Raw genomic sequence first — 72089 nt, 5'->3', positions numbered from 1 at the left:
ACAAACTGAAATCTGCTTCAATATTTATATACTCCACTTAAAAGTTTAAATGGTTGAGGACAGGAAATCAATGTATTTGTCCATTGGCACAAAAGATGTTGTATAGTGAGTGGTGAACAGAATGCCTTCTATGACTATTGGGTTACAATGATTTTGGGAACTGCGTTGTAACGTGTGTATTTTTCCGCCTCACAAATAATGTTTTGTCATTTGTCTTAGTGAAAATAACTGCTGTGCAAATAGATTTAAAAAAAATAAAACATTCCCCCAAACTTCTGTTCCTTTTTTCCCCCCACAGTGGCATTTCAGGACAGGGCCTGCTGGGGATGCGGCTAGCGAGGAGCTCTGTCTGTAGCTCCTGAAATAAAGCTGTATCTAGCTTTTCATCTTTTCAGATGTGTGTCCAGAGAAACATGCAACTTTCTAGGGGTAGGAATGAAATGCTGAAGTTGAATTCATAAAGGAGAGCGAGAAAGAGGGAGAGAGAGGACGATTTTTATTTGAATATCTCTCTTTCTGGGGGGAAAGCACAGGTTTGCGAAGTCAGTTTTAAAAAGAGTACTGATTGATTCTTGTGTTTGCAAACTCTTTTCAAATGTGTAAGGTGGGGGAACAAAAGTGTTGAACTTCAGGAGAGGAGTTGTTTGGCTTCATGTTTGAGTATTTTGACAATAAGGACTATTGTAATAGTTTGTAATATTCATTCAGTTTGCCAGGTCACAGGTAGGCTGAAGGGTGGGGAATGGTGCTAAGCTGAGCTGATTGGTGCATCCACTCTTCCACCTTTTGCAGATCATGGCAGGGGCACCCATGGCCCACACCAAGGTTCTCCAGCTTCCTCGCTCTGCTCATCGCCCATGTACCCGCTTCTCCCTCCATCTTGCTCTTAAGCATCCTGGAGTCAGTTTCTGGAGACAATGTTTAACAAACTCCCTTTTCCTTCTTACAATCTGTCCTGTTTCCTATGCAGGTCACCTGTCCCCTGTGATGCTACAGATGCTCCATTCACACTTGTGTGTACTGTTAAAATAGCAGTCAGTCTGGGCAGACTGAGAGCAGAAGTTGTAGCTGTCTGGAAGCACATTCTTCTGTGTGTCTGGTTTGGAAAGCCGACCATCCTGTAGGAAGTTCCTTAATTGTTTACAAAACTGTACAGTTGATGCAGGTCTAGTACTTCGCTGTTTTTCTTGGGTGAGTTGTAACCTAGAATTACCATTCGATGAGTCTGCTTTCTCACACCGACTGAGCTTTGCCCTGGGAAATCCTGCTACAATACCCTTTGTGCCCTTCCAGTGCTGCAGTTCAGACACTTGGAAACTTACCTGAAGCTCTCCATCCAGAAATTCAGTTTACCTGAGTGCACTCAGCTTACTAATTGGCCTAGTTATTGGCCATTTTTCCTGAATTACTCTGTTTTCTTGTTTGTGTCACTATGTACAACTTTGTGTTTCACTATGTGAATCTTTACTTCTTTTTATGATGAGTATCTGTTCATCTTTTAAAAGTTGGGATTCACTTTGACTTAATTGCTATGTTGTCTCAGGTAGAAAAATACTAATTTTCAAAGATAATGTATTTAAACATATATCTCCATTCCCTTAACCCCAATTGACAACTAATAAACTATATAGGAAAACAACCTCTTCTCAACAACCAATCACTGTGTTTGTTTGTTTGTTTGGTTGGTTGGTTGTTTTTTGACATCTGACAGGGATCCTTTAATGACTGACAATGGTGAGACAGAGCTACAATTGACAATAGCTCACATGAATGGGACCATGCAAATGAGCATCATGAGTATTCATGACAAACTAATGAGGGGAGAAACAGGGCTGTGATGAGGGCAAGGCTTGAGGTGGGAGTAATGAATTCACTAGGCACAGGGTATCGACAGTAACTATGATGACTGCGGCTGGCCTGGGCAGCGAGTGATTGATAGGGGAACCATGGCTGGCACTGAACTTCAATGACTGACAGTGGGGGCTGTGATACACTTGATGGACAGTTCCCATGGGCGGAGTCTCTGGGTGTATGGAGGGGAATGGTGACACCTGTAGCCATCACTCAGGCAGGGCTAGGACCGCACATAATCAAGAAGTGTGTGTGTGTGGGGGGGGTGCGTATAACATCACCAGCAGCAGAGGCCGAACCCCAGTGTGCGTTTGACGTCAGGATTGCCCCACAGTCATGCACACAGACCTGCCCAATGCTTTCACCATTTAGTGTTATGTGTTCTACCATTTTGTACCAGATCCCATTTGGTTTTCCATGTTCCTTGGTGTTGCCTTGTTAAGTTAATGTTTAGGCAGTGATGTTGGTGAGGCTTTATGGGTGAGGTCAAGGGAACATGGCAGAAGACTGGGAGGAAAGAAGTTTAAACAATCACTTCTACAATATTGTTTCTCCTTATAACATCAAGAGTGTTATAAATTTTATCAAGCTTTCAAAGGATAGAATCAAAATGTTACTACAGGATGGTCTAGAATTTTTATTGTTTAAATCTCACCGATTCATGAACATGTGGGAATCTTTCCATTATCTGATACCTGTTCAATTTATAAGACATTTTGTTTTGTTTTGGGTTAATTTTTTTTTCATTTTTTTTGTTTTTTTTAATCATAAAAGCCTTTTATTTCTTGGTTAGAATTTTCCCAAGAAACTTAATACTTTTAAAAGTTACTGTTAAAGACAGGTTTTCATTGATTTACTTTTCAGTAAGTTTGTGATTTTACAAAGAAGGAGTACTCACTTTGTGTGTTAATTTTGTATGTTGCTACTTTTGAAAGAATTTACAAGATATCTGATTATTCTTATGTTATATTTAGGCTCACTTACGTTTACTATCATATGATTTTCAAAAAGACATACTTTGAATTCTTCATTTCTAATATATGTCCCCTTTGTCACATGCAGTTTTAATATTATCTTAATTGTTTACACATGCTGTATGAAACAAGAGTAAATTGAGTATGACCAAAGATCAGCAAAGGAAGTCATTGGTGCCATAATATTTCATAAATAACTTGATGAGGGGCAGCACACACTATAAGGAAATTCTAGGTGATAGAATCATTATCATCCGTGCAGACGTAAGGCACTCACTGTTAAATATTCTTCAATTAACTCAATATGGTAAGCATTCTTATTGCTAGAAATTTCAACTTTTGATGTTTTAGACTATTGTCAATTAAGGCTAATTGTAGATGTGGAAAGAAGAAAACTAAAGTAACCAAAAAGAAGGAGTTGTATATTTATATAACATTTATACCATATTACTCTAGGAAAATGAATTTATCTTGTCAGAGAGGAGTGAAAATGTGTGACTTGGGCAAGTCAAAGGACCTGCACGGATGATCCTAAAGAGAAATAACAAGATACCAAATGTTGAACTTTAAAAGCATACTTAAGAATAACATTTTTTTCTGAGAAACCAAATGAAAGACCCAGAACCATGTTCAATTCTATGGTAAAGAAAATACATTTAAGTCTAATCAAAGAACAGTTGTTTTGAAATGAGCTATTAGTGTCACTTATTGAACCTATTCTGCTATCTTGCCATACTGGTTATCATCGTACTTTATAGGTATTACAGGTGGGTACAACGATCAATTGCTTCCCTAATGTGTCAACTTGCCTACTGTTTGATCTACCTTAGAACTTTGACTTAAACCTAGAGGCTTCTAAGACATATCCAGGTAGATTGCTGAGATTCCTTGTAAGATTTATTGGGCAGCTGGCACTCAAGCCACCAACCTTGAGAGAAATCCAAGTGCTACCTGACAAATCCATATTTTGGGGGAAAGCCACAGGAAATACTTTAACAATTGGTAGAATTTCTCTCACCAGGATTGCAATCATGGCTGGAGCTAGATATCTAGTCCGATTTATGTAGCTAGTTTGGTCATAAACTTTAAAATTGATGACATTAATTTAATAAATTAGTGACGTTCCTTCCAGCTTTTAAATATTAGTCTTTTATGTACCAACAAGTGGGGCCATCATCCTACATCAAAGAAGCCTCTTTGTGTAGAAAATGGAGACCATTACAGAAAACAAAAACTTGGACACAATGAAGAGATAATTGCATTATGAAAAATCCAGCACCAGTGAATGCATGTACATTAGAGCTAAATGCTCTGTAGCTCAGGGACCATTGTAGAAGAGGGCTTACAAATACTGTAAGACCCAGCATACTTGAAAGTCTGTTCTGAAATTGCCTCTCATAAAATTAGGTGCAAAATCACAATAATAGCAATGTCAATGCAGTGCTAAGGCAATGGTCAAAATTTCACTTGTCAAAAGTTATAGGCAGCTAATTATGACTAACAGAATATTAATTTTTCCAGAAATGACCTGCATATGGATTGTCTAATAACACTGTATATCATGGAAACCATATTCACAAACAGAACAAAATGAACTCAAGTAATATTCATATTTGTAAAGATAAATATATATAAAAACATGTAAAAAACAATATTGAAATGAGTATGAAAGTGCAGTGACTGTGATGGACTTAAGGGAGAAAAGTCAGGCTACAATGCTATAATTCAATTTTTGATAAAAGTTTAAAATAATACTAGTAATAAATGAAAACATTGTAAACTTATAGTAATGGGAGTTCAGGAAAGACCAAGAACAGTAAATATGGAAATTATCAATTTCTTTACTGGAGGTTTTCTCTAAAATTTCCATTTCTCAAATTTGTATTACAGACACTTTTGAGATAAACAAACCATGAATAAAGAATATTTCATGTTGAAGCCTCAGGTGATGAAGAGTGATATAATAAATATGCTTTATGCTTCTGTGCATTTCTCAGTGTATGTAATGCATGTGTGTGTGTGTGTGTGTGTGTGTGTGTGTGTGTGTGTGTAAAACACGTGCAGATCACATCACTGGTGATAAATATTTTGAGCTTAATTAGAGGTTTGAGCTTATTAACATATGAGAAGCCTCCAGTATTGGTCTTTCTCTCTGTCTCTTTTTTTCGGGGGGGGGGTCTCTTTTGATCATTACTGAACAATATGTCAGAAATATCTGTCCAATAAGCTTCTGTTACTGTCTGTGACTGCCATCTCTATTCAGGTAGAAACTTCTCGTTTAGAGATGATTGTGCTACAATACCTAGTTTTGTTTGTTTTTTAATGTATGTTTTGATGACCCAAATTCATGTTACAAAGTCTAAATCTCAATTGCTTTAGACACTGGATTATCTTTTCAGGTCATTTTGTATATTTTAAAACCATGATCCACCTGTAAGTTCATCATGTGTGATGATTAATTTTGATTGTTAATGGAATTTTATTTATAACTTTCTATGGCACGTGATTCTATGCAGAATTCTGAGGGATTATTCAGTGTCATTAGCTTCTGGCCACACATTGGTAACGGAGATGGGAAAACTATTACTATATCTGGGCTGTAGAGGCAGAGACTGAAAAATTTTCCAAAGACTGTGTAGGACCATGAACAAGGCACATTGGAGTGTAAGCAATAACCCAATTTAATAACATTTGTTATAATAGCAAACAATATGAAATATGCAGCATAAAATAAGTACAATGAGTGAAAATTATTTGTAACTAATACGGTGAAATATAAAACTAAAATAGGATCTTGGAATAATTCTTCTAATATGACTAAACCGGAGGTAGAAGGGAACATTAAAATACAATGACCTTAGACCTTCTTAAATCATCCACTACCACTTATATGTGGTAGTTACTCTGTTTTGTCCTGCTAAATGAAACATAAAATGTCATTATCAGACAAATATTCTCAGATGATAGATTCACATCAGTTAAAATAAGGGTAATATTTGGGTATATTTCCTTAACTCTATAGAAAGAATTACTTCAGTTAAAAATGTATTTGAATTTGTGTGCTACCAACTGATAATCAGGTGAGTTTAACCTCTTTATCATACCTCTCATTGGTTTTGTAGTGGATCCTGTGCAAATTTTTTTATCAATGATAAGATTTTGACAAATATTGTTTCTCATAGTAAATTAAACAAACATTAGTATTTTTGTGCTACGAAACCAAAGCATGTTGACAGTGGTGCAGGGCTTAATCTTGCAGAATGTTTAATCAATTTTTAAATCAAATCATTGTTTCTAAATGATCTTATCAAAAATAATAATTTCATATGCAAGAAATTCTCTAACTTAAGGACCATGGGAAGAAAGGGGGAAAATATAGCAGACAATATTGGTGGATTCTCTAAATAAAGAATGTGTCATATACCTGAATGTATCCAGATGTATTTCAGTATATGAGTATATATATATGTATATATATATATACATTCATACATATATACATGTATATATGTGTATATATGTATATATGATGTTTAAAAACCTTTCCCATACTCTAATAATCATTTTGTGTCCCAAAGCTTCTCTGATATACACAAATTTATGACATCATGAAATGATTTGATCAAATGATTCCATTCATTTGATGAATAAATAAATCTTGTCTTACCTGTAGGACCTTCTTCCTGCAGTGCAGCATATGAAATATTAAATTTTTCATCAATATCATTGGTTTTCCAGTTGTGTCCAGCTATGGCTTTTGTCATAATAGGAGATGTTCCAGAATAATTTACTGATTCTTTTTATGTGTTTAAGTCTTCAGACCTTTTGTCAATGTGTTTACTAAATGTATCATCATTTCCAAATATTTGATCATAGTTGTCAATCATGATTTGTATAAGAGACTTCTGTAACACCACAAGGCAAAAACAAGATTGTCATTTCACATAGTTTACAAAATTAATTTAAAAATGAAAAGAGACACCGCCGGAACCTGAAGGAGAGACACCGCCGGAACCTGAAGGAAACGGACCGGATAAACAGTTCTCTGCACCCAAATCCCGTGGGAGGGAGAGCTAAACCTTCAGAGAGGCAGACAAGCCTGGGAAACCAGAAGAGACTGCTCTCTGCACACACATCTCGGACGCCAGAGGAAAAAGCCAAAGACTGTCTGGAACCCTGGTGCACTGAAGCTCCCGGAAGGGGCGGCACAGGTCTTCCTGGTTGCTGCCACTGCAGAGAGCCCGTGGGCAGCACCCCACAAGCGAACTTGAGCCTCGGGACCACAGGTAAGACCAAATTTTCTGCTGCAAGAAAGCTGCCTGGTGAACTTAAGACACAGGCCCACAGGAACAGCTGAAGACCTGTAGAGAGGAAAAACTACACGCCCGAAAGCATAACACTCTGTCCCCATAACTGACTGAAAGAGAGAAAAACAGGTCTACAGTACTCCTGACACACATGCTTATAGGACAGTCTAGCCACTGTCAGAAATAGCAGAACAAAGTAACACTAGAGATAATCTGATGGCGAGAGGCAAGCGCAGGAACCCAAGCAACAGAAACCAAGACTACATGGCACCATCGGAGCCCAATTCTCCCATCAAAACAAACATGGAATATCCAAACACACCAGAAAAGCAAGATCTAGTTTCAAAATCATTTTTGATCATGATGCTGGAGGACTTCAAGAAAGACGTGAAGAACTCCCTTAGAGAACAAGTAGAAGCCTACAGAGAGGAATCGCAAAAATGCCTGAAAGAATTCCAGGAAAACATAAATAAACAAGTAGAAGCCCATAGAGAGGACACCCAAAAATCCCTGAAAGAATTCCAGGAAAACACAATCAAATAGTTGAAGGAATTAAAAATGGAAATAGAAGCAATCAAGAAAGAACACATGGAAACAACCCTGGATATAGAAAGCCAAAAGAAGAGACAAGGAGCTGTAGATACAAGCTTCACCAACAGAATACAAGAGATGGAAGAGAGAATCTCAGGAGCAGAAGATTCCATAGAAATCATTGACTCAACTGTCAAAGATAATGTAAAGCGGAAAAAGCTACTGGTCCAAAACATACAGGAAATCCAGGACTCAATGAGAAGATCAAACCTAAGGATAATAGGTATAGAAGAGAGTGAAGACTCCCAGCTCAAAGGACCAGTAAATATCTTCAACAAAATCATAGAAGAAAACTTCCCTAACCTAAAAAAAGACATACCCATAGACATACAAGAAGCCTACAGAACTCCAAATAGATTGGACCAGAAAAGAAACACCTCCTGTCACATAATTGTCAAAACACCAAACGCACAAAATAAAGAAAGAATATTAAAAGCAGTAAGGGATAAAGGTCAAGTAACATATAAAGTCAGACCTATCAGAATCACACCAGACTTCTCGCCAGAAACTATGAAGGCCAGAAGATCCTGGACTGATGTCATACAGACCCTAAGAGAACACAAATGCCAGCCCAGGTTACTGTATCCAGCAAAACTCTCAATTAACATTGATGGAGAAACCAAGATATTCCGTGACAAAACCAAATTTACACAGTATCTTTCTACAAATCCAGCACTACAAAGGATAATAAATGGTAAAGCCCAACATAAGGAGGCAAGCTATACCCTAGAAGAAGCAAGAAACAAATCGTCTTGGCAACAAAACAAAGAGAATGAAAGCACACAAACATAACCTCACATCCAAATATGAATATAACGGGAAGCAATAATCACTATTCCTTAATATCTCTCAATATCAATGGCCTCAACTCCCCAATAAAAAGACATAGATTAACAAACTGGATATACAACGAGGACCCTGCATTCTGCTACCTACAGGAAACACACCTCAGTGACAAAGACAGACACTACCTCAGAGTGAAAGGCTGGAAAACAATTTTCCAAGCAAATGGTCAGAAGAAGCAAGCTGGAGTAGCCATTCTAATATCAAATAAAATCAATTTCCAACTAAAAGTCATCAAAAAAGATAAGGAAGGACACTTCATATTCATCAAAGGAAAAATCCACCAAGATGAACTCTCAATCCTAAATATCTATGCCCCAAATACAAGGGCACCTACATACGTAAAAGAAACCTTACTAAAGCTCAAAACACACATTGCACCTCACACAATAATAGTGGGAGATTTCAACACCCCACTCTCATCAATGGACAGATCATGGAAACAGAAATTAAACAGTGATGTCGACAGACTAAGAGAAGTCATGAGCCAAATGGACTTAACGGATATTTATAGAACATTCTATCCTAAAGCAAAAGGATATACCTTCTTCTCAGCTCCTCATGGTACTTTCTCCAAAATTGACCATATAATTGGTCAAAAAACGGGCCTCAACAGGTACAGAAAGATAGAAATTATCCCATGCGTGCTATCGGACCACCACGGCCTAAAACTGGTCTTCAATAACAATAAGGGAAGAATGCCCACATATACGTGGAAATTGAACAATGCTCTACTCAATGATAACCTGGTCAAGGAAGAAATAAAGAAAGAAATTAAAAACTTTTTAGAATTTAATGAAAATGAAGGTACAACATACCCAAACTTATGGGACACAATGAAAGCTGTGCTAAGAGGAAATCTCATAGCGCTGAGTGCCTGCAGAAAGAAACAGGAAAGAGCATATGTCAGCAGCTAGACAGCACACCTAAAAGCTCTAGAACAAAAAGAAGCAAATACACCCAGGAGGAGTAGAAGGCAGGAAATAATCAAACTCAGATCTGAAATCAACCAAGTAGAAACAAAAAGGACCATAGAAAGAATCAACAGAACCAAAAGTTGGTTCTTTGAGAAAATCAACAAGATAGATAAACCCTTAGCCAGACTAACGAGAGGACACAGAGAGTGCGTCCAAATTAAGAAAATCAGAAATGAAAAGGGAGACATAACTACAGATTCAGAGGAAATTCAAAAAATCATCAGATCTTACTATAAAAACCTATATTCAACAAAACATGAAAATCTTCAGGAAATGGACAATTTCCTAGACAGATACCAGGTATCGAAGTTAAATGAGGAACAGATAAACCAGTTAAACAACCCCATAACTCCTAAGGAAATATAAGCAGTCATTAAAGGTCTCCCAACCAAAAAGAGCCCAGGTCCACACGGGTTTAGTGCAGAATTCTATCATACCTTCCTAGAAGACCTCATACCAATATTATCCAAACTATTCCACAAAATTGAAACAGATGGAGCACTACCGAATTCCTTCTACGAAGCCACAATGACTCTTGTACCTAAACCACACAAAGACCCAACAAAGAAAGAGAACTTCAGACCAATTTCCCTTATGAATATCGACGCAAAAATACTCAATAAAATTCTGGCAAACCGAATTCAAGAGCACATCAAAACAATCATCCACCATGATCAAGTAGGCTTCATCCCCGGCATGCAGGGATGGTTTAATATACGGAAAACCATCAACGTGATCCATTATATAAACAAACTGAAAGAACAGAACTACATGATCATTTCATTAGATGCTGAGAAAGCATTTGACAAAATTCAACACCCCTTCATGATAAAAGTCCTGGAAAGAATAGGAATTCAAGGCCCATACCTAAACATAGTAAAAGCCATATACAGCAAACCAGTTGCTAACATTAAACTGAATGGAGAGAAACTTGAAGCAATCCCACTAAAACCAGGGACTAGACAAGGCTGCCCACTCTCTCCCTACTTATTCAATATAGTTCTTGAAGTTCTAGCCAGAGCAATCAGACAACAAAAGGAGATCAAGGGGATACAGATCGGAAAAGAAGAAGTCAAAATATCACTATTTGCAGATGATATGATAGTATATATAAGTGATCCCAAAAGTTCCACCAGAGAACTACTAAAGCTGATAAACAACTTCAGCAAAGTGGCTGGGTATAAAATTAACTCAAATAAATCAGTTGCCTTCCTCTATACAAAAGAGAAACAAGCCGAGAATGAAATTAGGGAAACGACACCCTTCATAATAGACCCAAATAATATAAAGTACCTCGGTGTGACTTTAACCAAGCAAGTAAAAGATCTGTACAATAAGAACTTCAAGACACTGAGGAAAGAAATTGAAGAAGACCTCAGAAGATGGAAAGATCTCCCATGCTCATGGATTGGCAGGATTAATATAGTAAAAATGGCCATTTTACCAAAAGCAATCTACAGATTCAATGCAATCCCCATCAAAATACCAATTCAATTCTTCAAAGAGTTAGACAGAACAATTTGCAAATTCATCTGGAATAACAAAAAACCCAGGATAGCTAAAGCTATCCTCAACAATAAAAGGACTTCAGGGGGAATCACTATCCCTGAACTCAAGCAGTATTACAGAGCAATAGTGATAAAAACTGCATGGTATTCGTACAGAGACAGACAGATAGACCAATGGAATAGAATTGAAGAACCAGAAATGAACCCACACACCTATGGTCACTTGATTTTTGACAAAGGAGCCAAAACCATCTAATGGAAAAAAGATAGCATTTTCAGCAAATGGTGCTGGTTCAACTGGAGGTCAACATGTAGAAGAATGCAGATTGATCCATGCTTATCACCCTGTACAAAGCTTAAGTCCAAGTGGATCAAGGACCTCCACATCAAACCAGACACACTCAAACTAATAGAAGAAAAACTAGGGAAGCATCTGGAACACATGGGCACTGGAAAAAATGTCCTGAACAAAACACCAATGGCTTACGCTCTAAGATCAAGAATCGACAAATGGGACCTCATAAAACTGCAAAGCTTCTGTAAGGCAAAGGACACTGTGGTTAGGACAAAACGGCAACCAACAGATTGGGAAAAGATCTTTACCAATCCTACAACAGATAGAGGCCTTATATCCAAAATATACAAAGAACTCAAGAAGTTAGACCGCAGGGAAACAAATAACCCTATTAAAAAATGGGGTTCAGAGCTAAACAAAGAATTCACAGCTGAGGAATGCAGAATGGCTGAGAAACACCCAAAGAAATGTTCAACATCTTTAGTCATAAGGGAAATGCAAATCAAAACAACTCTGAGATTTCACCTCACAACAGTGAGAATGGCTAAGATCAAAAACTCAGGTGACAGCAGATGCTTGCGAGGATGCGGAGAAAGAGGAACACTCCTCCATTGTTGGTGGGATTGCAGACTGGTAAAACCATTCTGTAAATCAGTCTGGAGGTTCCTCAGAAAATTGGACATTGAACTGCCTGAGGATCCAGCTATACCTCTCTTGGGCATATACCCAAAAGATGCCTCAACATATAAAAGAGACATGTGCTCCACTATGTTCATCGCAGCCTTATTTAAAATAGCCAGAAACTGAAAAGAACCCAGATGCCCTTCAACAGAGGAATGGATACAGAAAATGTGGTACATCTACACAATGGAATATTACTCAGCTATCAAAAACAACGAGTTCATGAAATTCGTAGGCAAATGGTTCGAACTGGAAAATATCATCCTGAGTGAGCTAACCCAATCACAGAAAGACATTCATGGTATGCACTCATTGATAAGTGGCTATTAGCCCAAATGCTTGAATTACCCTAGATCCCTAGAACAAACAAAACTCAAGACGGATGATCAAAATGTGAATGCTTCACTCCTTCTTTGAATGAGGAAAAAGAATACCCTTGGCAGGGAAGGGAGAGGCAAAGATTAAAACAGAGACTGAAGGAACACCCATTCAGAGCCTGCCCCACATGTGGCCCATACATATACAGCCACCCAATTAGACAAGATGGATGAAGCAAAGAAGTGCAGGTAGACAGGAGCCGGATGTAGATCTCTCCTGAGAGACACAGCCAGAATACAGAAAATACAGAGGTGAATGCCAGCAGCAAACCACTGAACTGAGAATAGGTCCCCCGTTGAAGGAATCAGAGAAAGAACTGGAAGAGCTTGAAGGTGCTCGAGACCCCAAAAGTACAACAATGTCAAGCAACCAGAGCTTCCAGGGACTAAGCCACTACCTAAAGACTATACATGGACTGACCCTGGACTCTGACCTCATAGGTAGCAATGAATATCCTAGTAAGAGCACCAGTGGAAGGGGAAGCCCTGGGTCCTGCTAAGACTGAACCCCCAGTGAACTAGACTATGGGGGGAGGGCAGCAATGGGGGGAGGGTTGGGAGGGGAACACCCATAAGGAAGGGGAGTGGGGAGGGGGATGTTTGCCCGGAAACCGGGAAAGGGAATAACACTTGAAATGTATATAAGAAATACTCAAGTTAATAAAAAAAATATGAAAAGAGATACTAGGAGGAAAATTACAGATAAGATCCCATGAAATGAAGTCTCTGAAATGGAGACTCTAAGTCTTTTGCATCTTTACACAACTTGTTAAAATTTCATGCATACTGCAAAGAACAGAAGAACTACTTAACCAAAGAAACATTTCAGAACTGATATGTTGCAAAAAACTGTGAGTGTACCAAATTAATGACTGTTGTGTGTTAATTTTTAGTGTGTGGGTGGGGGTAGCTGTTTATTGTGATGTTTTGAATGGGATGACTCTCTAGATTCAGGCATCGCAATACCCTCTCGCTGACAATTTTCTGGTGCCTTGATCTGCCTGGTGAAGAGTGCCACTGCTTAGAATTTGTAATTACAAAAGGTAGGTGCCCATTTTCAATGTACTTTCTCTGCTACATTTTTGCTTCCCAAGATAAGAACCATCAGGTCTCAGCTTCCTGTTTGTTTTTTCTTCTTTTCTGCAGTCGTGCTCCTCTGTCATGACACCAAAGTGCTATACTCGCTCAGCATTTGTAGGTCCCAAATAACCACCTACTTCAATTTTTCAATGTTTCCCTGGTCATGTTGTTTTTTTTTTTTTTTACTGTTTATTTCATTCATTTACATTTCAAACGTTATCTCCGTTCACAGTTCCCTTCCACAAATCCTATATCTCCTCCCCTGCCTCTATTGCAGTTTTCTCTCACTTGACCACACACTCCTGCCTCAACAACTTGGCATTCCCCTACCCTAGGCCATCAAGCCCCTCAGGACTAAGCGGCTCCCCTCCTAGTGATGCCAAATAAGACAACCCTCTGCTACATATTCAGCTGGAGCCATGGTTCCCCCATGTGCACTCTTTGCTTGGTCTTTTAAATCCTGATGTTTTATTAAGGCAATAGAAATGTGACTGAGAGAAGTTGGTGAGAAGAGGGTGTCTTAATTGAGAAAATGCCTCCATCAGATGGACCTATTGTATAGTGAAGCCTAAGGGATATTGTCCTGATTAACCTTGGAATTTGTAGGGCCCAGATCTCCAGGATGGTGCCACGCTTGAGTTATTAGTCAGAAAAAGAAAGATATGAGATACAAGGCAGGAGGCAGTGCTCCTACTAGGCTTCTTCCTCACTTCTTGCCTGCCTGTTTTATTTTTGGCTCTGACATTTCTCAGTATTTAACTGGTAACTGCAAGTATATTGTGGAGTGTAACCTGTTTTCCATTAGTTGCTTTTCATCAGTGTTTTGTCACAGCAATTGTAGAAAATTATGACACTTCCTAAATTGAACAACACTGGTAAGTTACTTTTCTTCTGAGATGATGACTTAGGTTAAGCAAACTCTATTCATCACATATGTTTCTTCTCAGCATGCACCTAAGTTTATTTTTGAGCAGTCCTGCACAGGATAGTCTTATTTTATATGCAGATTGTACAGGATAGTTTTGCTTCTTTGTTTTCATACCTGACCATACAAAAGAATATATTTGAAAAGAACTGTCCATAAAGGAAGAATCTTTAATATTTATTGAGAGTGAAAAATACATTTTATTGTTTCATTTGGACTAAACATGCAGTTTGATATAGTCTTGGATTTTAGGTTTCCTGTACCTTGGTAATTAGAAATTAACTAAAAAAGCTACGTTTCTAGTTCAAGCCAAGTACAGCAAGAATCTTATTCAAGCTTTCCCTTGGGCTACATCCTCCATTGTGAGTAACATCATGATATCTTCTTTCCTGTTAACCTAATACCTGGGAGCTACTATTTAACATTTACCTTGCTTTTTGTCATATTTACATTTTCTTTATCTTCTATCGTTTTCAAAATATGTGTCCTTTATGAATTCTCTGAAATTTCTAATCATGCTACCAAGTAACTCTCATTTCATTTTTCAGTCCTTCCATATATCCCTTGGAAACAATCCCCCCTCACTAAATTTCAAATATTAAAATTAAATAAAAATTTAAATTTAATTAAAAAATCAAACTAAAATTAAAAAAAATTAAAAATACAGTGTGTGAGATGTGTTGTGCCATAAGTGGTCACACATTATACCCTCTTGTCCAAACAGATTTTCTTGCAAATGTATAATGAAATAAGTCTGGTTTAAGCTCTCTGTATTTTACTATTCTCTCAATACTGGAACCTCCTGGAGATGCCTCTCCTTCTATATCCTAGTAGCTTGCTGTAGCCTTTAGTCATTGTGATACTTCAGCTTTGAATCTGTAGGATCTCCCCCATCATATGCTCCAGCAGCAGGATCTAGGGCCCCTATATATATGTAGCAGATATGCAGCTTGGTCTTCAGGTAGGTCCCCTACCAGTTCGTATGCAGACTGGCTTTGACTCTGTAGTCTACAACTGGATTGCTTTCTTTTATCTGGGCTGCTTTGCATGGCTTCAGTGGAAGGTGATTCACTTATTCCTGTTGTGAATTGATGTATGAGACTGGGGTAGTGTCAATGGAAGGTCTACACTACTGAGGTAAAGAAGAATGGAGGGAAAAACAGGTTGCAAAGATAGGACTTGGAGGAAGGGACTGCAATAAGGATATAAAGTAAATAAATTAGTGAAGAATATTGATGTATATGTGTTTATAATAAAATTAACAGCTACAGTATACCTGAGGATCATAAAACTGTACCTGAAATAGGTTAGTGCTAAAATAATGGAAAGCATACAAAATAATATACACCAATTATTCATCATTACATATGTATATACATATACATATACAAATACATGAACATATACAAGTACACTTACACGTATATGTACACACACAAACTCACACTCATACACACACTCACACACACATATATATGTATACACACATACATATATCTATATCTATCTATATCTATATATGCAATGTGCTTTAATATGACCAGCAATTCACATGATGTGAATATTTTTATTAATATCATGGTCTCACCACTGTGAAACACAACTATACTATACTCCAAAAATAGGGCTACAATGGAAAAAACAAACAAAACCTAGGTAATCCGGATCTTCTAAAATTTCACTCTAGTCCTCTTGGATTACCATTATATGTACAGATTATTGTTGGCTAAAACATCAATATCTAATTAGAAAGAAGGAAAGAACAGTAGAAAGAAATGATTAACTTACTTTAAACTACATTAAAAATCTCCCTTCCCAAATCTTCCTGAAATAGATCAATACATATTCTACTCCACTCCATAGGAATGCAATCCTAAGGTTTCTTGTTAGAGAAATCATCTTTGTAAAGTATTCCCAATTACTGAATAATAATTAGACCTTTGTTCCCAAAGGCAAATTTCAGATTCCCTTACTTTCTTAAGACATCACTCCCAAATAATGAATTTCTCGAAATCTGACCCCACATTACATGTGGAGCTATGCCCACAGATAACCTGTAACTGTTTAAATTATTCATGGAAGAATCTTTTATTATTACTAATACACATATGAGATGTTTTAATAGTATAAAGTTTGGTTCTGGGATCTGTTGCAAAAGGCTAAACAAAGAAAAAGGAGAATTTTAGTTTAGACCATCTTGAAAATAATGTAAGTTAGAAATCTAACTACAAAGAACAAATAGCGTAAATGTTTTGTAGACCAACTCATAGTATAATCAGAATTCAAAAGAAGTAAGAATATATAGCTAGAGTATTACATAAAATATTTTCTGCAAATCACTTTTCTGTACAGAATCATGGAAAAAACATTTTTCAAATTATTTAGGAATTTCAGTGTACTAGATGTGTGAGTGCTACTTACAGAAGCCAGAGGAACATGTCAGGATCCCTGGTAACAGAATGAATGAATATTGTTGCCAACCATGTGTGCTCTGTGTGTGAAAACATCCAGTGTTATCAAACAGCAAACCATCTTTCTTGCCACCATGGGGACACATTTAATATCTAATGTATTATGAATCGATGACACACCCTTATAACAATCTAGAACATAAGGAGCAAAATCACACTCATGACTCTACTCAATGCCCTGGTTTTAGAATGAATGAAGATTTTTGAAGACCATGTGTGTTCTGTGTATGAAATCATCCAGTGTTATTAAGCAGCAAACCATCTTTCCATCTATCATGGAGTGGAGACACATTTAATATCTAATGTAGTATGAATCCATGTAACACTCTTGTGACACTCTAGAACATAAGGAGCAGAAAGCAGACTAATGACCCTACAAAATGCAATTATAAAAGCTTCGCTACAGCAAGACAGAGATGCAGGGCTCCTGGGTTGCAATGGGAGCTCAAAGCTCTGGTTAAGTATGAAATCATTCTATGTATCACACAGAAAAATGATTCAAAAAAGTCAAAGCTATACCTGATCTAGACTTCTCTAGGTAGTTATAGTTGAGAAAGAAGAATTCAGTAAGAGGTTCCTGTTCTAATCAATGACATATATTGACCATGTGAAATATTCACAATGCCATGGTAACAATTCTAGGATGCAAGTAACCCACAGGTATTATACACACTTACTTCTTTTAATTTGTCTCACACAGGAACTAAACCAATACTCTAAACTGACCTGAACACGTGGTGTTACATAGACTGTCTTCTAAATCATGACATTTATAAAGGAGAAGGCTCCCAGGTAAGATTACAGACCTGGTTCAACACGCTAGTTTGAGAAATGGAAATGTTTAAAAAGTGACAATACATGTCTGACCTAAGGAAACCTCTTGCATAGAACATCATTCTAGCTTATAATCCTGTAAACACAAGCCTATATATATTACAAAAGCTTTGCTTCTATATTGGTGCAGTTCTCCAAGTGTTTACTGTATCATTACCTTTGAATGGCATTAATTTTTCCAGCCAGAGTTCCTTCATCTGGGATGCTAGGCCAATTTTCATAAAAATCCAAGGTTAGTAAGCTTCCATCGATGGTAATAATAAAATGCTTTTTTTTAATTGAAAATAAAACAAAAATAGTAATGGTCAATGTACATTGTAGAAAGTACTTGAAAAACATTTTTGTTTAAAATTAGCAGTTTAGACCAGTGATTCTCAACTTGTGGGTCATAATCATTACGGGGTCACATATATTTTCTATATCAGATATTCCATCCATTTTTCTTTATAATCACATCAGGAGCAAAATTTGAATTATGAAGAGAAGCAAAATGAAGTAATGGTTAAGAGTCACAAAGCCATGAGACAATATATTAGTGTTACAGGATTAGGGAGGCTGAGAATCATTGGTTGAGAGTGTACTTCCCCAAAAGATTCCCCAACTGCCCTGGCTCCAGAATCTTGGCTCAAAAGTGGAACCTATATATGCAGCATCTTATTTTTTTCTTTCCTAAGACTAGAATCAATGAAGCAGAGTCCTAGTTGCTATAGCAATGAAGTAAACCTACTGTCTGTTCAAATTGCCTCTCCTGGCTTCTAGACTACACCATTCCTTGCAATCATAGATCTCCACTCCACTTCCCAGCTCAAAGCTCTCTCTGCCTAAAGGAAACCAGCTCCTACATGGAATATCCGGACAGGAGCCTATCATAAGTGCCCTCTGAGAGGCTCCATCCAGCAGCTGACTGGAATAGGATATGAAGAGCCATAGCCAATCATTGGATTTTATGGAACAATCAGGGACTTGTAAGGAAGAAATGGGGGAAGGATTCCACACCCTAAAGGAGATAGGAACTCCATAGGAAGAGCTACAGAATCAACTATTCAGGACCACTAGGGGCTATCAAAGGCTGAATTACCATCTAAAAAGCCTACAGAAGCTGTACCAAGACCTACTGCACATTTATAGCAAATGTAAAGTTTAGTCTCCATGTGTGTCCCCCATAATGTGGAGTAGGGCTATCTGCAAGCTCTTGACTTGAAACTCCTCCTCAACTGGCCTTAGGGGAGAAGATGGTCTAACCCTGAACAGAGTTGAGGTGCCAAGGTAGTAGGATAAACCAGGGGACCGTAACTGGCTCAGAGAAGGAAAAAGACTTTGTGAGGAGAGAATGGGGGTGGGTTGTCAGCATAGGAGACATAAAATTAACAAATAAATAAATGTAAAATAATAATAATAATGATTATAATAATGATGATAGTAACTAATAAAATAAATGAACAAAACAAAGAAACAAAGACCATAGTCTTCTTCTTGGAAACAGGCAACTGTCAAAAAATGGCAGCACCAGAAATTACCTGATCCTAATTGTATAATTTGGTGAATGTGTAGAATACACACAGAGTAAGGCTGTAACATGTAGACCTCTACTTACAGACCACCTGGAATAGTGATGAAGTTTCTTATATGTTTTCCAAGTGAGAACATCTCAGTTTCATATCTTTTTCTTAAAATTAGTAAATATTCAACAATATAAATTAAGTTGTAAGCATCAGTTTGTTTAAAGAACAGAAACTGTCTTTGTTCGTAAAATACCGCAAATAACTTTCGTGTTGTACTAAGGGTAGTGAAAGATCCCACGCAGAGAGACCCTTACTCAAGTCTTGGGAAATCGCAGACCCCAGACACAGAGACACAATTTTGGATGTAATAAGCAAAGGCGAGGTTTATTACGGAGATCTCTCTATTACAGAGATCTCCGGGCCAACACGTATCCCACGCAGGGGACAGAGGTGTCGACCCAGAGGCTGGGAGAAAGAGTATTTAAAGGCAGAGGCTGTGAGCCCCAGGGGATGGGGGATGTCAAAGGGGAATGCAGGCAAGTTATAGGCTTGTTTTATGCCTCCAGGAGATAAGGGGACGCCAAAAGGTTTTATGGCCCCCTGGTTCCTGGAACAGAGCTACTAAATCAGGAGAAGGGTCGGGTCTTCAGGTCCTCATTATTTTTAAAAGTTTGTCAGAATTGATGAAGCATCTGTATTTGAAACACCTCTGGTTAGGCTTGGGCCGCTGGTTTCCTGGGGTGCTCTCTGTAGGACACAAAGGCTAGAAAGCACAAGTAGGGGCTTAAATAAACATCACAGGGGCAGAACAAAGAACAGTTAACTCACACCACGTGATAAGCAAAGTAGTTCTCTGGCATTTTTAACAGTCTGTCTTCCAGAGACAGGTCCTGTTGCTGAGTTTCGGGCTAATTTAAAACTCTATCTCTCAGTAGCAAGTCATAAAATTGGAAGAATCCCGGGTGCTCTCATACCTGTAAATTTCTTTGAATGCACATGGCTACATTCAGTCACTGATCTTAACCCATGATGTGGTCCTAAGTTTCTGGCAATTTGAATCAGACACACTTGGCAAGCTCAAGAGCCAAGGAAGAATCTTTGGGTACCTTTGCCCAATGTTACTAAACATAGTTAATCGCAGAACATTATGTTTTCTCTTGATGTCTGGGCCATAGGTCCACAGTCTTCTGAGAGGTGAATTCAGATCAAGGCCCAAACAGAAATAAAACAAGGATATATGCTCTAGAGTCACTGCAGCTCCCTGACAAATTAAGATTGCTAGACAGGTGAAATGTAGCTTAGGTTAATTCTTGACTACTTGACATGGAATTAGAATGTCAATATCCGGCAAAAGTGAAAGTGCTGGATTGTTTTTTGATTGACAAGGAAAACAATTTTGTTTATCTACTGGGCAGAGGGCAATATCAAACATTGACAGCCTATTGTGGGTCAGTGGTGGACTAGCCATTTTGAATTGTTATTTGTGAGGGATAATTTTTGGTAAGTATTATTTAAGACATGAATTTTGTAAAACAAACTTTTATCACTGTTACTACTTGTCCCGCTATTACTTTACAATATATAGCCTGAGGTGAACCAGTAGGAATATATGTAATGCCAAACTAAAGCCGATCTGCTATATGATTATTTTACCTTCCAACAGAAGCTGTTCACCTGTGTCTTTGGGATGAATCTTTTGACATTCTAATCTTTGTCAGACTTTTACCTGCCATGTGTCTTATCAAGAGATCATGAGTCCATGGTTCCAGGAAACAGAGATCGTACAACAAGCACCCATTCTTCATTCCAATTAATGTATCATTCGGTGTCTATCTTATCACTCAGGGACCAGTGTGAATATTCAGATAAAGTGAAATTGCTGGTTAGTTTTTTGATTGGGAATGAAAACAATTCCATGTAGGGAGGGCAATATCCAATATAGAACACCAATTCTTTTTTTTTTTTTCTCAAATGGCTGCTGAATTTATTTCCTTAATCAATAATGGTCCTGGCAAAAATTAGTTAACCAACACTGAGACATTTGTAATGAAATTTTAAAAACCCATGATACCTTGATAGAAATTAGTTTACACAAACAAAAAGAATTCTTCGATATTGCCAGCAAATATAGAATGAGTGTCGCACATCTGACAGGTGCAGCAATGCATTTACACATTTTCATTTGACACCTGACCACGTTTCCAGTCTCCATAACATCTTCTCTCCAGACTTAAAAAAATAGTATGCTGATTTCTATAACAAAGCTTTTTTTTATACAAAAATCAAATAATGGCCAACAAGTCACAACAGTGCAATAGGTAGAGGCTAATGAAAAATCGCACAAAACAGGTGCTGAAATAAATACTAACTAGGCTTAGACTGGAGCCCTCCTGTGGGTTTGTTGCTCACTTTAGAGTGTGGGATCTGTCTTCAGAGCCACAGGGGACCTCCCTGGGGGCCACTCATCTGACAGTGAAATCCGGTTGCCTAAGAGTCAGGCCTCCCAGACCGCTGGGAGCAGTTGTCTGGGTTAGAGGCAAACACCAGGTCGGGTCAATTACAGTTATGCTTTCCTTCCTTCCGCTCAGTTCTGTCAGAGTCCTTAAGCAGCCACTTGAGATGACATGGACAGGTGAAAGTTGTGCATGAGAGCATCTACATTGCTTTTCCTGGCAGAGGTGTGGGTATCCCAGCCCAAGCTAGCAACTGAAGTCACTGTGGAAGGTGACTTTCCTGGAAGGTCAGTGTGGAAAAGGACTCTGGTGTGAGAAGCGTCCTGTGCAACCTCAGGGCCACCTCTGAGAAGAGGCCCTTGCTGCTCCCTGGCAGTGAGTGGGTGGCCTGCGCTGCCCAGGCTGGTGGCAGGCTGCATGATAACCTCCGTCTGCAACCAAACTGGGTTATCCTGACTCACACTGACAGACCCCGAGCTGGAAAAGCAAAGTGGTACACACAGGGCAGGTACAGGGAATGCCAGCGAGAGCCTTTTTGGCCAGTCAGAGAATATGAGGCAGCTCCCCATTGAACAATCTGCACCAAAAGGTGTGGAAGGCACGAGCAAGAGTGGCCAGGGACCCTGCAGGGCTGGTGACACCACGAGCGTCCACAAGGCAGGCGCAGAAGTGACCTGGTTTGGTTCCCACCCTTTGATAAGAAAGAGATCCTGATTCTACTGTGATTTAAACAACAACAACAAAAACAAGACAAAACAAAACAAAAAAAAGCAAAAAGGTTTTTGGTTTAAAAAGAAGCCACTCAAGGGTGAAAATAGTTATTTTTATCAAAGACAATTAATTTTCAAATAAGCTGACACTATCTGGAAATGCCTGTGTTCCCTGCAAGCCCTCCACCCCCGAGTGTCCACCGCTTCACCCTCCCAGGACCTGAGCCTGACACGGAGTCAGACGTGTGCAAGAGTGAGCGTCTCTGAGAGCCTTTACAGAACGCTGCCGGGCAGGACAGGCAGTGGACTCTCGCTTACACTATGATGCACAGGGCCGGGGCAGTTCAGATGCGTCTCCTTCGGTCTTTGCTGGGCGAGGGCTTCACCTGCTCCTTGGCTGCTATCACCTCAAGGACACCTTCACAGGGCAGTGGGCCTGTGCCCCTCACCTCTCAGGCTCCTCCTCCTCCTCCTGGAGCTGTTGCTCAGACTTGGCTCGCTGCATCTGGAGCAACTGGAGCTGCACTCAGAGCTCAACGATGGCCTCCCGTTCTTCACCGACCGCTTGGTTCAAGTGATTTATTGTTCTTTATTTCTAACTCTTCATTCTGACTCTGTAAGTCTTCCAGAATGATCTGCAGCTCCTCCTCATCCTTGCTCTCACATTCGCTGTCAGAAGAGTGCTCCTCTGTCTCGCTGCGGCCATGCTGGTGACTGGATCTCCGCAATCTCAGCTCGGAGGCGGTGGACCTTTTCTTTCTCCGAGGCGATCTGACTACGCAGAAACTGCTCCATGGCCAGGAGCTCCTCCTGCTCAGTCAGGATCTCATTCTCCTGGGCAAGGAGGATATTTATGACCTCCTCATTTTCCAACATTGACTAACTCAAACTTATTTATAAAAAAACAAAAAAACCATTTCTTCTTTGGAAACATCCTCTTTTGAAAGGCTGGTTATGTCCTGGGAAATCTTGGTCTCACACTCTTGTCTTTTAGCTTCCTTCGGCTTTCTCTTGAGGGCAGTCAGAATCCTCTGTACTTCCCATAGTACAGAGGATTCTTTAGATGAGTCCTATATCCCGTGCTGCAGATCTCGATGTAAACAGTTCAAAAGGAACTCCTGTCTCCTGATCTCTTCCTTGATGCCTACTTGGGTCTCTGGCAGTGTACGCATTGTGGCCATGTTGGACCAACGCAGAGGTCTTGTCACTTGCTTCAGGACCACGGTGCTAAAGAGCTCTTGCACGTGTGTGAAAAGCACATACAGGACCCGATTGCTGGTCTGGACAGTTGGGCTCAGCACTAGAGAGATGTTCTGGACGTTCATCTTGGTTTCTATCTCCTTCGCAATGATGTGGTCCATGTGCACAATGAGCCAGGAAAGCAGAAGATGGTTATACTCCGGCAGTTAGGGAACTCCTGCACTTTCTCCGTCTCTGTGATCCTCTGAGAAGCCTCTTCAAATCGGGGCATAAGCTCTCTGGTAAGCAAATTCTCGGGAAGGTCTCGCAAATATTGCTTCAGCAAGCTGGCTACAGTGTTAGGTTCATATTCTTCCAAGTTTGGAGACTCCTCTGGGTCACAGGCTGCTCCTCTACCTTTGATTTGACTCCTGACCCTCGGTAGATGCCTTCACACTTCATGCCATGCTTCTCCATGTAGTCCACACACTCTCGGAAGACAGCTGGCAGCCGGATGCCGTCATACATCATGGTCCTCTCTACTGCGTCAGCCAAGGCAACGCCGAAATGGGTCTGAGACGTCCGTCTGAGGCACCTCTGACTCCTGAGTTGGCTTCTTCTTTTTCTTCTTCTCCTTCCACTCTTTAACAACATTGGCTTCTGTCAAGTCTTTACATTTCTTTTCTTTATGCTTTTCTTCTTTGGGCTTTTCTTTGATTTTAAAATCCTTTTCCTTCTTTTTAGAGAAGCTGGGCTTTTTGAACACATGGATTCCCTTGGACCTCTTCATCTTGGAAGGACTTTCAGCTTCATCTCCAGAGCTGTCTTCCTAGAAGGCAGCTTAGCATTCAGTCCTTTTCTCCTTTTCCTTAAATTTTCCTTTTTTCTTTCCATGGTCTTTCTCATCATCAGGATGCTCGTGGACGATGTCATGGGGAGGCGAAGGCTCACCGGTCCAGTACAATCCAGGAAATTTTGAAGGGCTGATCTCCTCGGAGCTGGGAGTCCGGGTCAACCCGCTGCCTTGCTCAGCCCGGCGGTGTTCACTAGGGCTGCTGGTGGGGGGCAGGAAGGAGCTGAAGCCCTGAGGAGGAAGGGAAGTGGTCTTCTGGTACCTATCCATTCCATCAGTGCCTGCAGCCCAGCGACAATCTACTCTGCTGAAGCCACTGCCTCCTGTGCTGTCTCCCTGGCTGACCGCAGAAATCCCATTCCCACCCTGCCCAGCCTTTGCCTGTTTACTATTTCTTGATCAGTGGTGGACTAGCCATTTTGAACTGTTATTTCTGAAGAACATTTTTCGGTAAGTGTTATTGAAACATGTGTTTTGTGAAACACACTTTTACCACTATTGTAACTTGTTCCACTATTACTTCACATGGTATTGTCAGAGGTGAAATCAGTAGGAACTTTTGTAACGCCAAACTAAAGCCCATCTGACATATGAGGATGTTAACTTCCAACAGAAGCTCTTCACCTGTGTCTTTGTGATAAATCTTTGAGGTTGTCAGACTTTTAAATGTTATGCCTCTTATCAAGACGTCCTGTGTCCATAGCTCCAGGAAGCAGACATTGTCATGTAATCTCAAGGACAGAAATGACATATGCATCTCTACAGGGATGTTAATGTTGGTGATGTAAAAACCTTCCTTACCTTTAAGACAGATGCTGTTATAAGCATGTATTCTTCATTCCAGCCACTGTGTTGTTCACTGTCAAGCCTACACCTCAGGGACCAGTGTGATTCTTTAGGTAGAATTTCTAATATGTGATCTGATTCTTGTCTTTTCTCTGCAATTATGGATAACATACCCTGTGTGGGATAAGGATAAGCTTGTATTAATAGAGATCCACATCTGAAGCACAAATATGTCTTTTATTGTGATCCTGAGCAAGGACACTTTTGGGTGCACAGCAATAACTGAGAGGAATAAAGAAGTCATTGAACTTTTTTCTGTTTTAGCTTCCAAATACATTTTCTCCCCTAATCCATTTTTCCCCAATTTGTAACATCACAGTTTTGTTTGGACTCCTGTTCCCCAAAGCATTTTGGTGAATGGTCCTTTATTACTTTCTGTTTCCTTCTATGAATATCTTTCTCAAGCATGGCATTCTAAGTAAATATTGGGATATTTCCCTTCTAGAGATCAAATCAGTATTTTACTTCCTGTCTGTCCTGGCCTCTATTATGTACCCTAAGTTTTTTATTGTTATAAATATTATTTCCCTACTTCTAAGACTTTAATTTCGTTTTCTCTGACTTCTTTTTTTTTTTTCTTTTTTCTGGAGCTGGGAACCGAACCCAGGGCCTTGCACTTGCTAGGCAAATGCTCTACCACTGAGCTAAATCCCCAACCCTTTCTGTGACTTCTTATTTTTACCTATATCTAAAGATGCAGTCACATTTAAGAACCCAAGTATTTGTCAATTATTCTTCCATAATTTTATTCTGTAAAAATAACTACCATACACAGATTTATTCCATATTTTCTCTATTTTCAATTGATTACATGATTAAAAACGTGGTTACCAGAAAATTCTGCTCTAAAATACCTAAGAAATGGGCAGTAATGCTCATGTGTCTGACAAGATAAATTGGTTCACACAAAGAATAAATTCCTAGCTCAGCTATAGTGCTAAAATAGAGGTGGACAGTAAATATATATTTCCAAAGAAGTTTAGTAAGTAGTTTAAAATAGATTAAGCCATATTAGGCAGCATTCAAATCTAGTCCACTATAATAAAAGATGTTAGTATATAGCAAAAAAAAATAATGTATACATCTAATTCATTGATAAAGTAAAGTAAAAGTCTACAGATATTAATTATAAAAGATTGAGTAATCTCAGAGGCCATGCTATAAAGGGATCGACTCCAGAATAATATGGAGTCATAAAGAAGCTGGAGGACTTTACAGTCGGGTTATCAGCGGTGTACTTCCCTAGACCCATTTCCTCCAAGAAGATGGTGGGTTAGGATCTTTGATGCAATCAGTGTAAAACGTGGGAATACTATTTCTTTTTATTTTGTATTTTTGATTTCTTTCAATTACATGACTCATACTTCAGTGCAAATTATTCCTATTTTACAAGGATCTTACCTTCATGTATAGGTTATCTAAACATTAATCTGTTTAGTTAAACGAAGGTGCCGTAGAAACCCAAAATAATACAAGTTTTGGAGTAGGCAACTTTTTGTCTTCTAAAAGACCCAAAAGAGATTTGCTAAACAAACATTTCTGTTTTGTTTGTGGTGGATTAATAGATGTTACTCTTGGGTTAGTATATACATTGCCTTTGTTTTTTTGTGAATCTAAGAAAGAAGGGAAATCATTGCTGTAACTGAACTCATTTAGTCTTCATTTAGCCCTAGTGTACCCTTTTCCTTTTATCACCTGCATGCCTTATGCAATATCACAAACACGCAGAAAATAACTAATTAATATTATAACATTTATAATGATCTTGCTTCATAAGGCACTTGATATATAGTTCTATATGGTCCATTCTTCATGTATAAAGAGTAAGTTATTGTGTTTGCCTTGAAAGCTATGCTTTATAGGAATTAGAATCAAACAGTCATATAGTACCAATCTTTTCATTCCCTTGTGTGACTTTCTGACTGCCGTGGACAACAGTAAATTACCAGCAGTATCTGTACTTCACAACACAATTTGTCTAACTGCACTTCTGTTATATTCTTTGGCTTTCTCCACTGATCTGTGAGCTCAAATCTGAGATCGTAGTGTCTATGTCAACCATATGGGTTTATTATGATATATTTTCAGATTTTCGTAAGAGACTAGGATGGTGGCACATGCCTTTATTTCTAGATCTCAGAAAGCAGAGCCAAGAGGATCTCTGTAAATTTGATTTCAGTTTGGTTCACTGATCATGACAGCCAGAGCTGTTACATAGAGAAAATCCAATTTGCTATTGAGTTGCTATTTTCTTATATAAATTTATGAGATTCCACCTCACACTAGTCAGAATGGCTAAGAACAAAAACTATGGTGACAGCAAATGCTGGCGAGGATGTGGAGAAAGAGGAACACTCCTCCATTGTTGGTGGGATTACAGACTGGTACAACCAGTCTGGAAATCAGTCTCGAGGTTCCTCAGAAAATTGGACATTGAACTCCCTAAGGACCCAGCTATACATCTCTTAGGCATATATCAAAAAGATGCTCCAACATACAACAAAGACACGTGCTCCACTATGTTCATACCAGCCTTATTTATAGTAGCCAGAAGCTGGGAAAAAACCCAGATGCCCTTAAACAGAGGAATGGATACAGAAAATGTGGTACATCTACACAATGGAATATTACTCAGCTATCAAAAACAATGACTTTATGAAATACATAGGCAAATGAAGGGAACTGGAAAATATCATCCTGAGTGAGGTAACCCAATCACAGAAAAGCACACATGGTATGAACTCATTGATAAGTGGCTATTAGCCCAAATGCTTGAATTACCCTAGATACACAGCACATGAAACTCAAGATGGATGACCAAATTGCGAATGGTTCACTTCTTCTTTAAAGGGGAACAAGAATACCCTTGGGAAGGAATAGGGAGGCAACGATTACAACAGAGGCAGAAGGAACACCCATTCAGAGCCTGCTCCATGGGGCTGGAGAGATGGCTCAGTGGTTCAGAGCACTGACTGCTCTTCCACAGGTCCTGAGTTCAATTCCCAGCATCCACATGGTGGCTCACAACCATCTGTAATGGGATCCAATGCCCAATTCTGGTGCGTCTGAGGACAGCTACAGTGGACTCATATACACAGAGCCGGCCCCACATGTGGCCCATACATATACAGCCACCCAATTAGACAAAATGGACGAAGCAAAGAAGTGCAGGCCAACAGGAACCAGATGTAGATCTCTCCTGAGAGACACAGCCAGAATACAGCAAATACAGAGGCGAATGCCAGCAGCAAACCACTGATCTGAGAACGGGACCCCCGTTGAAGGAATCAGAAAAAGGACTGGAAGAGCTTGAAGGGGCTCGAGACCCCATATGAACAACAATGCCAAGCAACCAGAGCTTCCAGGGCCTAAGCCACTACCTAAAGACTATACATGGACTGACCCTGGACTCTGACCTCATAGGTAGCAATGAATATCCTAGTAAGAGCACCAGTGGAAGGGGAAGCCCTGGGTCCTGCTAAGACTGAACCCCCAGTGAACATGATTGTTGGGGGGAGGGCGGCAATGGGGTGAGGATGGGGAGAGGGACACCCATATAGAAGGGGAGTGGGAAGGGTTAGGGGGATGTTGGCCCGGAAGCCGGGAAAGGGAATAACATCCGAATTGTAAATAAGAAACACTCAATTTAATAAAATAAAAGAGAAATGTAAAAAGAAGTACTCAAGTTAATAAAGATGGACAAAATGTTAAGAATCAATATATCATTGTAAGTATCATTTCTTTACATATTCTTAATTTCTTAATCTCCTTTCTGTGTTTAACCTCTAGCATAAACTCAGGACCAGTGGAAAGAGGTACTAAAATTTGGAAGCAAATTCTAACAATAGGATAATATCTATAATGCACAGGTGAAATTTTCCCTCACATGGTAAATCCTTCATTACTGTTTGTTATAAATCATATTTTCAGTGCTCAATGATTTAACTTTAAGTTCTGGGAGTAGAACAACCTAGAAGGCCCTCATAGGGAAGAGGAGCAGCTGGACTGTTCGGCAGTGTATTATAGCCAGGAGTGCATGTCCTCCCAGTGGGGCAGCTGCTGAGTCCATGTTCGGTTTCCTTAATGTTTCCAATATTTGTTGCATTATTCTGGGAACATGAGGACTTTCCTCCAGGAGGATGGTATAGTGATTTTCCATGCCGCACTGCAGCCAAGGCCTCTCCAAAATCTCTTGGAGAATTTTCGATCATAAATTCTACTAGAGAAATCTATGAAAAAACAGGGCAAACACAGAGGGTCTCTGTCATTTTGCATGGTTGCAAAATCACATTTTACTTCTGAGTCTTGGAGGCTAAAAATATGCCATTCAAAATTCTGAGAAAAATTTAGCTGTTCTAAATAGGGGCAGGCTTTTGTCAGAAATTTAAAAGATTGTGAGATCAGATGTTCAAGTGTGATCATCACAGTGCAATGTTACATAAGAGAATGATTTCCAGTTTTTACATTGTGATGGCCAGTATGTGATACATACTGTACACTGAAATAGCTTTGGTTACATTTTATAATATATGTGTGAGCATGATTTTAAGGATGCTTATAGAAAGGCAGAGCTAAGGAGGGAAGATGGCCTCTGAATGTGGTTATCATCCTATTGAAAATTCACATGGGCTGTCTAAAAAGTAAGAGACAGGCAAACCCATCTGAGCAGTGTAATTCATGTGTCTCAGTGCAGTGCAATGGTAACAGCTGCATCAATATATCACTGTAGGTGCCATTTCTTCACATATTTAGTTAATTACTTAATCTTAATACAGTGATGACTCAGTGCAGATGCAATGGTAACATCTTGATTTTATGATTCATTATATTGGGAAGTCTTTGAAATAAGATCTACTGGGAGGAAATGGGATAATTATGTATCTTCAATGGCAGGTAATTTGGAACCCTGTCTTCTCCTGATCTTTGATTCTTCTACACAATATGAGGAATATAATTGTTTCTCAGTTGAGTTGTTTTACAGTATGTTCCCTACAGGTCCAAGGACAGTTGGTCAATTAATAATGGATCAGAAACTCAAATACTTAGAGTCAAAATAACCATTTGATCACTATACTGCATAAAGTTAGGTAGTTTATTATACTACTTGAAAGATGGCTAACATAGAAAATTATACACAATAATTTCTCTAAACCAATCAAAACCAGCATCCTGAGGCCAATGGTAATTTACTCACATTAATCAGGAATTCTTAAGGATCATATCTGATATAAAAAAATCCAAATTGCATTGCCTTTTTTGGTTGGGGAAACCACCTTGAAAACAAGTAGAATTTCACACATTTTACACGGAATATGTCAGAATTAAGTCTTGTCTGCTGAATCCAGTACGTAGGATTTTGTATCATTTCACAGCATTTGTTCTCACTGGGTTAGTGTTAGGATATTCTCAATGACAAAGACAAAAGACTGAGTCTCTGAGCTCAAATACCCATTTATATTTTACTTAAAATTCACCAATGATTCCTTCCCTCCAGAAGAACACCTTTCAAAGCTGTACTTACTTTACAAAATGAAACAAAACAAAAACCAAAACAATCAACAACAATAACAACAACAACAAAATAACCAAGATTCTCAGGGTAATCCTGTTTTCCTGTCTCATTGAAAAGGCTTATCAATGCTAGGCATAAAGTTCTTATCTAATTACCCTTCTGCCAATATCATTTGTCACTCCATTATTGCAGGAGCTGGGCACAAATAAGAGACATGGGGCTAACCCAACAGATAGGTTGTAAGAAGACATTTCATTAACAGAACAGTTACTTTTAATTTCATATAATGTACAAAAAAGTTGCCTCAGAAGAGCTGCATTTTCAGGTGGCATTTTATCTAAAAGACTGAACACAGAGACAGTTATTTTAAAACAAGTATACTCAATTTGTAAATATGAAGGAAGGGAACGGAGTAATCATATCGTATGCAGGATGCACTGTAAATAAAATGAAAGTGTTTGTACTCAAATTATTGCTTGAAATATTTACCCAATTCAGAAAAAAGACAAATCTAATTGGAATATGAAAGTAAGATTATAAGCCTGGGCTACTGTATTTCCCACTGTAACTCATACTCTTTTAAAAGTGTCCTCCATGTTTGTGAACAATTGAAAGCTTTTGCTGTCTGTCAGTGTTCTTAGTAAATGTTTCTGTGATATATAATCTCTAATGTGTGGAAGCAAATGTTACTTCTATTTTGTTGAGGTTGTTCACAGTTTCCAACAACTACCTCTGCACTGCAGCTAATTTCTCTTCATCATTGACCGTTTCAGGTAGCAATCCACTCATCATATAGCATTGATGTCATTAGACTTCCCTTGTGGTTTTGGAGGAAGTCCTTATAAAGAGAGGAAAAATATTTTTTGGAAAAAATTAAACATGGAAATTATTCAAAGTACATTCACCTGTAAATTTCAGTTTAGTTCCAACTTTCTTCACAGTTCCCCAAATTTCCCCTAGTTAGAACGTTCCATGATATGTGGGCCCAGTAAGTTTCATCTATTTAAGCTAGAGACCAAAGAGTAAATTTTCAGATTTACTTGGACTATAGAAAAATCTTTCCTTAGCTCAGCATGCCTCTAGGGGACAGCTGAGCAAACTAGCACATATAAGCGATTAATACTACAGTTCGAATACTATTTTTAAATGATAGAAACATACAATTACGGTACCCACAATAAAGACAACCATAGGAAGTTATTGTCAGATTTCTCAGGAGCAGAAAGCCACGTCTGGTACTGGAAGCATGGAGGCACATGTGGTCATAGTTCTTAGAGAATGCCTTGCCCCTATTTCACTAAACAAGTGTAACTCCGAACTCTATTATAAATATTTAATTTAATGTTCACAGATAATATACCCTTACCCATCAAAAAAGGTTCTCTTTGAAGTGGATGGAGACCATTACTGAAAACCACAGCTAGTCAAGGTACAAAGAACAAACTATCCTGTGACTCTGAGTGCCAGTTTATATATATATACATAATAACTCCTGAACTGTTGGCTCTGAGCATAGGTTGAGACAGTCAGAAAAATTGTACACCAGAGGATAGGGACATTTGCTTTGAGATTTGTTCTCCTAGAAATGAGGGGAGGGTTCACTTTTGATAGTTCCACAATCACATTGCTTAAACAATTTCTGAACAAAACATCATCCATGTTATTAACACTAACATATGAGACTTTGAGCATATAAGATTTCTCTCATACATATCTACTGTCACTCAGGGGAATGGAAAAAGAAGACAACTACTCTCATAGACTCTGAGGAGTCCTGAGGTGGATGATGGAAGGACATTACCTACCTTAAATATCTACGCCATTACATTAACTGATTGCTTGTTTATATCCACCTCCTCTTCCGAATCCAATTTGTCCTTTACTGTTTGGCACAAAGTTGTACTCAGAGGTTCTAAAAAGACACCGTGGTTGTGAGCCCTTTCTGTTTTAGTATGTACAGCAAGTCCTGAGAAGAAGATAGAAAAATACCTGTCAGGCTTCACACACCACAGACTTTATTTGTTCCTTGAGAACCAGACCAATGGTGTGCACAGGTGCAGTGCACGTGCTGGCATGGACACAGATGACCTCACGCTGGTTTTGTGCCTCAATATTTGTTGTACACTTCCAACCCTAATATTATCCATTAAGGATCAGGCAACATTTCTTTATATCAGATTTTCCAAAATAGTTAAGGAATTAAATCCAACTTTTCCTATAGATGGTTTCTGAATAGTCCTCTCTCATCTTCCTACTGGAAAGCCAATGATTGAGAAACAATTCTTGCTCCACATGGTGATAGAAGTGAAGGGGTCAGGTATTTAAGAAGCAGGATTTTGTCTTAGGATAGCCAGAGAAACACCATATGAGACATACCAGAATTGCTGCAGGCAGGATGCCATCCTGACAAATGGAACTGAGTTCTCTTCCAAACAGTTTTCTTCCCTTTTTAAATGGTGGGGTGGTGCATACTTGGTCCTGGTGGGGCACAGAGCCCCTGTCCAACTGCGATGTTATAGAAGTTCTTTGTTTCTTAAAAGTTTTTTCCTTCATATCTGAGCAGGAGTTGAGATCATTACATGGGATAGTATAATTTATAAAGATCTTTTACAAAACCAAATTTCAATTGCAAAATGTCCCTATTATAATGGATTAATCATCCTGTTGTGCTTATGTAGCCTTCTTCTCATATGCCTTACACTGTTATTAATCTTAGTGATGTCTCTAAGACATGGTCTTGTGTTCTGTAGTGGGAATTCTCACAACATGATGATGTCTAACTCCATACTGTATCATGAAATACTAGATACATTGGTTGAACGAGCTCCCTGAACTATGTATAGGCTGTTGCTTCCATAATTACACGCATTTTCATAGCCACCCTTACTTTTATTCTCATTTAAAAATTTTCTATTTTTTCAAATGTCATAGGGAAGCTCTTTTCATCCTTGCTTTTCTTGTTCAGCATTTTGAAGAACCATTGTTAAGTTTATTTCAGCAGCAGCATGTCCCCCTCATGAGAAAATATACATGACTATACACTATAGTTTCAGGTCAGAGCTGAAATTAAGTTTCTTTTTCGCTTCTGAGTTTTCTTTTAGAATATTGGACTATAATACAATTTTAAACATGTTACTTAAAACAAATAAATTAAAAGTAAACAAATGAGTCATATAACACAATATAAAATAGTCTTCTTCACTGAAAAACATATTGTCTGCCTGGCTATCTAATGCAAAATTATGAGGGCTGAAATCACAAGTAATATTAGATAGATGGACAAAGATGTTTGAGTGTGTGTGTGTGTGTGTGTGTGTGTGCGTGTGTGCGCGCGCGCGTGGGTGTGTGTGCATGCGTGTGTGTGTGCGTGTGTGTGTGTGTGTGTGTCTGTGTGTCTGTGTGTGTGTGTGCGTGTTTATATATAGGTATACCAAAACACCTATCAAAATTTTTGATTTGGAATTGTTTCTGTCTAAAGAAAATGCAGGGACAAAAACTGGAGCAGAGACTGAAGGAAAGGCCATCCAGAGATTGCCTCAACATCTGATCTATCCCATCCATAGACACCAAACCATGACAGTGTTGATGATGAAATGATATGCTTGCAGACAGGAACCTGACAGGGTTGTCCTCTGAGAGGGTCTACCAGCTTCTGACTGAGACAGACGCAGATACTCTCAACCAACCACATGACTGAATCCTGGGACCCAATGAAAAAGTTAGGGGAAGAAATGAAGGAGGAGAGAGGGATAGCAACCCCATAGGAAGAACAATAATATTAATTAACTTGACCCCTCAGAGCTCTCAGGGTCTTAGCCAACACCCCAAGAGCATACATTGCCAGTCTACAGTCCCTGCTACATATGTAAAGAAATGGCTGTCTTGTCTAGCCTCAGTGGGAGCGGATATTCTTGTTCCTGTGGAGGCTTGATGCCACAAAGAAGCGGGATGCTAGAGGGGTAAGGTGGGAGTAGGTAGGTTGGTGGGGGAGCACCCTCTTACAGGCAAAGGGGGAGAGGGATGTGGTGGGGTATTCTTGGTAGGGGGACCAGGAATGGGACATTTCAAATGTAAATAAAAGTAATAAAAATAAAAAACAAAGTTTAAAAGAAATCAGGGGTATAAGTGGGAGGTTTTCAAAAAGGAGAATAAGGAGAAATAATAATAGTATTCTATCATTTGAAAAAATAATTAAAAAGCCCCAGTCTATCACTGTTAGGGCCATTTCGAATCTATAATATAGGTCTAAAAGATATTTGTTGTATGATTTGAAATGAGATTAGAGACTGGGCTACAAGCCTAAGGTGATTTCTAGTCAAGCCTGCAACAGATTATCTGCAATACCATAAATCTTGTTTTTCTATGTAGATTTCATTGCAATAGATTGTCAAAATATAGTTCATGAGTAATTTTGTGCTCTAATCACGAAACCACTTAATGGGAACATATCACGATCCATGTCTTGGATCTGCTTATTCTAATGGGACAAAAATGTGTGTACACAGCGTTTTGACATACCAGTTTATGGCAAATATCTGCCTGGCAAAAATGAAATGTTCTCCCTATAACCAAGATTAGTCTTTACATCGGAACTTAGAGTTCTCTTAATATGGACGTGAAACATACTGCTTTAGTGTGGTTTGTTTTTTTGTTGTTGTTTGGTTGGTTGGTTGGTTGGGTTTTTTTTTTTACAGTGCCCCATTCCTAAGCAAGAAAATGATAGTATGCTACGATATTTTATGACAAATTAAAATGGGAACTAAAAAAAAGCCGCCTGAAGGAAGATGGCAGACTCACTCTTTTGCTGCTGGCTTCTTGCTGAGTTTCTGGGCTTCAAGATGAATTTCCCATGTACATCAGCATTTAGATATTTCATGATTACCCCAGATAGGGAAGGAAAAGCTGTAGAATTTCTTAAGTACCGTGAACTGAAGTTCTTTTGAATATTTATCATTCTAAAGTCATGCGGATACTCATGCCTTATGAGAAAAAAAACATGAATTGTAACTACTGTAACTGAATATAGGCAACCCTTCTGATACAATTTAGAATGCTTTGCTGCATTTCTTCTCCTTGTCCTCCCCCTCCCACTCCACCTCTTTCTCCACCTTCCCCTCCCCCTTCCCTCCTCCTCCTCCTCCTTCTCCTTTTTCAGGATAATGTAGACTGTACATACTAGAACATTAGAACCCTTACAGGGATACTATAATAAATTAAGCTGAGAACTCTAAAAATAATGAGGAGAAATTTTTCAGTGTATCACTTTGTTTAGAGAATATAGACCTAAGAATGCACTGTGTAGGGGGACTTTTGCTGTATTCTTCTCTAACCCTTTTAAGACAGACCTGCTGGAGTATTAATACCAATAATATTTTTACATCATAAGAATCCTACTTCACCAGGGTTGGGAATTTAGCTTAGTGGTAGAATGCTTGCCTAGCAAGCACAAGGCCCTGGGTTTGGTCCCCAGCTCCAAAAAAAAAAAAAAAAAAAAAAAAAAAAAAAAAAAGAATCCTACTTCACTCCTCTAGCTTCATATTAAGCAATTTAAATATTTCACACTGCATACATAAAATAAAATATGAGCACTAATTGTCTTCACAAAGATAATTGTGATATCCTATACTAGCAACTTAAAAGCACAATGAAAAACCCAGATAAAAATAAGAAAATACACTAAAGAGAAGCAGACAACAGGAAATAATATTAAGTCTGAAATCAATTAGAAACAGAATCCATAAAACCAAGATCCTGTTCTTTGAGAAAATCAACAAGACACATAAACCTAAACTAACTAAAAGTCTCAGAAATAGTATGCAAATTAACAAAATCAGAAATGAAAAGAGAGACATAATGGAAATTGAAGAAATTAAAAAAATCATCAGGTTTTACTACAAAAGACTAACTTGACAAAGCTTGAAAATCTATATGAAATGAATGATTTTCTAGACAGATACCACATACCAAATTTAAATCAAGATCAGATAAACTAATCAGTCCCATAACCCCTAAGGAACTAGAAGAATTCACTAAAAACAACCAACAACAATAACAGTAACAAAAAGACTAGGGCACAATGCATAATCCAGTGCATAATTCTACCAGACTTTCAAATAAGAGCTAATACCAAAACTCCTTAAACTATTCTCAAAAGAGAAACAGAACTACAGAACTTGCTGGTGAGATTGTAGAGAAACGGGAATGCTCCTCCATTGCTGGTGGGATGGCAAACTACCACCACTCTGGAAATCATTCTGGCTGTTCCTCAGCAAACAGGAGATAGTTGTACCTGAAGATGTTGATATACTGGTCCTGGGCATATAGCCAAAAGATGCTCCACAGTACCACAAAGACGCAAGCTCCACTATGTTAATAGCAGCCTTATTTGTAATAAGCAACCCTGATGTTCTTCAACCAAAGAATGGATACAGAAAATATGGTTTATTTACACAACGGAATACTATTCAGCTACTAAAAACAAAGGACATTGTGAAATTTGCAGGCAATTGCATGGATCTAGAAAATATTCTGAGTGAGCTAACCCAGACTCCAAAGGACATGAATAGTATATATTCATTAATCAGTGACACTACACAAAATATACAGAATATCCATGACACTAAAAGTTAAACCATAAGGAAAGCCTAAGTAAGGATGCTTAGCAAAGGGAAATAAATAACCATGGGAGGCAGAGGGAAGGAGAGACATGTGTGAGATTGGAATGGGAAGAGAACCGGTCAGGATCAGGTATGGGAGAGACATGAGAGAGGACAAGGGACCCAAGAGAATGATTGGAAATATACAGCTCTCGGGGTTGGTGGGAACCTCTATAATATCCCAGAGTCATGGGATAGGGGGGTTCCCAAGAGTCAAGGTAGGAGTGAACATGATTGTTGGGGGGAGGGCGGCAATGGGGGGAGGGTGGGGAGGGGAACACCCATAAAGAAGGGGAGGGGGATATTTGCCCGGAAACCAGGAAAGGGAATAACATTCGAAATGTAAATAAGAAATACTCAAGTTAATAAAAAAAATAAAAAAAAACACCCCCCCCAAAAAAAGAGTCAAGGTAGAAAATTTTGCCCAAACACAAAATCACACAGATGTAAAATTTGAAGAGACCACCTTTTTAAATCAGACAGGACACCTGTAGATAGATAGGGACACTAACACACCTACAAAACTTTCAACCTCAAATTGCTCTTGTCTAAAAGAAATTCAGGACAAAAATGGAATAGAGTCTGAAGCAGTGACCAGTAAGTGACAGGCTCAACTTGGGATCCATCCCATTATTAGGCACCAATCCCAAATATTATTACTGATGCAATGTTGTACTTGCAGCCAGTAGCCTAGCATGGCTGTCCTCTGAGAGGCCCTGCAAGCAGCTGACTAAAACAGATATAGATATTACATCTAACCATTGGACTGAGGTCAACAAGCCCTATGAAAAAGTTGGGAGAATTGAAAGAACTGGAAGAATTGGAAACATCATAGAAAGACCAGCAATATCAACCTGGACCCCTGGGAGCTATCAGAGACTGAGTCACCAACTGAAGAGCATTACATGGGCTGTTCAGAGGCCACAGGCACCTATGCACAAGAATGTTTTCTTATCTGGCATTAGTGCCCTTAAATCTGCAGAGACTTATGTCACTAGTATGAAGGTCAACTTTATGGGTTAGAGCTTCAAATTTTCAGTAGCTTTTAAAAGATCAGCTTTGCAAGAATCCTTGGTGATCTCAAATTTTATTTCTTATTCAAACTTTTCTGATAATTTTATTACAATTATTTATTTGTTAATAATCCAGTGAGAAATAAAAGAAGGCAACAAACAGTATAGCTGTAATTAAGTCAGATTGTCTCCAGAAATCAGAATATGATTTCATATTCAGTTGCAGAATTATTGGTCATAGGAGATGTGAACTGAATATTTTGCATGGATTTGGAAAAGGGCTATATTTCTAATATTCATTACAAAACAATCTACATAATTTGGAATAAATAAAAAACTGAAGATTTTAAATTTTAGATTTAAACTTGTATAAATCTGTGTAAGTCATCCACTCACATATATACCTGATCACCATGTTAGACTTGGTGTCTGTGCAGGTCAGATGTGGGAATTAGATCCCCTGAAACTGGAGTTATAGATGGTTGTGAGCTACCATGTGAGTGATGGAATCCCTTGAGATATATAGCTAGGAAGAGTTTCTGTAATGATCACCAAATGACTTTTTTAAATTGTTTTCTCCATAAACAATATGTCTAGAGTTTTATTTTGTTTGCCTTATCAGGAAAATTCTGTTTCTGAAACAGAAAGCACAGAAAAATTCCTGTCATTCTAAGGCTGTTGCTTATGAGGTAATAAATTGTTTCTGAATGCTATATTAGTAATTAATTATGATTTAAATGAATGAAATTATACTTAAGTCATTTTGCTTTAGTTTTATTCAAGTTTAAGACTAAATAATGAGTGGGTTGCGGATTTAGCTCAGTGGTAGAGTGCTTGCCTAGGATGCGCAAGGCCCTGGGTTCAGTCCCCAGCTCCGAAAAAAAAGAACCAAAAAAAAAAAAAAAAGACTAAATAATGAAAATAGTGAGAATTCATCAAACTCAGCTCGTCCCTCCTTAGATTTCCCTGTTATTACTTTGGAGTACTCTTGGAGCTTTCCCAGGGCCAGTACAGAACCACAGTTGGTAATCTTCAATGTTCTGGGAGGCAAAAAGAACCAACCATCACAAATAAACTGACATCAGAGTCTTGAACAGTCTAGCAATTTCCTTTACTTACCATTTCTAGCTCTTTAGCAGGGAAATTATTTAAATCAGTATTAATGATATTTCTTCTGACCACAGGTTTGAGTAAACAGGACTGATTTCAGGAGAAAATCTATGGGTACTTGCCTTTCCTCTTGGAGGGAACCTTGATCTACTGATCCACAATAAAATAAGAAGTTGCATTCAGCCATTACCACTAACCAAGACAAATAGTATTATGAAATTTCTTACATCTGTGCAGACTGTGTGTGGTATATTGAATTTCGACTTAACATGAGCACAGAACCTAGTGTCCACAGAGGCATATACTCATGGTGGCTATGATGAGTTTAGCAAAGTTAACATTCAAAAGATATGATAACTTCGACAAAGTGAACACAAGAGTCAAAAACAGAGAGTCTTTGAGGGTGCCTAGAAGTGAAAACAGCCTTTGGCTTTCATTCAGAGATGTCCAGTCTGTGGAGATGAAGGACTGTGTCTATCCTGGAAAATAGGCCTGATGCTGAAAAGAAGTTCTAGAACATAATTACTGCACACAGTGTTATGGATCCATTTGAAATGATCATCTAAATAGAACATTCTGTTGAAATATTGAGCACCCTCCAGGAGTGGCTCTAACTGGAATTATTATTAATTTTATTTTCTTGTAGACTCCTATTTAAAACCAATGTCATTGGCCCATAGAGTTTTTAAGTGTTAAACTAGCAGACAAAAAGCACTCAAGCAGACACACCACCAAATACCCATTTACACCCAAACATACATGGAGAGGTGATAATGAACAGAAAGAGAAAGAGAGTGAGAGAGAGAGGCAGACAGAGGTAGGGGCATAAAGTTAGAGAGGCAGACTGACATGTGGATTCTCATTGTACAAACTCACAGAAAGCGATAGACAGGGATGCATAAACACAGAGAAACACACACACACACACACACACACACACAGTTACAAAGAGATACACATGCACATTTAAAAATAGAAAGAAAATATATACACAGATATTTATGCAGAAAAGACATAGAAATGTAGACTCATTCATTAAAGATTTAATAAAAGTTAAAAATAAATACACTAGAACATGTACACTTACACATCCACACAAGAGAAATAAAAACAAGAAGAAATGGGAAAGACTACAGAATTACATACCAAATAGGCAGTATAGTCTAATTTAAAAAAAAAAAAAGAAAGAAAGAAAAATATTCCCTCTAACATTGGCATCCTTTAAATTAGGTGTGAGCATATGACAAATTAATCACAATTTATTACAGTGCATATGTATTATCTAGTGAAACCACACATACAGCTCAAACCATTGGGCTATGACTTTCATTTCACATAAAACTAGACACGAATTCAAGAAAAAATGTCACTCAAAGGACTATTATTATGTCTTCAATAACTTCTGATTAAAAAGGAGCCATTTGGTTTTAGCAAGATTCCCAAACTCGCGGATTCCTGCCCACAGCAGCTCGCTGCTCCCAAACACCATGGAAGAGAGACCTCACCGCCTGGACAGGTGGGCACTCCTGAGACTGCAGAGTGGAAGATACCACCAACGCTGCTCACCCCTGCCACATCCCTGGCCCAAGAGGAAACTGTAGATGTCCTCTGGGTTCCCTTGGATAAGGGCACACCAGGAGCAGGTCTCCTGTGTCTCAGACACCGCCAGAACCTGAAGGGACCGACCAGATAAACAGTTCTCTGCACCCAAATCCCGTGGGAGGGAGAGCTAAACCTTCAGAGAGGCAGACACGCCTGGGAAACCAGAAGAGACTACACGCTGCCCACATTACTGATTCCAGAGGAAAACAACAAACGCCATCTGGAACCCTGTTGCACTGAAGGTCCCGGAAAGGGCAGCGCAGATCTTCCTTGTTGCTGCCCCCACGGAGACCTCATAAGCAACACCCCACAAGCAAACTTGAGCCTCGGGACCACAGGTAAGACAAACCTTCCTACTCCAAGCGACCTGACTAGTGAACTCAGGACACAGGCCCACAGGAACAGCTGAAGACCTGTAGATAGGAAAAACTACACGCTCGAAAGCAGAACACTCTGTTCCCATAACTGGCTGAAAGAAAACAGGAAAACAGGTCTACAGCACCCCTGACACATAGGCTTATAGGACAGTCTAGCCACTGTCAGAAATAGAAGAACAAAGTAACACTAGAGATAATCTGACGGTGAGAGGCAAATGCAGGAATCCAAGCAACAGAAACCAAGACTACATGGCATCATCGGAGCCCAATTCTCCCACCAAAGCAAACACGGAATATCCAAACACATCAGAAAAGCAAGATCTAGTTTCAAAATCATACTTGATCATGATGCTGGAGGACTTCAAGAAAGAAGTGAAGAACTCCCTTAGAGAAACACAGGAAAACTTAAATAAACAAGTAGAAGCCTACAGAGAGGAATCACAAAAATCCCTGAAAGAATTCCAGGAAAACACAATCAAACAGTTGAAGGAATTAAAAATGCAAATAGAAGCAATCAAGAAAGAACACATGGAAACAACCCTGGATACAGAAAACCAAAAGAAGAGACAAGGAGCCGTAGATACAAGCTTCACCAACAGAATGCAAGAGATAGAAGAGAGAATCTCAAGAGCAGAAGATTCCATAGAAATCATCGACTCAACTGTCAAAGATAATGTAAAGGGGAAAAAGCTACGGGTCCAAAACATAAAGGAAATCCAGGACTCAATGAGAAGATCAAACTTAAGGATAATAGGTATAGAAGAGAGTGAAGACTCCCAGCTCAAAGGACCAGTAAATATCTTCAACAAAATCATAGAAGAAAACTTCCCTAACCTAAAGAAAGAGATACCCATAAGCATACAAGAAGCATACAGAACTCCAAATAGATTGGACCAGAAAAGAAACTCCTCCTGTCACATAATAGTCAAAACACCAAATGCACAAAATAAAGAAAGAATATTAAAAGCAGTAAGGGAAAAAGGTCAAGTAACATATTAAAGGCAGACCTATCAGAATCAAACCAGACTTTTTGCCAGAGACTATGAAAGCCAGAAGATCCTGGACAGGTGTCATACAGACGCTAAGAGAACACAAAAGCCAGCCCAGGTTACTATATCCTGCAAAACTCTCAATTAACATAGATGGAGAAACCAAGATATTCCATGACAAAACCAAATTTACACAATATCTTTCTACAAATCCAGCACTACAAAGGATAATAAATGGCAAAGCCCAACATAAGGAGTCAAGCTACACCCTAGAAGAAGCAAGAAATTAATCGTCTTGGCAACAAAACAAAGAGAAGAAAAGGACACAAACATAACCTCACATCCAAATATGAATATAACAGGAAGCAATAATCACTATTCCTTAATGGCCTCAACTCCCCAATAAAAAGACATAGATTAACAAACTGGATACGCAACAAGGACCCTGCATTCTGCTGCCTACAGGAAACACACCTCAGAGTCAAAGACAGACACTACCTCAGAGTGAAAGACTGGAAAACAACTTTCCAAGCAAATGGTCAGATGAAGCAAGCTGGAGCAGCCATTCTAATATCAAATAAAATCAATTTTCAACTAAAAGTCATCAAAAAAGATAAGGAAGGACACTTCATATTCATCAAAGGAAAAATCCAACAAGATGAACTCTCAATCTGAAATATTTATGCCCCAAAATCAAGGGCACCTACATACGTGAAAGAAACCTTATTAAAGCTCAAAACACACATTGCACCTCACACAATAATAATAGGAGATTTCAACACCCCACTCTCATCAATGGACAGATCATGGAAACAGTAATTAAACAGAGACGTAGACAGACTAAGAGAAGTCATGAACCAAATGGACTTAACACATATTTATAGTATATTCTATCCTAAAGCAAAAGGATATACCTTCTTCTCAGCTCCTCATGGTACTTTCTCCAAAACTGACCATATAATTGGTCAAAAAATGGGCCTCAACAGGTACAGAAAGATGGAAATAATCCCATGCATGCTATCAGACCACCACAGCCTAAAGCTGGTCTTCAATAACAATAAGGGAAGAATGCCCACATATAGGTGGAAATTGAACAATGTTCTACTCAATGATAACCTGATCAAGGAAGAAAGAAAGAAAGAAATTAAAGACTTCTTAGAATTTAATGAAAATGAAGGTACAACATACCTAAACTTATGGGACACAATGAAAGCTGTGCTAAGAGGAAAACTCATAGCTCTGAGGACCTGCAGAAAGAAACAGGAAAGAACATATGTCACCAGCTTGACAGCACACCTTAAAGCTCTAGAACAAAAAGAAGCAAATACACCCAGGAGGAGTAGAAGGCAAGAAATAATCAAACTCAGAGCTGAAATCAACCAAGTAGAAACAAAAAGGACCATATAAAGATTCAACAGAACCAAAAGATGGTTCTTTGAGAAAATCAACAAGATAGATAAACCCTTAGCTAGACTAACGAGAGGACACAGAGAGTATGTCCAAATTAACAAAATCAGAAATGTAAAGGGAGACATAACTACAGATTCAGAGGAAATTCAAAAAATCATCAGATCTTAGTATAAAAGCCTATAATCAACAAAACTTGAAAATCTGCAGGAAATGGACAATTTCCTAGACAGATACCAGGTACCGAAGTTAAATCAGGAATAGATAAACCAGTTAAAGAACTCCATAACTCCTAAGGAAATAGAAGCAGTCATTAAAGGTCTTCCAACCAAAAAGAGTCAAGGTCCAGACGGGTTCAGTGCAGAATTCTATCAGACCTTCATAGAAGACCTCATACCAATACTATCCAAACTATTCCACAAAATTGAAACAGATGGAGCACTACCGAATTCCTTCTATGAATTCACAATTACTCTTATACCTAAACCACACAAAGACCCAACAAAGAAAGAGAACTTCAGACCAATTTCCCATATAAATATCGATGCAAAAATACTCAATAAAATTCTGGCAAACTGAATCCAAGAGCACATCAAAACAATCATCCACCATGATCAAGTAGGCTTCATCCCAGGCATGCAGGGATGGGTTAATATATGGAAAACCATCAACATGATCCATTATATAAACAAACTGAAAGAACAAAACCACATGATCATTTCTTTGATGCTGAGAAAGCATTTGACAAAATTCAACACCCCTTCATGATAAAAGTCCTGGAAAGAATAGGAATTCAAGGCCCATACCTAAACATAGTAAAGGCCATATACAGCAAACCAGTTGCTAACATTAAACTAAATGGAGAGAAACTTGAAGCAATCCCACTAAAATCAGGGACTAGACTAGGCTGCCCACTCTCTCCCTACTTATTCAATATAGTTCTTGAAGTTCTAGCCAGAGCAATCAGACAACAAAAGGAGGTCAAGGGAATACAGATCGGAAAAGAAGAAGTCAAAATATCACTATTTGCAGATGATAGTATATTTAAGTGATCCGAAAGTTCCACCAGAGAACTACAAAAGCTGATGAACAACTTCAGCAAAGTGGCTGGGTATAAATTAACTCAAATGGATCAGTAGCATTCCTCTACACAAACAAGAAACAAGCCAAGAAAGAAATTAGGGAAACGACACTCTTCATAATAGACCCAAATAATATAAAGTACCTCGGTGTGACTTTAACCAAGCAAGTAAAAGATCTGTACAATAAGAACTTCAAGACTCTGAAGAAAGAAATTGAAGAAGACCTCAGAAGATGGAAAGATCTCCCATGCTCATGGATTGGCAGGATTAATATAGTAAAAATGGCCATTTTACCAAAAGCACTCTACAGATTCAATGCAATCCCCATCAAAATACCAATCCATTTCTTCAAAGGGTTAGACAGAACAATTTGCACATTCATCTGGAATAACAAAAAACCCACGAAAGCTAAAAATATCCTCAACCATAAAAGGACTTCAGGGGGAATCACTATCCCTGAACTCAAGCAGTATTACAGAGCAATAGTGATAAAAACTGCATGGTTTTGGTACAGAGACAGACAGAAAGACCAATGGAACAGAATTGAAGACCCAGAAATGAACCCACACACCTATGGTCACTTGATTTTTGACAAAGGAGCCAAAACCATCCAATGGAAAAAAGATAGCATTTTCAGCAAATGGTGCTGGTTCAACTGGAGGTCAACATGTAGAAGAATGCATATCGATCCATGCTTATCATCCTGTACAAAGTTTAAGTCCAAGTGGATCAAGGACTTCCACATCAAACCAGATACACTCAAACTAATAGAAGAAAAACTAGGGCAGCATCTCGAACAAATGGGCACTGGAAAAAATGTCCTGAACAAAACACCAATGGCTTATGCTCTAAGATCAAGAATTGAAAAAAGGGATCTCATAAAACTGCAAAGTTTCTGTAAGGCAAAGGACACTGTGGTTAGGACAAAACGGCAACCAACAGATTGGGAAAAGATCTTTACCAATCCTACAACAGATAGAGGCCTTATATCCAAAATAGATGAAGAACTCAAGAAGTTAGACCACAGGGAGACAAATAACCCTATTAAAAATGGGGTTCAGAGGTAAACAAAGAATTCACAGCTGAGGAATGTTGAATGGCTGAGAAACACCCAAAGAAATGTTCAACATCTTTAGTCATAAGGGAAATGCAAATCAAAACAACCCTGAGATTTTACCTCAAACCAGTGAGAATGGCTAAGATCAAAAACTCATGTGACAGCAAATGCTGGTGAGGATGTGGAGAAAGAGGAACACTCTGCCATTGTTGTTGGGATTGCAGACTGGTACAACCATTCTGGAAATCAGTCTGGAGATTCCTCAGATAATTGGACATTGAACTGCCTGAGGACCCAGCTATACCTCTCTTGGGCATATACCCAAAAATGTCCCTACATATAACAAAGACATGTGCTCCACTATGTTCATAGCAGCCTTGTTTATAATAGCCAGAAGCTGGAAAGAACCCAGATGCCCTTCAACAGAGGAATGGATAGAGAAAATGTGGTACATCTACGCAATGGAATATTACTCAGCTATCAAAACAATGACTTTATGAAATTCATAGGCAAATGGTTGGAACTGGAAAATATCATCCTGAGTGAGATAACCCAATCACAGTAAAACACACAGCGTATGCACTCACTGATAAGTGGATATTAGCCCAAATGCTTGAAATACCCTAGATGCCTAGAACACATGAAACTCAAGACGGATGATCAAAATGTGAATGCTTCACTTCTTCTTTAAAAGGGGAACAAGAATAACCTTGGGAGGGTATAGGGAGGCAAAGTTTAGAATAGAGGCAGAAGGAACACCCATTCAGAGCCTGCCCCACATGTGGCCTATACATATTCAGTCACCCAATTAGACAAGATGGATGAAGCAAAGAAATGCAGGCAGACAGGATCCGGATGTAGATCTCTCCTGAGAGACACTGCCAGAATACAGCAAATACAGAGGCGAATGCCAGCAGCAAACCACTGAACTGAGAACAGGGCCCCCGTTGAAGGAATCAGAGAAAGACCTGGAAAGCTTGAAGGGGCTCGAGACCCCATATGAACAACAATGCCAAGCAACCAGAGCTTCTAGGGACTAAGCCACTACCTAAAGACTATACATGGACTGACCCTGGACTCTGACCTCATAGGTAGCAATGAATATCCTAGTAAGATCACCAGTGGAAGGGGAAGCCTTGGGTCCTGCTAAGACTGAACCCCCAGTGAACTAGACTTTTGGGGGGAGGGCAGCAATGGGGGGAGGGTGGGGAGGGGACCAACCAATTGGAAGGGGAGGGGGAGGGGGATGTTTGTCTGGAAACCGGGAAAGGGAATAACACTCGAAATGTATATAAGAAATACTCAAGTTAATAAAAAAAAAAGAAAGGAAGAAATTTATACCTAACAAATAAAATAAAAAAGGAGCCATTTGTAAAATATGATTTGTAAATGTATCATGATCAAATTTCATCTGTATTTACACATTTCCACATATGTGAATCTCAAAAGCAAAATTCAATTTTAACTCAAAATAGATTGAAAGTAACTTACATGCTTTCTTATCACTGGTAGTAACTTGCTGATTATGTCATTCACCATATCAAAGTTTGTTGCTGTTACATACAGAGGCTACAGAATGCACAGAGAGAAAAATGCTATAAAATAACCTGAAAGCTCATGAATACAAAATTAATATGATCTAATCATTATTTACAATTTATAATCTGTAAGAACTCCTCTAATGTAGAACTCATTTTCTTCCCATAGGCTAAGTCTGGAAGACACTCAGTCTAACATATTTATATTAGAATTTAGTTCTTGGGTATTGAAAAATCAAACATAACTGTAACAGGTTGTGTATGATAAAGGGTGATTGAGAAGCCATGGGTGCTAGAGCTCAGCATCCTGATTTCTCTTTCATTATGGCAGAACGTAGTCAGGGAGGTCACTTAAAAAGAGAGCAGAGACGTTTGCTTCCTCTCCAACTGGACTTCCATCATTACAGCCTTACTTCCATGTGCTTCATATGCACAGTTCTAGGAAAATGAGGTTGGGAAGCAGCACAATTATTTTTATAAAAGTTAAAATTAGTGAGCACTCTTATCATATCAGGGTTTGTAAATACTTAGATGGCATACAGATATAGAGTGTTGAATTCTTTTATGGTGATAGATCTAGGTATCCAAAATGAATATATTAGAAACAAGACCCCATTTCTTAACACTCCCAGGAAAAAACAAGGTACTTGTACTATTAGCTCTCTACTGCCTCTCACATTTAGAATCTGCTCCAGAGACCAAGGAAGACAGCAGCAAGAATATAGCATGAAATCAAAGCACAGTAATCGGACAAGAAACCACTGATGTACTGGAAATCTAATAAATAACCAGACAGTGAGTACATAAGTATATTTTTATGAAGTTAGTATCTATATTATCAGTTATCTTTGATGAGGATTGTAAGTATCTAAGAAACAGTCCCTTAAATGAGAAACACAGCACATGTGCTCTCTCCCTATCCATAACAACCATGAACCCAAACCTAAGAAAACCACTTCACAAGCCATCTCTTTTACAAAGGTTTCATTCATTATTTTTTAATTTTTACTTTTTATTAATCAACTGCTATGCATAATCTATTACTTTGAAAATAATATGAGTGAGTGTGTCTGTGTCTGTGGTGTGTTTGCATGTGTGTGTGAGTGTGTGTGTGTATGTGTGCGTGTGTGTGTGTTTGTGTGTATGTTTGAGTGCTTTTGATGATTCATCCAATGTCCCGCGCTACGTTTCGCCAGCAGGAACGACGCGGCACACACAGGATCCTACTACAGAAAAGCTTTAATGCGTCTTGAGAGGGAGAGCATAAGCTTACAATGTGGAGACGCCGAGTGAGGAATAACCGTCCCTTATATAGGAAACTATCCTCGCCTAGGACGTGTCACTCTCTGACTGGTCGCTGCCAATTATGCCAGATGACGTACCAAAACGTACGTGTCCCTTTGAGTAGGGAAGTTACCAGGCGCCTGCGTATTGCCCTTTTTACTAGGTACGTTCTGCCGGATGCCGGTGCCATCTTGTAATGGAGTTTGTGAGGACAGCTCCTCACATATGTGAGGACAGCTCCTCGGACAGCTCCTCACAATCCAAGACCCCAATGTTACATGTCAGCTTAGTAGAATTTTATGAAAAGGACAACTTACACTAACTGACTTTGTATCTTCTTATGCAGAGGCTAACAATTATGCAAAAGCATCTTAGAATATGAAAAAAAAAACAGCTCTGATCTTGTGGTTGGAATGTAACAAGAAAGGAACAAATTTAAGGTTTTGTTCAGAATGCAAAATTAATTACCTATGGGTGAAAATATAGATCAGGGCTCAGAAATCATACATGCCAGAAGGAAATAATCACCTGCAAGTTTCCTTATTACACCAATATGGCACATTGAAATATGTACATATATTCATAAACCACATACTCATAGGAACACACATACACACACACACACACACACACAGAGAGAGAGAGAGAGACAGACACACACACACACAGAGACAGACACACACACGGTAAGCATAGAACATTTAATGAAAAATAAAGCTTCTGATATTTTGATGAATGTCTGAAAACATTCGTATAATATTAAGACAACAAAGTTTTATTATAAAGAATTCTGCACATGAGATAGAGTAATAATTCACATGGGACTTTAATTCACATTACTGTAAACATTTTGTTTTCAGAGCATTAGAAACATATTAATGTCTAATTAATAGTTGCAAAGATGTGTACATCTCTTTCTGATGGTGATTTTGTTTGTAAAGCAGATTTCAAGACAAAGAGACTTTTTAAATAAAATATTTCTACAAATAACATTTTTAAAGCATGAAAACTAAAATGGAACTGGTAGTTTTATTATATATGCTAAAATATTTCTTGACTCATGATGAACCACAGAAAGGTAAACAATTCTTAAGAGAGAATATCAACCTTAGGATAGTTCACATGCTCCTTCTATGAGGAATAAAATGTTTTAATTTTTCAAAGACAAATAAAAAAATGTTTAACGTAAATATATTTGCTTATATCTTCAGATAGAAATAATAACTGTAAATATTGAAATTACATACTAATAGACTAAATGTGCAACAGTGAGGTGATACTATCACTAACAAGGTATAAATTTTAAAACAGATTACTAAAATCATGGAGGCATGTAGTCAAATGCTGTCCCCCAGCCATGGCATAAGCATTGACTCATGAGGACAGTGCAGTTGTTTTCTATACAGTGGTAAGACCAAAAGTCAATATTTTATACATTGGTAATTACTAAAGTCAAGAAAAGAAAAGAACATGAATAAAGGGAAAGGTTTCGGGATATCTTGTGATTGTGCAGGTGATTTGGCATTTCTATACTTACATGAAATTATCAAATAAAGATAATTCTAAAATCATCTGCATCTATCTATTTTAAAATATAAGCAGTGTCTGAGAGATCTACATTCAATCTTAAGAATAAAGAAAAAACAAAAATTAGGTGGAAAAATCCTAATATAAAAATAGGATTAAAACATTTTCCTAATTTATCCATAGAAAAACTTTACAGGTTTATCTTAAGTGTAATGAAATACATTGATGATTCAAAGAATTTTCAAACGATAAAAGAAAAGGCTAAAGTATAAACAAAAAAATCAATAAAAACTACTAAAAATTGATATATATATATAAAATATATATATGAAGAATTATTTCTGAATACTGACTAGAGAATATGAAGAAAGAAAATAAGGGAAGATATCTAAGAAAGGTAGAAGAATGTTTTGATGATCTGATAATATCTCTTCAAAGACAAAAAGGATATAAACATATAACATGAATAAAAGTTACAATTGTCTATTACCAATCTTCTGAACTACATGAAAGGTTTTTAATAATTATGGTAGGATAAAATATTAAAGCACTAGAGTCATGGGAGAGAATTAGTAAAAATGTTCATGTTAAAGCAAATGGATCTAAGTCACAAAAGTGTACAACGCTTAGCATTTGCCCCAGCTAAAGTCAAACAACAGAGGCATGAGAACATTTCCCTATGGGACGTTCTGCTCTTCTGCTCTTCTCTGTCCTGAGGACACATATGGTTCAGCCAAGCTAATGAGTGTTCCCTGATTTATGTCACTGACTCAAAATCTATTTTATACTATTTTTAGTTACTGTTTTGTGTAACGTGGACTTGGTATGAGTAACAAATTGCTTGGTGATCTAAAATATCTTCATTATAGTGCCCTTTGTAAGTCTAGTGCAGTGTCCACAGTGACATGTTAGAACACTGACTCTAGGTGTACCCATTAGCATTTATGAAAGGCAGAGAGGTGGTGATCCCTGAGTCACAGTCTATTCTGCTTTACAGTAGGAAATGTCTTCAATGCTCTACATGTTACATAGTAGTTAAATTTTTGATCTGCACTAAACCCAATACTGGAAAGTGAACAATAATATAAGCCTGAGAAAAATAGACAATTATTCAATAGATATTTATGTTTATCTCAATGATAGAACTACTGTATAGTATTGTGAGGTTGTGAGTTTTATCCTAAACACCATACACAAAGATGAACACACACACACACACACACACACACACACACACACACACACACACACCACTGTTAAATTTGTAAAGGTAATTTCTGAACAGAAGACACATGCAAAGATACCCTCATGACTAGATTATGCTAATAAACATGAGGATGAAAGCCATGACTTTGTAGCTGGAATTCAGAGGAAGGTATAAGGATGCATAGTAAGAGACTTAGAGAAAGAGCACAGAATGGAGATGAAGAGCTAATATATCATTGAACACTTAGGAATGGAGTGTTATGGTTATAACACTTAGGTATATCAATAATGCTTTATGATAATATAAAATAAAAATTGCTTACTAGACATAAATATTTTAAAATGAATAAGGAATAGAGGAAACAGCACACAGTTAAGATATAAGCAATAAGGACTCAGGAGGGGGCAGTTTAATTGTACTAATAATACTCCACTTGGAAATATATGCTGTTGGAAATATTTGGTTCAATTTTCAGTGATATAACAAAAAGTATTTCCTCTTTTTGGATCTCTAGTACATGAATCAGTCTTGTTTCATGTTGCTCTCTACACATCACATATGAGAGTCCTATGTCTGCATTGACTACAGATATAATTTAATATAATTTAATGTAAAATAATTTAATTAGTTCCACACAATACTGTCTAAATTCTCTCCCTCAGTCTCTCTGTCCCTCTGTCCCTCTCTCCCTCTGTCCTGCTCTCCCCATCCATGCTCTTCTTATGTCTCCATCTTCCATTACTTTACAAACTGTCTCTCTCCTAGTCATGAACATGGAATATTAGTTTTGGTTTTGTATTCACATACAGTGTCACAGCATGCAATGTTCTCAGTGAATATCTGCATGGGAAGTTGCATTTTGTTGTGTTTCTTGGCTTCATGAATGGATCTGTGAAATGCAACAAAAATATATAATACAGCAAGATTAATTAGGAGCATATTTCAAGCTAATCCCTGTCAATATTTTTTCAGAATCATCTTAGCTTTCAATATAAGAAAATAAGTTCAGCAATATTCATTATTTGACTGGTGAATACTCAAAAAATGTTTCAGAAACAGATATAGTCAGGTAATAACACATTGACCTAAGTAGTATAGCCAGTCCTCAAAATGATGTGCCTGAAACAAACAGAAGAATAGAAATTTGCTTGACCTCAAAGGAGGAAGCAGCAGATGGTTGGAATGTGTATGATAGAGTGACATCTACTTAGTGGAACTTAAAATAAGACTTGAGAGTACTGTTTACTCTAATACAAAGAGGAAATAATAAATGCAGAACTTCCACCAAATTAAATAAAATAAGGAATGGACAGGAGAATGCAAAGCATTTTCCATTGACCATCTAATTAACAACTGATTTCGAGAAAGAATATCAAATATATATATATATATATATATATATATATATATATATATATCTCGAAGCACATACTACCAATATATATCACCAAGGAATTAAAATATTAACAACAGTAAAATATCTTTGTAGAAAGAAATACCACCAAATGGTCTGTTCCATGGAACTGTGAAATTGAAAAATATTAGAGTCATGATAAATGGTAAGATTTTTAAGGTTATTATGCATAAAAATATCTTACGTCTGTGGTCATCAATTATGGCATAGGTATATTTGGCAGTCTCTACACGATTCCACCTCTAACTGACCTAATTTTTGTACTGCCGTGCTGTCATGTGACACTTTACCATCCCTAAATATAATATTTCTCATATTTGATAAGAGAGAAACCCTAAGTATTAAATAACAAAATTTTGAGATTTTACCAGAGGAATAGAAAACATTCAGAGAACAAAAGGTGATCTTCTCTTTTGTCAGAGTCTATGACAAATGCTTTTCCATGTAAAGAGCAAAGTCACAGAGCCTAGAATGCTCATAAAACTTGTTTTTGTGTTATTTGAGTCAACTGTGTGATGACACTAAGAATTTGGATAGAAGAATGAAAAGAGCCCAAATATGGAGTATGCATGAACTTTTCATGTGGAAAAAAATTTGAATTTTGGTATATGTTTGATTAGAGCAGAAGGCACGTGCTACACAATCCCTGTGATTCCATCAACTACACTCAATATAATATCAATATGCCATGAGCACATCTTCTCATGAAAGATTAGAATGCAAATTTGAAATTTTCCTGAACTCTGAAAATTATACCTGACTCTGATGGTCTAATGACACCAGTCCTTTTTAATTGACTATAAAAACCAGTGATATTCTTCTGCAGAGACATTCAAATACTTGAGTATTGCATGAGTAACTTTTCATCATTCAATTAAATACTAATTTTTAAGAAAATGTGGGAGTATATAAAGTATTTTTCAAATTTAATTATACTACACAATATTATTGGGAAGAGATAGATCTGTGTACTTTTAAGACACAGATAAAATCAGATCATTTTGGGAAGAAGAATGTCTAGGATAAATAAGATCTTGTCTTGTTCACATTCTTCTAGGACAATGCACCTCTGTCCTGCCCCATGGATCTTGTGGAGTCTTGAACATCGAAGATCAAAACATAAAGCACACTGGTGCTTTGCCCATTGGTCCGGCCCTGTGGGCTCACACGAGGTTAGAGGTAGCTCGCGAGGTCATGCTGTGCAAGCGCGTCCAAAGTGTTGTACATGCTTCCGCATCTACACAATGGCTGGTAGGTAGACCGGCCAATCCTTTCAGAGGAGGACTGTGTGGTCATCATTTACTTTGGACACGACTAGGACCCCACTTGCATGAAGATATACAAAGTTCTGTACAGCATCGCCGAAACGAAATGGAAAATAGTGAGAGATCTTCCTCATCTCGTATGAGTTCCGTTTGGATAACCCAGGTGTCTTAAAGCAAATGGTGCTGGTGTCGCTTGTGCTCTGTGGCATCCTCTCTGATTCTCCCGAGTCTGATAGGCTTTTCTGCCGCCAATATGAGCATCTGCTGGGCTCGGCCATATGACCTGATAAACATACAACACTGCAACCTGCTCTGCCTGCCCGAGAACTACCAGATGAAGTACTACTATCATGGCCTCTCGTGGCCCAGCTCTCCTACATTGCTGAGGATGAGGTTGGGAAGATTGTGGGTTATGTTCTGGCCAAAATGGAAGAGGATCCTGATAACGTCCCTCATGGACACATCACCCCACTGGCTGTGAAGCGCTGCCACCTACGCTTTGCCCTGGCTAAGAAGCTAATGGACCAGGCTTCCCAGGCCATGATAGAGGACTCAGTGCAAAGTATGTCTCCCTGCATGCCAGGAAGAGCAACCGAGCAGCCTTGCACCTCTGTTCCAGCACCCTGAACTTCCAGGTTAGTGAGGTGGAGCCCAAGTACTATGCAGATGGCGAAGATGCATATGCTCTGAAGCGAGATCTCTCACAGATGGCAGATGAGCTGAGAAGGCAACTGGAGCTGAAGAAAGGCAGATATGTCGTTTTTGGTTCCAAGGAGAATCAGGGTAGCACACTTCCTGGTTCCGAAGAGGCCTATCAGCGGGACAACCTGGCTAGAGGTGACAGTGGCAGTAATGGCAAAGATAGCACTGATGTCCAAGACAGCCTGCAGACCTTGGGGTCCGCCTCTTAGGACCTGCTTGAGCACAACAGGTCCTCGTATTTTAGTCATATTGTTCTTGGGAACCTTGTTCTGCAGTCCTGTGACGCAAATGGCTCTCCTTTTGATGCTTAGCAACCTTCTGCATAACCTGTGTGATCATGGAGGCACACCTGGACACAGAACCTGTTGTGCGGGAGTCAAGGAGGCCTGAGGACTGCCAGGCAGCGCCTTTCTTGGCTTCTTCATGCTGCCATCAGATTCTGTTCAGTGCTGTACTGGTTCTGTATATCCTGCAGGTTTCCATACCCTAGAATGCTAAACAGGAAGTGGGGACAACTTGAGAATACCCCAGCGTCCTGCATTTGCCAGTGTTTATCTGGGTTTCCCTTGGAGTAGAACCATCAAGCTAGTCCTCATGCCCTCTCCCTTGTGGGAAGTTATCCGCTCTTGCTTTCTGGGGAACTGCCTGGCCTTGCCCTCCCTCCTTTTGAAGAAGAATGCTCTCTTTCTTCGTGGGAGACGATGATAGGTTCTGGACTAATATGGGAGCAGAATTTGTAGATCTTAAGGAAATGACAAGCAGAAATTAAACTGCAATCTCTAACCTGAACAAATAAAAATATAAGGAGAAGAAAAAACCCAAACAAACAACAAAACAAAAAAACAAAAACAAAACAAAAAACCGTAAAGCACCTACGTACATGTGGAAATGGATATAATGAAGAGTATAGAAAAATCTAGGATCATGATAGAAGGCGGAAAGTTGAGTTGGCATCCTGTATACAATTAGACTAAAATTGACTCTATTTTTGCAAACATTTTGGGATGATGAAAGCATTTGGTGAAAGGAGTTACTAGATAGATACACACTCTTCAATGGTCACCAATAACCATAGCCTGATTTTTGTTTTCTAATTGGAGAATATTAGAATGAATATACTCATTCACTGGGAAGTGAATTACACTCCATTAATTTGACCCACAATTTCTGAAGTTATCATCTTGTGATCACAGGTCCGAACTCTAGGTCTTACCGAAAGGTGGCAACAACATGTCCCATCGGCCAGTATAGGTAAATGGACTTGGAAGCAGCAGTGTTGTCTGATCTGAATGCGTCCACTTCATCACCAATCCACAGGGTAGCCAATGGAATGACATGTTTTATCTTAAATTTCTTATTTCTATAAAGAGAATCAAATATCTGTTAGTTTAATTTGCATTGTAGTTGGTGTTGTGGTAAAACCAAGTTCTTCCTGCCCCAGAGCAAAAAAGGACACATCCATTGCTAAATCTAAGCACAGCGGCACTTACAGAAAGCCACCTGTATCAATAATTCTTACCTGGATTTAGTTAACGAGTAACTATTTTGCTTTGTTTTTTTTCCCATAATACACAAAGGAAATTATTTCAAGATTTTTTATTTTAATTAATTACATGGAAAAATCTTTCCAGAATATAAACAAAAATATTGTTTGACTTAGTAAAATTTTCTGTTGTCTATCTCCCTGTACTAAAATATTCAATAACCTCATTCTAGTAGCTCCTGTAGAAAACCCGCAAATTATATATCACACAAGTAACCAAAAAGGCAATCATTTTTTCCAATAATTTAGCCAAATAATTAGAATAATGTCTTCCTATCAAGCATTCTGGTATTATTAGAAGTGTTTTTAAGAAACAATAATCTTTGAAGCATAAATTTTATCCTTTTGTCATTCTTTTTCTGAGTAATTTGCTCTTTGAGAATTCTACATTAAAATACAATGCATTTGATGATTGTTTTTGTCACTTTCTCCTTCCATTCTATCTCCTGACAGATCTCCTCCCCACACTCATGATTTTTTTTGCATTTTTAAATGATGGATGGTGCATTTGCTGTGTAAACCTAGGTATTGAACTTTCCTTCTGATACTCGTGTGCTAATATGTGGCTAGATAACTGAAGATAATGACTCCCTCTCAAATTCAGGGGACAGAATATCACAAGAATAAATCATGGTTCAAAAATCCTGTATATAAACCTTTAATATTTAAAACATGGGAAGACTAATTGCACTACAAAGAAAGATTCCTCATATAATCTAATGTAACATACTATAGTTAAAATACAAGCCATCGTGCAACATGTACTTCAAGATATACATACACACATGTCTCAATAATGAGATATTTATATTTACATTTTATATTCACCATTTAAACATATGTATAAAATTTCCAAGAAATGTTTGAACCTGAAACTTCTAATTCCAATGTCTGATAAGAGATAATCTTCCTTGAAAATGGAAATAACAATAATCACTCCTTATAAACTTGATAAACTTCTTTCCATAATGTGAATGAGAATCTAAAAATAGTTTTAATTACAATTGCAACATGACAGAAGCGATCATATGTACTGCCTTTAAGAAACCAACCATTTCCGTTTCCTTTATTCTCAGCACAAACTTAGGTTTACTTCCTTCCATCAACTACACTTATATGGCAAATGATCAGTTTATTTCTTTTTACATTTCTGATGAGTTGATTACTATCTTTTAATATAAAATGTGAAGATTTCCCACTGTGGAAAGAAAAGGAGCTCTGTACCAAAAAAAAAAAAAAAAAAAAAAAAAAACAAGAAAGATGGACAGATTGACAGACACCCAGTCCATTCTTTTATTTTCAGCCTGCCTCAGACACTAATTACCATTTTCTGTGAAGGAGCTTACATGACTGATCAGGGTTGCAAGAAAAACATACCCAGTTGGTGTATTTATAATGTATAGAAGAACTCTCACCTGAATATTTTATTTTTCTCACAATCTGTGAAATGGATCTTCTGGAAAATGATTCACTGATGATCAGAAAATTTAACCCCTGCCCCCCCAAAAAATGGAATAGACTATTTTATTGATGTCTGTCTGATAAATTTATGTACTTATGAGAACACCACTTAAGATATTTACTTGATAGTATCAATACCAGCATCACATATTCTAGAAGGCTGTGATCATAAGTAGTGGAGATTATACATGATGTGGTCCCAGAAAACATCTCTATGGCCATACATTCTAATATAACGAAGTACACAGTTTCATTCAATCACAACAGTTTTCTCTAGTGTCTGCAGAATCACCAAGCAAGACTTAGTGCCAGCAGTTTCCCTTGATAGTGGAGAGATAGAAGCTGCTTCCTATCTCTTCATGCTAATCTGGAAGCTATGAGGTCAGGAGGTTTACATGTGTAGCTCCTTATGACCAACAATCTTGCTTCTGTAATCTATTTGTAAACACCAAGCAAGAAGGCTCCTGCTTGTCAGGAGTTTAATATTTTATTTAGAGAAATGTGTCACTAAATGTGTTCACAGGGCTCTCATTACCAGTTGTAATACTCCTAAGTTAGTTTTTAAAAAATGCTAGAAATGTGGGCACATGCCTGCATAACTGTCTCCTTGGTAGCTTGTCGCTAATCTTTCACCAGATTCAAACAGCAGAGTGGTACCTTAATTAATTAATTTTTTAAATGTGCCTAAAGAATGTGTCAAAACAAATTGAGAAATATATAGGAGTAGTCCAGTAAGCATCAACCCTACTCAAAGAAGTATATGCCACTAAGGAAACTTGAGAGTAAGAGAAATCTCCCCTAGGATTGTCAATTAGATTGCCTATCTAATACCAAATACACATTCCTGAAAACACAAATACAAGCAATATTATACTGACTGAGTAGGTTATATTTAAGTACTTAGAAACTGTACCATGAATATCTATTATATATGTGTATCTTATGTTAGCTTACATACAAAATAATGAGTAAGAATGAGTAATAAAAAAACCCCAGAAAGCCATGATTTCAAAAGAGAACAAGGAGGGGTATATGGAAGGATGTGGAAGGACATGGAAGAGGAAAAAGAAGGAGAATGTAAAGTAATTATAATCTCAAAAATAAAGGAAGTTATACACAGTTTTGTACCTTAAGGTCTTTCCACTGAGTAGCCTCTTATAGTAAGGAAAGCATGATGCATATACTTACAGTTTACTGGATACCACCAAAATGTCATTGAACAAGGTCAGATATCGTTTCTTTCTTTTCTAGCCTCTTCGGATAACCGCAGCACCTTGACAAACCATGGTTCGATTTTCTTCTCCTACATCTTCCTCCTTAGTCGTGTCCATATGGAGAAAAAAAAAATTCTCCTGATGCAGAGCTCCACCTAGAGAACAAGTGTTCAGTGGATAAGTTAAAAACCAATGTTCATACTGTAGTTCAAAGGGCGAACAGAGTTAAAATGCAGACTCAGTTTTCCAAGCATGATTCTGTTGAGCTATAGACAGCTTTAAAATGTAACAGAAACTATGTCATGGATGAAGGGAACTATTGGGAATGTATTGAAGAAGTAGGATCTTTTCAGAAGTGGGACCCTTTTCAGAAGTGTCATGGGAATAGTTTGAAGAAGTGTAGTTGGTAGGATATAGAACAATGGTTCTCAAACTCTAAATGCTACAACACTTTAATGCAGTTCCTAAACTTGCAGTGATACCCTCCAATAAAATTATTGCATTGCTACTTTATAATTGATTTTTTGAAACTTTGATAAATCCTAATGTAGATATATATTATGTCACATATCAGATATGATACTCTGAGAAAATGCTATAACTAAACCTTTGTGAGCTAACATTGTAGATTGTTTCGCCCACCCTGACCAGCAAGGAAGACGCAACACCGCCGGATTTTTCTCAACAGCCTTTATTGTAGGAACACCTAATTGCTGATATGGGGGCCCCGAGGAACAAAGGCACTTGCCTTAAATACAAGACAGACAGTGGCTGTAAACTTGTCCTCTGGGGATTGGTGCAGTATGAGATACCTTATTAGCATGCATATCACCCTGGCCTTGTAAATGCCAGAGGAAGGCCAGGGACACGGCTATAATGGTTGTATACCACAAACGACCACTAGATGTCAGTGCCATCTTTAGCCGCTCCCAACAGTAGATGTGTTGAAAATAATCAGGTTATCTCAATTGCCATCTCAATCCAGTTCAAGATACAAGAAAGAAAGATTCCTGATAGTTACAAACAAAAAAACCAGCAAGAACAATAAAAGGAAAAATGAAAAATACAAGCATTCATCAAAAAATTTGTGAAATTGGTCTTGTCTAGCAAAGGTGGACATTTCCCCTGACTTTGGCAAAAGGGACATATGGCTCTCCATTGACTTGTTCATATTAGGATATCAATTTCCATTCTGACCTTCTTTATTCTTGAAGGGGGTAATCATACTTGGTATAAATTTAAAATCCCACATCTAGGTTACAGACATTTTCCAACACCTCATCCCCTTCTTCACTATACTAACTCCTAACATGTGCTATAATCCCCTTCCTCTCTTTGTGAGTCCTTTTCCGTGACCAAGCTATCTCCATTCTCTCTTCTGATAGTCTTCCTTGTCTTTTCCCAGACTTGGTCAAGCCTGTTTCTGTTTTCTATATTCTGGTTTTTCGTGTGCCTCTGAACATTTTTCTCTCTTATTCATAATAAAATTGTTCCCTATAATAAGGGAGTGGCTTCTGTTTTGGTGGTTTCTTTATTGTGCCCTGCTCTTTCTGTTTGGATATTTAAAATATATAGTTACTCAAGTGACTATAATTCATCCCACAATATATGTTACATCTTTCAAAGAATATGTACAGAAATGTCATAGCTTTCACTTAGAAAGGACTTAAGACTCTCATGAATCAAAAGGAGAACAGACAATAGTTGCCATCACACACATCAAGCAGTATTGTAAAGATATGTTTAAAAAATAGTAATACCTCAGCTTCATGAACAAAATTTTAAGTTAATGACCATGTCATGAAAGTTGTGCATGTCTCATCTGAGTCAGTGTTAAATTCTGAGCATTAGATTCCAAAGGGCACAATGTGTGTTGGAAACAATAACAATTTCTTAAAAACCAGAGAATTCTTAGATTGTGCGTTAGATTTACCAGTTTCTTAAAATAAAAATCTACAGCCAGGGGGGGAAAGTAATTGGATTGAGCATAAAATAATCCTCACTTCTAACTTGTACAGTTTTTAAAACTTTACAGAAATTATTCTCCTGTGTAGCACAAAATATACCCCTCTCCATGTGATAACTTTGTTTCTGTAGAAGATTGGTACTGAATATTGCTACAATGATTACCCTATCAAGAAACCACTGATGAGTTGAGTTATCTCATATGATCTTGAATAATCAAGACAAAACACTTCATGATACCATAAGTCTATCATGAGAATCAAATTATATAAATATATATCTTTTTAGTAGAGCCTGCGGTGAAGAACTTATCAAACAATGTGAAATTTTCATTTGCCTTCCTGCCTCTAGACACCAAACTGGTGACTACAGTGGCTAGAAAACTACTGAAGTCTGAGGATTCTGTAGTTGTCAGGCTGAAGGACTATTGTGATGTGAATATTCTAAGGCACATGTCATCTGGCAAAGTGACACGTGCATTTCATTTACTCTCCTTGTGGCTTTAAAACATAATTTTTGTACACAGGTGGAACCACAAGTGTTTGTATTGAATAACATTTTCACAACTATAAATATACATATAGATGTAGATATACCCTATGATATAGATGAGATAGAAGACAGACACATGGATGGATGGATAGATAGATAGATAGAGAGGGATGGATGGACGGATGGATGGACAGATGGACAGGCAGATAGATGGATAGATAGACATGTGTATAAGAAGATATTGGTTGAAAATATTGTGAAATGCATATGAATCTTCAAAAATTGTCAATTTTTATTTTTTCAACATAAGGTTCCTTATGAAAAAGGTAGCATGGAGACTTCTTTAACACTGAGAACCTTAGAACTGAATAGACACAAAATCACAAGAAACTTTAAATTGTAATGTGCTTTCCCAACATAGAATCAGAAACCTTCACACACTTCTGTGAAGCCAGACATCTTTGAAGGATACAAAGGAGGACACACAGCTATCAATATATAGTAAGTTTTATACAGTAAAGCCTAGATTAATCTAATAAATTTGTAAATTAAAATTATAACCTATTAAATTAGTTAAATTATTATTACTAAATAACTCAAAGTATTTGAACTTATACCCAATTTGTTTGGTCTTAATCAGTCAAGTTTTTTTTAAAACAAAACACAGTAAAAAAAAAAAACGCAGAAGAAATACAAGACCAGCATACTCTTTTGAAATTCTCAGGAAACTTGATTTTCCTAGTTTGTGTCCAAAGATTAACATCCACAGGTTATCTTGTCTAGGCATTTTCTGCCTGTCCAAAGGACTTAGATTTGGTTCCTATTGTTGACTTTTGGTGGCTCACACATCTTATACCCCTATCTTCAACTCACCCTGCATCCTCTTTTGGTCTTCATAGAGAGCTCCATGTGTGCCATTCTTTTATATAAAAATTAAAATAATTTATAAAAATATTAGCACTCCCTTAGTCATAGAATATGGTAACACATCTTAAAAGTAATTTAAATGAATTATAATTTTGTACTTTTGTAATTAACTGAAGCTTCACTTTATAAAATACTATAAAGTTTCATAAATTCAGTAATCCTGCCATAACCGGCACATCAGGCATATAGAAGGACATTCTGGAGAATGGAGTTGATAATGATTATATCAAGAGAAAAAACAGTTAAGTGATGATATAGTCAGTTTATATTAATCTGATTTTGTATGAGAAGTTCAATGGAATATGTCTTCCATGATATGCTGCTTCTGGTTAAATGTAAGAACCTATGTTTAATTCTATATTTTCTTTTCTATCAAGCTTTGGATTACTTCTTACAGATCAATCCCTTTCAAAACAACATTAATTAAAGTCCAGATTTAACCTAATTTTTCAGTAAGTAGGAAAATCTCTGCCCTGCAAAAGATAAATCATATTTTCCCATATAGAAATTATCTCCATGTTTTAAAAGTCTAATTGTTTCTATTCTATACATTCAATGAAGCTTGGTTCTCATTTGCTTAACAGCTAATATCCATGTGTAGGTGATGTAGGACATACTTGTCTTTCTGGGTCGAGGATACCTCACTTGCGATGTTAATTTTCCAGTTCCATCATTTGCCTGCAAGTTACATGATGCCATTTTCTTTAACAACTGTGTAATATTGGAATATGTAAACTATCAAATTTTATTCATCCATTCTTCTTTAGAGAGGCGTCTAGCTCATTTGCACTTTCTGGTAATTGGGAATAGAGCAGCATTAAATATAGTAGGGAAAGTCTCTCTCTGATATGATGAAATATGCTTTGCGTTTATGCTGAAGTGTGGTATAGCTAGATCTTGAGATAAATTGATTTCTAACTTTCTGAGGAACCTCCATACTGATTTTCATAGAAAATGAAAAAGTTTGCATATTTTTATTGAAAACCAATTATTTTTATTTTTATGTACTTATTATATTTGTCCTCTATAGAATGTATTGTTGGTTAAATATCTTTTCCCATTCTGTAGGCTCTTGATTTGCCTAATGACATTGTCTTTTGGCATGTATAGCTTCTTGGTTTAAGGTGGTCCCATTTTTATTAAATTTTGGTGTTAGAACTTTCACTAATAGAGTCTTGTTCAGAAAGTATTGTCTTCTGTCAGTGAGTTCAAGGTTATTCATTACATACTCTCCTATCATATTGAGTATTTCTGGCTTATTGTTGTAGTTTTCTTGCATTTGTAGTTGAGTTTTGTACAGGGTGATAAGTATAAACCTATTTTAATTCTCCTGCATGCAGACATTTGATGAACTCTACCATAGGTATGTAAATGTGTGTCTGGCTTATCAGGTCAATTCATTTTATCACTGTGTCTGTTTTGTGCCAATACCATACTTTTATTATACACAGTGTTTTAGATATCTACCTCTCTCTCTTTCTCTGTCTCTGTCTCTGTCTCTGTCTCTCTCTCTCTGTGTGTGTGTGTGTGTGTGTGTGTGTGTGTGTTTACTTTCATTTGAAGTTGAGATTAGTCCATTCAAGATCTGTGGATCTACTGGAATTTTGATGGGGCTCACACTGAATCTAATGAATACTTTTGGTAGAATGACCATTTCTTTTTTTTTCTTGGACATTCTCTTTATCTACATTTCAAATATTATACCCTTTCCTGGTTTCTCCTCCCCAAAAAAACCCTATTCCATCCCCACACCCCTGCCTCCGTGAGGGTGCTCCCGTAACCTACCTACCCACTCCCTCCTACCTCCCCAAACCGGCATTCTACTATAATGAAGCATCAAGCCTTCATAGGAGTAAGGACCTCTCCTCCTATTACTGCCCAACAAGGCTGTCCTCTGTTACATATGCTACTGGAGACTTGGGTCACTCCATGTGTATTCTTTGGTTGGTGGTTTAGTCCCTGGGAGCTTTGGGGTATCTAGTAGGTTGATCCTATTCTTCCTATGAGGTTGCAAATCCCCTCACATACCTCAGTCCTTTCTCTAACTCCTCCAATGGGTACCCCATTCTCACTCCAGTGTTTGGCTGCAAGGACTTGCCTCTGAATTTCTCAGGCTCTGACAGAGCCTATCTGGAGACAGCTTCTGTCAGCATGCAACTCTTGGCATTCCCAATAGTGATTAGGTTTTGATGACTGCATGTAGGATGGATCACCATGTGTGGCAGTCTCTGGATGGCCTTCCCTTCAGTCTCTGCTCCACACTTTGTGTCCGTATTTTCTTCTGTGATTATTTTGTTCCCTCTTCTAAGAAGATCTGAAACATCCACACTTTTGTCTTTCTTCTTGAGCTTCATGTGGTCTGTAAATTGTATCTTGGGTATGCCAAGTTTTAAAATTAATATCCACTTCTCAGTGAGTACATATCGTGTGTGTTCTTTTCTGATTGGGTTACCTCATTCAGGATGATATTTTTTACTTCCATTCATTTTCCTAAAACTTTCATGAAGTCATTGTTTTCAATAGCTGAGTAATTATTCATTGTCCAAATATACCACAGTTTCTGTATCCATTCCTTTGCTCGGTGACATGTAGGTTTTTTCCCAGCTTCTGGATATTATGAATAAGGCTGATATGAGCATAGTGGAGCATGTTTCCTTGTTATATGTTGGAGCATCTTTTGGGTATATGCCAAGGAGTTGTATAGCTGGGTCCTCAGATAGAACTGTATCTAATTTTCTGAGGAAATGACAGACTAATTTCAAGATCAATTCTTAAGACTGTTCTAAGATCAAGAGTCGACAAATGGGACCTCGTAAAATTGCAAAGCTTCTGTAAGGCAATGGACACTGTCCTTAAGACAAAATGTCCACCAACAGATTGGGAGAAGATATTTACCAATCCTACATCTGATAGAAGACTAATGCCCAATACATACAAATAACTCAAGAAGTTAGACTCTAGAAAAATCAAATAACCCTATTAAAAATGGGATACAGAGCTAAACAAAGAATTCTCAGCTGAGGAATATGGAATAGCAAAGAATTACCTAAAGAAGTGGTCAACATCCCAAGTTATCCGGGAAATGCAAATCAAAACAATCCTGAGATTCCACCTAACACCAGGTAGAATGGCTAAGATAAAAATTTCAGTTAAAAGGAGATGGTGGCGAGGATGTAGAGATATTAGAACACTCTTCCATTGTTTGTGGGATTGTAAGATGGTACACCCACTCTGGAAATCAGTCTGGAGGTTCCCTAGAAAAGCTCTAGTGGATAGGGGTATGTAAGCCTTCTTTTGGAGACAGTAGGAGGAATTGGATGAGGAACCATTGGAGAGTGGACCGGGAGGAGGATAATGACTGGACTGTATATAAAACAAGCCTAAATCAACAACAACAACAATAATAGTAAATAATAATAATGAGAAGGAGGAAGAGGAAGAATTGGAGGAGGAAGAAGAGGAAGAAGAGAAGAAGGAGGAGAAAAATTGAAAAATTTCATGGAAAGGGTGTGGTAACCTCAGGGCAACACCCCACCCAGTTCATCTTCCAATTTTTGAAAAAGAATTTTTAAAAACTTTAAAATAGCTGTATTGCTACATGCATTTTATACCAGCCCTTGAGTTGAGGAGGTAGCAGAGTGATTTTAAGGCCAGCCTGGTCTACAGAGCCAACTCAAGTACAGCCAAGATTAAACATTGAAGGAAACCATCAGAAGCAAAAGGCTGGTAAACTGTACTTGAACAATAATCCATGTCCCAATACTGGAAACCAACAAACCTTGACAACATTGGGTATATGCTTATAACTTTAGAGATATATATGCAAGAATAGGGTTATGGAATCTCCCTCTATGACTTAAACAAGTAAATAACCCCTAGGTTATGGCAGAGGTAACCCTGAACGAAGATCTATAGAGGTCATTGTATTAAGCTGCGAGGATGAAGCCTAGATTGCCTTGGAGACTCTAAGATGCTGATAATGTCAAAGTAGTCTTGTATGCTTGCCAAAGCATGCTGCTAATTGGGTATAAACACAGCTCAAAAGAAAGATGAGTTTTGTAGTCAATAAATTTGAAAAGAGTTGGAGATCCAAAGAATGCTTTGAAATTAAACATGGAGATTCAGAATTTAGAGTTTTTCTAGCTGGGTTTTAGTCTTACTTTCATCTAGTATTTCCATATTATGTCCCTTTTTCTCCCATTTGGAATGGTAATGTATATTTTGTGTCACTGTGTGTTGAAAGTAAGCGATCCGCATTTTCATGTTGATTTCACAGAGGATTACAGTAAGGAGATTGCATGAGCCTCAGAAGAGACCTGGAACTTTCGAACAGTGCAGACACTATGATAGACCCTTGAAGTTGGACTATGGGGGCCACAGAATAAAATGTGTGAGTGTGAATGAAAATGATCCTTGTAGGCTACTCTAGAGTGTCAATATGAGGAAGTCTGGTTTTGCTAGAGCAAGTGTGGCTCTCTCTTTTGAAGAAGTGTTTTATTCTGGCAGAGAGGGGTGAGGAGCTTTGAAGTTTAAGAAGCACAAGCCATGCCAAATGTCACTTTTATGTTTTGCTGCCTTTGGATCTGGATATAGAATTCTAAGCTATCTCTCCTGCCAGCTCACTACCAAGTTTTTAGCCTCGATGATAATGGATTAAACTTCTGAACTGTAAGCCAGCCCTAAATAAATGTTTTCCATTAAAAGAGTTGCTATGGGCCCTGTATCTCTTCACAGCAATAGAACCCTAATGAAGACAAATAATATAAAATAATAAAACTTCAAATCTTTGAAGAAAGAAACTAAAGAAAATATTAGAAGATGGAAAGATGCCCTAGGCTTATACTACCAGTAAGATTAATATAGCAAAAATAGCCATCTTACTTAAAAGAATCTACAGATTTAATGAAATCTCCATAAAAATTGCAACATAATTCTTTATAGACCTTAAAAGAACAATATGTAATTTCATATCTAAAAGCATTATGTCCAGATAGCTAAAATGATTCAGTAAAATAAAAGAAAATCCAACCCTATTACAATCCCTGATTTCAAGATCTATTACAGAGCTGTAATAATAAGAGTCAGATGCAGATATGTGTACCCAACCAATGAACAAAATCTTCTGACCCCTCTGGTTGAATTAGGGAAAAGCTAGAAGTTGAGGAAGAAGGTGACCCTGTAGGAAGACCAGCAGTCCCAATTAAGCTGTATCCCCGAGATCTCTCACACAATGGATGACCAAATAGGCAGTATACACCAGCTGATATGAGACCACCAACACATATACAGCACAGAAATACCAGGTCTGGGTTCAATCAGAGAAGATGCACCTAACCCTCAAGAGACTGGAGGACTCAGGAACATTAGAGATCTGGTGGGATGGGTGGTGTGGGGACATCTTCCTGGAGGCAGGGAGAGCAGGGAGGAGGTATGGGATGTGGTACAGTCAAGAGGGTGGACCGGAAGCTGAATAAAATCTGGAGTGTAAAAATAAATATAAATTTTAAAAAGACACAGGTTATGGGCATTAAAGCATACAGTTTGATCAATGAAATCCAGTCTAAGACCCAGATATAAATCTACATACTTATGAACACATTATTTTTGATGAAGAAGCTAGAAATACACAGTGGAAAAAGAAAGCATCTTCAACAATATTTATGTTCTAACTGGATTTTCTTTTTGGTTCTTTTTTTTTTTTTCGGAGCTGGGGATCGAACCCAGGGCCTTGGGCTTCCTAGGCAAGTGCTCTACCACTAAGCTAAATCCCCAACCCCTAACTGGATTTTTACATGTAGAAGAAGAAATAGAACTGTATCTATCATACTGTGCGAAACTCAAGTCCCAGTTGATGAAAGAGCTCAACATAAAACCCAATATACTGAACTTTATAGAAGAAAAAGTGGGAAATAGTCTTGAATGCATTAGCACAGGAGAGAATTTCCTCAACAGAATACTAATAAGACCAGCAATATGATCAATAATTGAAAAAAATGTTACCTCATGAAACTGAGAAACTTCCGCAAGGCAAAGAAAGAACACTGTCAGTAGGAGGAAATGGACGTTTATAGAATTGGAAAAGATTTTGACCAACTCCCTATCTGACAGAGGGCTAATATCCCTAATATATAAAGAACTTAAGAAACTAGATGTTCCAATTACAAAACGGGGTGCACATCTAAAGAGACTTTACAACAAAGCAATCCTGAGTTGCTGAGAAACACATAAAGAAAAGTTCAACCTCCTTAGCCAACAAAGAAATGAAATGAAAACTACCATGAAATACTATTTTATAACTATCAGAATGACTAAGAGTAATAGTAAAAGTGACAGTTCATGCTAGTGAGAATGTGGTGCAAGGGGAAACTTCTTGTTGGTTGGAGTGCAAACTTCTACAGCTCCAATGGAACTGAATATAGCAGTTTCTCAGAAAGTTAGGAACCAATCTTCTAAAAGACCCAACCATACTATTCTTGGGCATATACCCATAGGATGCTCCATTCTACCACAAGGACACCTGTTAAATTATATTCATCGTGGCTTTACTCATAATATCCATAAACTTGAAACCATGTGGATATTTCTCAACCAAAAATTAATAAAGTGTGGTAGATTTGTATAATGGAGTATGACTCAACTGATATAAACAATGGCATTATGAAATTTGCGGAAAAATGTATGTAACCAGAAAAAAAATCTTGAGGCAGGTAATCTAGACTTAGAAGAACAATATAATATGTATTCAACCATACATGCATATTAACTGCTAAGTAAATAATAAGTTACAATTCATAGACCTAGAAAGGTTAGATAAAGAAATAGTCTATAGGAATCATGGATCTCCTTGGGCAGGGGAAAAAGGACAGTTTTTTGGGGTGAATTAAGGGAGTGTGGGATGGGAATAGGTGGGGTCGAGTTCATGGGGACTGATGAAGTAAGAGATAGGATTAAGATAATTGGAATTGGATGCATATACAGTTGTGGTGTGGAAATCTCATTCAGAGGAAACTTCATTGAAGGTGATTCTAGTGAAGGCTTCAAGTTTTGTAGAGTACAAACTCTGACTTGGCCATCTCTTATAGCCAAAGAAGACTTACAGTGGCTAAACTTGGCTACAGGGATCTGCAAACAACCCATGATCATGACAGAACAAAGGGATGCCCTCCACAAACTGACAGCATGACCTCGTTGCCAAGGACAGCATCTACAAAGTTCATAAAGGTCAAGTCGTGCATCTTTTCCTTCATTCTAAATTCCTACATTCTAGCCTCTTTGGTACAGGGAGGTACTCTGCAGGGTACCGAAACTGACACGAGAGCACCAACGCAGCCAAAAATCCTTTGAACCACAATTTGTCCTCCCTGAAAGATGTGCCAGGGCAATGTGGTGCCCAACTTGGGAGGATAGCCAATTAATATGATAGTATATTTAAGTGATCCCAAAAGTTTCACCAGAGAACTACTAAACCTGATAAACACCTTCAGCAAAGTGGCTTGGTATAAAATTAACTCAAATAAATCAGTAGCCTTCATCTACACAAAAGAGAAACAACCCGAGAAAGAAATTAGGGAAATGACACCCTTCATAATAGTCCCAAATAATATAAAATACCTCAGTGTGACTTTAACCAAGCAAGTGAAAGATCTATATGATAAGAACTTCAAGCCTCTGAAGAAAGAAATTGAGGAAGACCACAGAAGATGGAAAGATATCCCGTGCTCATGGATTGGCAGGATTAATATAGTAAAAATGGCCATTTTACCAAAAGCAATCTACAGATTCAATGCAATTCCCATCAAAATACTAATCCAATTCTTCAGAGAGTTAGACAGAAAAAAATTGCAAATTCATTTGGAATAACAAAAAACCCACGAAAGCTAAAAATATCCTCAACCATAAAAGGACTTCAGGGGGAATCTCTATCCCTGAACTCAAGCAGTATTACAGAGCAATAGTGATAAAAACTGCATGGTATTGGTACAGAGACAGACAGAGAGACCAGTGGAGTAGAATTGAAGACCGAGAAATGAACCCACACAGCAATGGTCACTTGATTTTTGACAAATGAGCCAAAACCATCCAATGGAGAAAAGATAACATTTTCAGCAAATGGTGCTGCTTCAACTGGAGGTCAGCATGTAGAAGAATGTAGATCGATCCATGCTTATCACCCTGTACAAAGCTTAAGTCCAAGTGGATCAAGGACCTCCACTTCAAACCAGATACACTCAAATTAATAGAAGAAAAATTGGGGAAGCATCTCGAACATGTGGGCACCGGAGAAAATTTCCTGAACAAAACACCAATGGCTTATGCTTTAAGATCAAGAATCGAAAAATTTGATCTCATAAAAGTGCAAAGCTTCTGTAAGGCAAAGGACACTGTTGTTAGGACAAAGAGATAACCAACAGATTGGGAAAAGATGTTTACCAATACTACAACTGATAGAGGTCTTATATCCAAAATATACAAAGAACTCAAGAAGTTAGACCCCAGGGAGACAAATAACCCTATTAAAAAATGGGGTTGAGAGCTAAACAAGAATTCACAGCTGAGGAATGCCGAATGGCTGAGAAATACCTAAAGAAATGTTCAACATCTTTAGTCATGAGGGAAATGCAAATCAAAACAACCCTGAGATTTTCACCTCACATCAGTGAGAATGGCTAAGATAAAAACTCAGGTTACAGCAAATGCTGGCGAAACCCTCCATTGTTGGTGGGTTTGCAGACTGGTACAACCATTCTGGAAAGCAGTCTGGAGATTCCTTAGATAATTGGACATTGAACTACCTGAGGACCCAGCTATACCTCTCTTGGGCATATACCCAAAAATGTCCCTACATATAACAAAGACATGTGCTCCACTATGTTCATAGCAGCCTTGTTTATAATAGCCAGAAGCTGGAAAGAACCCAGATGCCCTTCAACAGAGGAATGGATAGAGAAAATGTGGTACATCTAAACAATGGAATACTACTCAGCTATCAAAAACAATGACTTCATGAAATTCATAGGCAAATGGTTGGAACTGGAAAATATCATCCTGAGTGAGGTAAGCCAATCACAGAAAAACATACATGTTATGCACTCACTGATAAGTGGATATTAGCCCAAATGCTCGAATTGCCCTAGATGCACAGAACATATGAAACTCAAGAAGGATGACTAAAATGCAAATTCTTCACTCCTTTAAAAGGGGAACAAGAATATACTTGGGAGGGAATAGGGAGGCAATGTTTAGAACAGATGCAGAAGGAACACCCATTTAGACCCTGCCCCACATGTGGCCCATACATATATAGCCAGCAAACTAGATAAGATGGATGAAGCAAAGAAGTTCTGGCTGACAGGAACCGGATGTAGATCTCTCCTGAGAGACACACCCAGAATACAGCAAATACATAGGCGAATGCCAGCAGCAAACCACTAAACTGAGAAACGGACCCCCGTTGAAGGAATCAGAAAAAGGACTGGAAGAACTTGAAG

At 38.0% G+C, this 72089-nt stretch overlaps 3 pseudogenes; 2 read left to right on the top strand and 1 right to left on the bottom strand.

The window, feature by feature from the left end:
• Window positions 1-19743: 19743 nt before the first annotated feature.
• Window positions 19744-61426, bottom strand: LOC134486033 (ralA-binding protein 1-like; annotated as a pseudogene).
• Txnl4a-ps10 (thioredoxin-like 4A, pseudogene 10) lies at window positions 53168-54440 on the top strand (annotated as a pseudogene).
• Window positions 54468-55401, top strand: Naa11-ps15 (N(alpha)-acetyltransferase 11, NatA catalytic subunit, pseudogene 15; annotated as a pseudogene).
• Window positions 61427-72089: the final 10663 nt, after the last annotated feature.

Source organism: Rattus norvegicus, chromosome 3 (assembly GCF_036323735.1).
Source record: "Rattus norvegicus strain BN/NHsdMcwi chromosome 3, GRCr8, whole genome shotgun sequence".
NCBI lineage: Eukaryota > Metazoa > Chordata > Mammalia > Rodentia > Muridae > Rattus > Rattus norvegicus.
The sequence above is the reverse complement of the archived record's forward strand: the minus strand, read 5'-3'. Positions and strand labels throughout refer to the sequence as shown.